Genomic DNA, 62,500 nt, shown 5'->3' on the forward strand with positions numbered 1-62,500 from the left:
TATTTTGAAATGGTATCTTGAAATATTGAGATGATATGAGATTCTAACTCCAAATAATGAGATCATATCTCTAAATAATGTATCAGTCAAGTTTATTTTTATAGCACATTTAAAAACGTTGACCGAAGTGCTTTACACAAGAAATATAACACATGCAAAAACATCATAAACCACAATAACAATAAAACATGAATAGAATGTAATTATAATACATGTAACGGGATTACGTATTTAAAATATAAAATATAAGTAACTGTATTCCACTACAGTTACAATTGAAATCATTGGTAATTAGAATACAGTTACATTCCAAAAGTATTTAGATTACTGAAGAGATTACTTTGTATTTTATTGTCATTTGTTTCATTTAATATTTAGTCCTTTCAGATGGAAAACATTTATACATATAAATGATGCGATCCAAAGTGCATTTGAACAGCGGTGAAACACTTTCTTATGATGTGTTACATTCATACGAGCAGACAGAGAAGTAAGTTTGAAGTAAGTTTGGAGCAGAAGAAATAGAAATAAACCTTGTGTAAATTGTCAGCTTTACGCTAAGCTAAAATGCTATTTCTAGCCATTTTACATGCACATGTTACCAGACACGATCATATTTATTATCAAGAAAATTCACGTTGGATCATAATTTCTTTTTTTCTAGTAAGACCTTTGATATTAGGGCAAAAATCATATTCTTAAAATATTCTAAAAAATATCTAAAAATCCTTAAAACAAGATCAATTTGATTTATCTTGCTTTAGAAACAACACTAATGGAGTACAGTACAAAGGACATTTTATAGCATGTAATCTGTAATCTGTAGTGGAATATATTTTAATCTCCTGAGACCTAAATGAAATGAAGTGAAATAGGGGTCTGGGTATCTCAGTGAGTATTGATGCTGGCTATCACCCCTGGAGTCGCGAGTTTGAATCCAGGGTGTGCTGGGTGACTCCAGCCAGGTCTCCTAAGCAACCAAATTGCCCCGGTTGCTAGGGAGGGTAGAGTCACATGGGGTAACCTCCTCGTGGTCGCTATAATGTGGTTCTCGCTCTCGGTGGGGCGTGTGGTGAGTTGTGCGTGGATGCCGCGGAGAATAGCGTGAAGCCTCCGTCTCCGCGATAACGTGCTCAACAAGCCACGTGATAAGATGCGCGGATTGACGGTCTCAGACGTGGAGGCAACTGGGATTCATCCTCCGCCACCCGAATTGAGGCGAGTCACTACACCACCACAAGGACTTAGAGCGCATTGGGAATTGGGCATTCCAGATTGGGAGAAACAAAAATGAAGTGAAATGACACACAGATGTGTTCATGTTGAAATTTATTCAATATAATGAACATGTTTTCAGAAAACCACTCCACATCTCTCATCTGAGTACTTCATGTTTATCAGCGCGCCAAAGCACAAAAAAATGAACGAAATATTTAAAGCAGCATATCAAAAAACTAGAGACGATACTCTTTACAACCAAACAGGATTCAGTGAAAACATTTGAAGAGGTTTCTTACCAGAGGCACTTTTATTGGTGCTGTGACCATAGAAGCAGTTCACGGAAATCAACGCCATGGAGTTTGGTCTCGCTCGTCAGAAGTTTAACCCTTAAATGACTCCTTAGAGTGTCCTGAACAGTATGCAGCGGGTTTAAATGAATTTAAATTATGCGTTGCGTATAGCGAATCCAAAATAGCGAGTCCTGGCATGAGGCCGTGGGGTCACACGAGGTCAAAAGTAACCCTACCAACCCTGATTACAGCACATCTAGGTACACTCATAGGCAATAGAGAAAAGATGAGTTTTCAATAGAGATTTAAAAGACTCAATAGTTGCACAGGATCTAATGTGGAGAGGCAGCAACAGAGAAAGCACAATCCCCTTTAGATCTCATGTAATAATAACTCAAAATAATGAAATAATATCTCAAAAGATACTAACTTAACGACATGCTATCTCAAAATAATGACTTGTGTGCTGGATTTAATTTAATTTCATATGAACGGCCGTTGAGTCTTCTGTAAATGTTATTTGTGTATGTTGAATGTGTGTTTTTTTTTCTTTCAGATGATGTCAAAGCGTTTGGACAGTCCACCTGCGATTCCTCCACGCCAACCCACCACGAAGGTTTACTCGCCGCGTTACTCGCTCACAGAGCCACCCGACAGCCCCCCCACCCTACCTCCACGGGAACCGGTGAGAACGCCGGATGTCTTCTTGAACTCCCCCCTTCACCTGCAGCCGCCCCCGCAGGGCCGACGCTCTGAACTAAATCAGACCTTCTTCCCCCCCTCACCCTTCAGCCCGCACCCCCCACAAACCCCGTCACCGCTGGGGCTGCGCAAACATCTGCCCTCCCCCCCGTTGCTGCCCCTGGACTATGACCCGCTGCAGGGAGCCACCGGACCGCCCGTACCGCCGCGACAGAGCACGTCCCAGTCGCCCATCCCCAAACTCCCACCCAAGACCTACAAAAGGGAGTCGGCTCTCCCATCCGTGCACCGCGATAGCCCGCCCCTCCTGGAGAACGCGAACCCTTCGTAGAGGACGACGCACTACGGACTGCAGAACAATGCAGAACACTCAAAGACAATTTAAAAGCCAGTGTTGGATCTTACCAGACAAAAATGAAACATAAAACAAACGAAAGCAACAATGTGCCCTTATAGCGTCATTCTCAGACGACGATTGTGTTTTCATAAAGTGCAAATCACGTTGAGATTGCCTGACCCCGTTCGGGGAATTCTGTGTATTGTTTTGTTGTTTTATTTGTTGTCTTTCATGTAGCTGTTGTTTGTTTTGTCTCTGTTTCATGTTTGAGTTCATTTCAATGGTTTTGTTTCTGTTTGGGCTTCTTTTCATCCAAGTGTTTGGCTGCTTTCCCCCCCTGCACACAGCCAAACGCTAGACAAATGAACTGAGAAAGAAACACATAAACCTGCTGGATAACAGACGACTGTACAGCCTCTGAACCAGCGCTTAAAACACTTAATGACCAATTCAATAGTTCTCTTAACTGAGAGGACATTTGGCACTAAGTAAGACTGTTCAAACGTTTATTTCGATGGGAGAGGGCCTTCACGACCATGTCTTTGGTTTCACCTCAATACTTTTGAAAAAGGGACTGCAGATGCCGCTGATGTCCTCGACTCAAGGAGAAGCGTTTGTGAGCCAGTAGACTAATGAGTACCGAGACTTTAAGGTACCCTCGCACACCAAAGAGGTACTCAAGAAACATTCAAGAAACACAAGTGATTGTCCTTTATGTGTTCAAACTTTTATTTTCAAAATCATGTCTGTTTTGCCAATAAGTATGTAAAGAAAACAACGATCGCCTTCTTAAACAAGGGAATAAAAGTGTTTCTACCACTGTAACGCTGAAATGAAAATGTGTTGAAGTGTAGTGCCGTTCATCAGTTGAGTTCTGTTGCACTTTAACTAGTGTTTCTGAAGGAGAATACTGCTGTCATGCCTCATTATTCACAGACTGGGAAAGACCACCAGCTTACAAGTCATCATAATATCTCTTCTAATGATCGAGAACTAATTCAAGTGAGCTGTACAGATAAACAAGCAAATATTTAGGGATATTTTATGCTTATTTCTCTGTAAAAATGCAATCATTAGTTAAAATAGTGAAGACTTAGCAGACAGGATGTCTTCATAAGGGTTCCCCTATTTTTCAAGGAACAGTTTTCCAGGATATTTCATGTTCCCAGCGGGTGTAATGTTTAAGCAAAAACACACAAGAGGTCATGATGTATGTTGTGGTAATTAAATGGTTAATTTGACTGAATTCATTACACACATTCATTTTGAAGCGTGCAGCACATGCAGTTTATATCATTTTAATTAAATCACAGCCTTTGATAATTACACTAGGACATATCGCAATTTATATTTGATTATTTGTGCGTTCAAATGTTCTTTTCTGTCCCTAAATATTTCAAATGACTAGACTTTCCTCGTTTTATAGCTAATGTCATTTTTATGACTGGATTCAGTGATTCTGTCCGTGTTTTTCACATCGAGGAAATCAAAGGGCCCTACATGTGGGTATAAGCGGAATTAGTCCGCTTCGATCGTTCATTTATTATTGAAAATGAATTCACATCTCGAGGTGTAAAGGCCGCATCACCACGCTACCGATTTATCAGCTGCCGATATTTTCGACTAATTATTCACCAAAATAAAACCATCACGTATCAGTAACAAGCATGAAAATGCCGATATGAAAAACTGATGATTGATTTAATTAAATTAGTAACTCACTTTGTAAAAACTGAAATATTAATAGCCACAATATGTAGAAGGGTTGGCACCCCTAAGAACATGTCATATTTATTTTGTATTGTTTTGACGTTATTGCAGAAAAATGTCATAAACAGACGTGACGGTTGTGAAAGCAGCACTTACTATAGACTACATGATGAAGAAAATCATCCAGAACACTTTGAAACCAGCAGACTTTGTCATGTGTTCAACAGATTCAATGTTCAATGGAAATTATTGATTGTTAGGACAGTGAAAAAGATTTTGTACCTCTTTGTAAATGTTTAAAGCATATTTCTGAACTAAAACAGTGATCTGATGAAAAAATAAGGTAAGTGGCTACATAACGGTCTCGGCCTGTTGGTTTATCGTTAAAATCGGTATTGGCCAAAAATGTTCACATCGGTGCATCCCCAAACAAAACTATATGAATGTGTATTTGACAACTATCCCAAGTCCCGATCGTAACCATGTTAGCCACACAGTCAAACAGTTTTATTATACTTAAATATTCCCAGGACAAATAATTATTTTCCAGGACATTTAGGTATTTTTCTCATTTTCCATGACTGGAAAGCTGCATATTTCCAGGTTTTCCAGGACACGGGGAATCCCTGCTTCATCCCTCTGTAGACTCCCTGAGGAGGGAGCAGTTTTTGGACATTGTCCCTGTAATAAGCAGTGTTGGGCAAGTGACTCAGTCATCCATTACAAATTATCGCTCTAAAATTGTAATCAGATTACTTTACTGAGTACTTTGTTGAAAACGTAATCACAATACTAAATACTTTAACATACAATGAGCGCTTTATTGGTGACTCTTCAACCGCAGCAGAAACTCCCCGAGAGCTCTCCAAAAACGCCAAATATTTGCCCCACTTCCCCACAAACAAGTCCAAATTCCCCAGTCTTCTAGATGACCCCTCTTCTAAAGCTGCCACCCTCCCAATCTCCTGAAATTGGGGCGCTTCAGCCGACTTCCATCCCCTTAAAACAACTTGTCTGGCGATCATGACACTGGTTAGGACCCAGTTATTTTGTGTGTTTATTCTCTATATTGATGACTGCCTCATCGCCTAAAATAAAGAGTCTGGGGCAAGATGAAATTTGAGTGCCCAATACATCACACATAAAACTCTGAACCTTCAACCAAAATTCTTGGATCTTAACACACCACCAAAAACATGGGTTGTGTCTCCATCCTCTGATTGGCATCGCCAGCAGGTGGGTGTGTCTTTAAGATCAAGCCTATACAATCTAGAGGGGGTCCAATAAAATCTATGTAAAATCTTGAATTGCATAAGGCGCACCCTTGCATCTCTAGATGCAGGAATATTCCTTTAATTGAAAGTCACTAATGGTAATCCAATTGCAAGAATTTAAAATGTAATGCATTACAGTACTTTTTGGCATTAAAAGTAATCAGATTACACCTAACACTGCTAATAAATCAACTGTTAATCACTTTGGATTAAGTATCAGCTACATAATTACTTGTGCTTTAGAAAAGAAATCTTCAGGTTTCAAAAATCTGAAGTACCAGGGAAGGTATAAATGATTCTTTCATATGAGTCTTGTGTTATGATGCTGACACAGGTAAAAGGTGCTTTGAGACAGCGAGAGTGAAGAAATGTCACAAACACACCTGGAGAAAAGAGTCATTAAAGTAATTAATTTTTTTTTACATTTTTGATTAAGGAACATGCAACATTTATCCATATATTAGCATTCAATTCTCAGTCACATGTTGTAATATTAGCTACAGAATCTACATTATTTTCAACCTTGAACACTTTGCATCAACATCTCATTTCTCAACACAATTCTCAGACCTTGTAATTAGGCAGCAGAAGTGTTGTTTGTGAGAATAAAGATGTATTTAATCTGTTTAGGGCAGTAAAGTGTGTGACTGAGAGTGTTCTGGTCCAGGATTTCATTGGCGCATCTGCAGTATCCAGTCCCATAGGGGGCGCTGATGGTCAACATATTGGCCACATGAAGAACCTCCCCGTCTTGGGGATTCTGTTTTTCACCAGCGACAGATGCAGATTCTCCCGCCGTGATTTGAGCTGCTCTGAGCTGGAACAAACTCTTCAGTCACCTCTCGGTTTCCTCTGTTCCTCTCCTGAGAATCTGAACGTCTCTCACAGCGTGACCCCAAATCACCCGCACTGACAGATGCTCTTTCTCATGGAGGGTCACCAGCACCACACGTCAAATTAAAACAAAAATAATAGGCAAGAAGAGAGCATTACACATCACTATAAAAGTCTGATCAACTTCAGTTCAATACATTTCAGCAAACTTATTAAAAAAAAGAGTCAGACTACACTAGTCGCACTATATGTTTATTCAATTAAAGAACTGGCTCATTAAAGTCATTTGTTCGGGAGTCAGACTACACTGGTTTCATGCTGTAGATATAAAAGAACTGGTTCACAAGAGTCTTTTGGGGGATTGGACTACACTGGTCCTGCTGTAATTATTTGATTTAATAAAAGAATCGTCTCAGAGTCATTTGTTTTGGAATCAGAGCTGTATGTTTTTAAATCAATTAAAGAATCAGCTCATTAGGATCAAAGGTTCACGAATCGGACATCACAAGTGCTGCAGATATTCACAGCTGGACTCAAATTGGTAACTGATACAAAGAGAAAAACAATATAAACTTAAATTTACCCCCGCACAAAAGCAGCAGACTATTTTGATATGGAGGATGAAGACTGCCCTTATTAAACATAAATATAGAAATATATTTGCAAATAAATATAAAAAAATGAAAAAATACATAAATGTAAAAATCATAATCATTTATAGACATGCATAAGCATTTATACTTTTATTTCCTTATTTATGTACAATTGTATTAATTTATTTCCACATTTATTTATTCCCTTAATTTATTTTTTTCCACATTTTTTTCATATATATATATATTATTTTTGTATTAAATATGATATTGGATCATTTCACATGCACACGCTGCTTTTGACAATGTAAAAAGTGTCTGTTATCAGATCTGTGCGAGTCGCAGTTTTTGTTCAGATTGTCCAAAATTTTCAGAAGAGTCCCGGGTATTTTAGAAATCCCTGCAGGGATTTTTAAAAGAGTCTGTACAGATATATACATTTTGTTAAACAGTAGTGATATAAGATTTTGATACAAGACCTCTCATTGCCCATTAAACTCGCTAAACTCACACTTAGGCACATTTTATCTATTAATGCACACGCACACCCATCTGTGACTATGCTTCAATTGTATTTAATTTTGTCAACCACAAGATGTCACTGTGGCCTCCAAGCTCCACTCTGGAGCACTCTGAGTTCGACTGCTATGCCTCAGGGATAAAGCACACCCCCCTCATTACCACACAAAGAGATGTGGAAATAAACAAATGTGGAAATAAACAAATGTGGAAATAAATAAATGTATAAATAAATAAATGTGGAAATAAATAAATGTGGAAATAAATAAATGTATAAATAAATAAATGTGGAAATAAATAAATGTGGAAATAAACAAATGTGGAAATAAATAAATGTGGAAATAAATAAATGTATAAATAAATAAATGTGGAAATAAATAAATGTGGAAATAAACAAATGTGGAAATAAACAAATGTGGAAATAAATAAATGTATAAATAAATAAATGTGGAAATAAATAAATGTGGAAATAAATAAATGTATAAATAAATAAATGTGGAAATAAATAAATGTGGAAATAAACAAATGTGGAAATAAATAAATGTGGAAATAAATAAATGTATAAATAAATAAATGTGGAAATAAATAAATGTGGAAATAAATAAATGTATAAATAAATAAATGTGGAAATAAATAAATGTATAAATAAATAAATGTATAAATAAATAAATGTGGAAATAAATAAATGTGGAAATAAATAAATGTATAAATAAACAAATGTGGAAATAAATAAATGTATAAATAAATAAATGTATAAATAAATAAATGTGGAAATAAACAAATGTGGAAATAAATAAATGTGGAAATAAATAAATGTGGAAATAAACAAATGTGGAAATAAACAAATGTGGAAATAAATAAATGTATAAATAAATAAATGTGGAAATAAACAAATGTGGAAATAAACAAATGTGGAAATAAATAAATGTGGAAATAAATAAATGTGGAAATAAACAAATGTGGAAATAAACAAATGTGGAAATAAACAAATGTATAAATAAATAAATGTGGAAATAAATAAATGTGGAAATAAATAAATGTATAAATAAATAAATGTGGAAATAAATAAATGTATAAATAAATAAATGTGGAAATAAATAAATGTATAAATAAATAAATGTGGAAATAAATCAATGTGGGAATAAATAAATATGGAAACATATACATGTATAAATAAATAAATGTAGAAATAAATATGGAAATATATACATGAATAAATTAATACATTTACAAATACATAAATATGGAAATATAAACATGAATAAGTAAATACATGTAGAAATAAATAAATATGGAAACATATACATGAATAAATAAATGTAGAAATAAATAATGAAGGGAATAAATCCAGGTGGAAATAAAAGTATAAATGCTTATGTGTCAGATTTTAACATTTATTATTTATGTATTTACATGTACACCTTTTTTTTCTTTTTACATTTATTTGCAAATATATTTATTTTTAATAAATATTCTGAGAGAGGGTAGAGTTAACAAGAGATTCATATCACGACACAAAAAATAATCTAGAACATACTAAATTAACCCACCGTACATACTAAATTTACAATACTTGGGTTCAATAACTTCGTATCTCCGGCTCTTCAGTCTCCACATGAGATGATATTCTCAGACAGTTCATAGTAAATAAGAGGTGTAAATACAGTTATGTGTGAGATGTTTCAGACATCGGATCCACAGCGAACACAAACCCCTCAAACTGCTGCTGTTCGTGAGCTGTTACACAAACTCCTGCCACTGCTGTAGACTCATCTCACTCCACTGCACCATCCCTGATCAATAAATCATCACATCACAACATCAAACAATCAATGCGACCGACTATGCGTGAAGTTTCTCCATGAACACGAGCAGCATGCGTGAGCACAATTAATGAGGACGTCATCTGCTCTGTCCTGTGATTGGTCGGCTAGTACAGTGGCGTATCATGGGTAGTGTAGTTTTCAAAGTGTGTTTCGTTTGAGTCCGCGCATGCGCTGATGTGTGGCGCTCGTTTGACAGGCGGCTGTTTGTTTCTGTCGGAGACTTCAATTTATTATTTCACATCATGTCGCGATACGGGCGACACGGAGGCGGTGAGTCCCATAAACATGATAATAAATCATATATGTATATAAATTGTTAATCGCAGAGTTCATAATCTGTGAAATATGACTGTTTATTGAAGATATTCGGTGTGTGTTAGCGCGAGCTGCTAACTGTAATGGCGCCCGCGTGCGCGCTGATCACTCATCACTAATAACCACAATCAATAATACTACTAATAATAGTGATACATGTCGTGTGAATGAAGTATTTAACTGAAGTGGAGATCGATGAAATTTGTGCTTCTTAATTAATTAATATCCGTATTAATGTGAGTTAAGACATCAATATGAGGAGTTTGTCTGTTTTTATATTTACTTTGTTTTTATTTACATGTTAAAAAAACAGTTTTCTGGAGTAATGTTAATTATGGATTTAAGATTTAATGGGTTTATCACGATGTCAAGGAGTTTTAAACAGGGTTTGGTAGTTTAGTTAAAGCTCTATATGCTTAAACTTATTTTAATATTTATATAGTAATTTCAGTCAGAAAATGTGTATGTATATATATATATATATATAAGGATTTTGGATTTTGTTTAGGATCATATGAGCGACCTTCAGCAGCATTTTTAGTATTAAACAATAAAAACTTTTTTTTAAATGCATTTTTTTTATTGAAAAAATTTATAACAATGTTTTTTTTTTTTTTTTTTTTTACACCAAAGTTTAAATCTGATTGGATGAGCCACGATAAAACAATGAAAACTATTAAAAACGTGGCCCGGACAACATCCCTGGATGTGTGCTAAAAGTCTGTGTTAACCAGCTAGCACCAGTCTTCACTCTGTTGCTCCCTGTAAGCCCAGGAAAGTTAAGGGAAAGGGCATTGCTCAGCATTGGTTAAATGAGAATACCCTGTGACGAGGGGGAGGGCGTGGCCGGGCCGTGAGGGTGCATGGCGATGAATCAAATGATCGGCGGGAGAGCGAGATAAAGGGAAGCTGGAGACGCCAGTCCAGGAGAGAGAAAGACGCACGCGGCCGCGCTGCATGTGTGTGTGTTCGTTTATGTTTGTTTTATGTTGAGTTTTACATTAAACTTTACGTTGACTGTTCAGCCGGTTCCCGCCTCTTCCTTGCCCATACTTTAATTGTTACACTGGTGCCAGAATTCGGGAATTAAGGATGGAAGAACGCCACCATGGATTCCTCACCTCTGGAGGTAGTGGTCAAGACCCTCGCCAGCATCCACCAGATGCAACATCAGGCCCTCCTCGAGCTGCGCACTGAACAGGAACAGCAAGTCATTGTGCTCCTCCAGGCCCAAGCGGAGGACCAGCAGATGTTCCGGAGCTTGCTGCACCAGGAGGGTGCTGCCGCCGCAACCCCATAACCAGCCCGCCCCAGGTTCCGCTTGTCAAGATGGGCCCCCTCGACGATCCGGAGGCCTTCTTGGGAGCTCTTTGAGTGGACGGCTGTGGCATGCGGATGGCCGAGCACCCAGTGGGCGGTCCGATTGATTCCACTGCTGTCTGGGGAAGCCCAACTCGCGGCGCAGCAGTTACCAGCAGAGAACCTCCTGGTTTACGCCGACTTGAGAAAAGCCATCCTGCAACGGGTCGACCGGACACCCGAGCAGCAGCGCCAACGCTTCCGCTCTATGACCATTGACAAGCATGGCCGCCCGTTTGCCTTCACCCAACAGCTCCGGGACGTCTGCTGGAGGTGGATGCTGGCTGAGCAACACAACGTCGGAGCTGTCATCGATCTGGTGGTACTGGAGCAGTTCATCGCTCGACTTCCGAGAGGGACGGCAGAGTGGGTCCAGGGCCACCGTGCCGCGTTGCTCCAGCCGACCATCCGGCTGGCAGAGGACCACATGACAGCGTATTCGGGAGCCGATGAGCCCCAAGATCATTCTCTCTCTCTCTCTCGTTCCCTTGTCTCCCTTCCTCCCCCTGCTTTCCTTCCTGTTCCTCCTCCCTGGAAACGGGGAGGAGCTCCTCCCATACCAGCTCCTCAACTCCAGGGATTGCACTACATGCCGGTTTCCCCTGCCCCTCTCCACTCTCACTCCCAGGGTGGTGAACCCGCTGTCGCGGGTGTGGAGCGTGGTCCAGTCTGTTGGAGCTGCGGGGAGCCCGGGCATTTCCGGGACCAATGCCCGCTGATGGAGGTGAGCACATTGGTTCGGGTCCCCGACGCTCTGCAGGCCGCAACCGATCTACCTACCTGTGATTATTAAGGGGGGTACATACCAGGCCTTGGTGGTTTCGGGTTGCAGCCAAACCTCCATACATCAATACCTTTTTCAAGACGAGGCTTTGGGTGCTAGTCACAAGGTGAAGGTAAGGTGTGTGCATAGGGATATCCACGATTGGGGATTCCGAAAGAAATCCTCACTGATCAAGGCACTATTTTTATGTCACGTACACTACGCGATCTGTATGAATTGTGTATTAAATCGATTAGGACAAGCATGTACCACCCGCAAATGGATGTGTTGGTCAGACGGTTTAATAAAACCCTGAAAAACATGATTCTTAATTTCGTGCACGAAGATGCTTGAACTCCTGTTATTCGCAGTTCAAGAGGTCCCACAAGCCTCCATGGGGTTCTCCCCATTTGAATTGTTGTATGGACGTAAGCCTTGCGCTTTCTTAGATGTCGTGAGGGAAAATTGGGAGGAGAGACCTTCAAACAGTAAAAATGAAATTCAGTACGTTCTTGACCTGAGAGCAAAACTCCACACATTGGGTCAGCTATCACAGGAGAATTTACTCCAGGCTCAGGAACGTCAATCCCGGCTGTATAACGGGAGCTCAGATATGGGAATTTACACAGGGAGATAAAGTCCTTGTATTACTACCCACATTGAGCTCTAAATTACTGTGACCCTTACTTTGGCAAGGACCCTTTGAGGTCACATGGCGAGTCGGGGAAGTCGATTATAAAGGTTAAACGAACGGATTGGAGTGGAGTGCAGCAAATTTACCACCTCAACCTCTTAAAATCATGGAGGTAGGTGGTCCCCGTGGCTTTGGCGATTGTGGTACCGGAGAGGGAGGAGCTTGGGCCGTAGGTGAACTTAAAACCCAATCGTGGCACCCCGGTCACTTGCGGAGACCACCTCTCACCGTCACAATTCACGGATGTGACCCGGTTGCAAAGATAATTCTCAGTTTTCTCACCTCTTCCCGGTCGTACTAACCTCATAAAACACCATATCAAAACAACCCCGTGGGTAGTGGTATGCAGTTGTCCCTACCGATTACCCAAGCACAAAAAAAAGTGGTTTGCGAAGAATTAAAGGCCATGCTCCATATGGGGTAATAGAAGAATCCCACAGTGACTGGGCCAGCCCAGTGGTGCTGGTTCTGAAGAGCGACAGCTCGGTCCGGTTCTGTGTGGATATAGAAAAGTCAATGCGGTGTCTAAATTTGATGTGTATCCAATGCCTCGTATTGATGAATTGCTCGATCGGTTGGGCACGGCTCTCTTTTATTTGACACTGGATTTAAAAAGGGTTATTGGCAGATCCCCTTAAAACCAATGTCCCTTGAGAAAACGGCCTTCTCCACACCGTGTGTGGATGACTGTGTCATCAAACCAAACCCTTGCGTTCGGTTTGTTTGGGGCCCTGGCTATGTTTCAGCGCCTTATGGAACGAGTCCTCAGACCGCACCGTACGTGCTGCCTAGATGGCTTGGGCGATGGGGGTATGTGGCGGGGGCGTGGTTAAGCTCCGATTTGTGAATGGAGAGCGAGATCAGGAGATGAGAATAGTAAGGATCATCACCTGGCAATGATTGCCTCTAACAGCTGTTTGTCATTACAGTGAAAGTGGAGATGGGCTTTTAAGAGCGAACCAGATGCCAGTGAGGGGGAGAGAGCTGCACGGAGCAGAGTGTTCCAGAGTGCGATGTGTATTGTGCTGAAAAGAGGGCAGAGGAGCGGTTGAGGACCGGGCGACAGCGTGTCCGGGGACCTGCAAGCAAGTTTTTCTCTCTCTCTCTCTCCTCTCTCTCTATGTGTCTCCCGCTCGCCCTTTCCCTCTCCCCACGCCTCCTCTCATTTCTCCCCCAGGTTCCCAGGAGGTGGGTGGACAACTGGCTGACGGAATGGCCGGAAGGGCAGCATCTCCCCTCCAGAGATGGGGGGGGAGTAAGTCAGTCCAGTGGCACCCTGGCCTGAATCAGGCGGGGGAGGAGTGTGATGAGTAGGAGGGCATGGCCGGGCGATGTGGGTGCACGGCTGGTGCTGAATCAGATGATCAAAGGGAGAGCGAGATAAAGAGGAGTCGGAGACTCCAGTTCGGGAGAGAGAGAGATGCACGCGGCTGTGCTGCATGTGTGTATGTTTGTTTTATGTTGAGTTTTACATTAAACTTTCCATTTACTGTTCAGCCAGTTCCCGCCTCGTCCTTGCTCGTCCTTTAAATGTAACTTACCCGTTCTCTCAGACAAGAGTGCCGTAAGGCTGAGCGAAAGTGAAGGAAACTCCAGGTCTCATATGAATCACTAATTGCATGGTTAACCAGTTATCCAAGTTAAGTGAAAGAGGTCAAGTCAAATTTCCTCTAAACTTATCACTGAAAATGCAAGCAGGCATAGAGTACTGTTTAAGACAATTGACTCGGTGCTAAATCCCCTATCAGTTCCTTGTCCTGTTCCTTCTCGGGAAACAACAATTTTTTGACAATAAAATCTTGAAGATCAAGGCTTCTATTAAGCCATCAACATTTGATCCCCCTATGGTATATTCACCAACTGGCTTGTTAACTTGTTTTTAACCAGTCACCTCTGCCCAGCTAGCTGATCTTGTTTTTAAGGCTAAATGTTCCAGCTGTGAGACAAACGTTATTCCAGCTCATCTTCATCTGTTTGGCAGTTCGATTCCTGGCCCACATGACTCCACATGCCTAAGTGTCCTTGGGCAAGACACTGAACCCCAAGTTGCTCCCAATGGCAGGCTAGCGCCTTGAATGGCAGCTCTGCCGTCATTGGTATGTGAGTGTGTGTGTGAATGGGTGAATGAGTCTCAGTGTAAAGCGCTTTGGAACCACTAAGGTTAAAAAAGTGCTATATAAGTGCAGACCATTTACCATTCTTAAGGAAGTGTTGTAAACCGTGAGCCCAGCTGTAACAGCTATTATTAACAGCTCTTTAGTAAATGGAGTTGTACCTGCCAGTTTTAAAAATGCTGTTGTTCACTATCTGCTTAAAGGAATAGTTCAACCAAAAATGAAAATTTGCTGATAATTTACTCACCCTCAGGCCATCCAAGATGTATCTGAGTTTCTTTCTTCATCAAAACAGAATTTAAGATTTTTAGGATTTCATTTCAGGCCTCCTCCTTTAAACAATGCAAGTGAATGTAGTCCATTTTTTGACTGTCCAAAATGCATATTTAGGGTGCATCAAAATAATCCACACGACTCCAGTCGACAAATAAAGTTCTTCTGAACCCAAACGATTGATTATTTTTAGAAACAAAACTATACTTATATACTTAACTACAAATGTTCGCTTCAGTACATCTCTGTGATGCGCGTTCATGAGAGGGATGATGTAAGGTCACTTGCGTATTTGCTCCTGGATCATTTTTCTTTTATATGTTTTATATTTTATTGTACAGCACTTTGGTGTAACTCTGTTGCTTTTAAATGTGCTCTACAAATAAATCTTGACTTGACTTAACTCCACCATCATTCCTGTCGCCAAAACCACCTGTCCTGTAGCACTCACTTCTATAGTGATGAAGTGCTTTTAAAAACTGGTCAGAGCCTACATCTGCTCCTCTCTCCCCAGCTGCCTGCTGCATTACAGTTTGCATACCTGTCCAACAGGTCCAAAAATGACACCATTAATCACACCCTACACACTACACCTCCTCCATGCTCACCCTCAGCACTGGAGCCCCCCAGGGCTGTGTCCTCAGCCCCCTGCTTTACTCCCTCTTCACCAATGACTGCTCAGCCAAACACAGCTCCAACAATTTGGTGAAGTTTGCTGATGACACAGTGGTGGTAGACCTCATCACTAACAATGATGAGAAGGCTTACTTAGAGGGAGTGGATGTCCTCTCCACATGGTGTTGCAATAATCTCTCCCTGAATGTCACCAAGACCAAGTAGATAGTTATTGATTTTGGGAGGAAGCAGGTGAGGAACTACAGCCCCCTGGTGATCAACGAGGCCACAGTCGAGAGGGTGAGCAGCTTCAAATACCTTGGAGTCCACCTCACAGAAGACCTCTCCTGGACAACACATACATCAGCTTGGTGACAAGGGCGTGCCAGCCTCTATACCACCTACGACACCTGGCCAGGTTCAAGGTCTCCCATAGGGTGTTGAGGGCTTTCTACACTGGGGCTGTGGAGAGTCCTCTCACAGGGAACATCACCACCTGGTTCGGAGGCACCACTGCCCCGGATCGGAAGACACTGTCCAGAGTGGTGAGGACAGCGGAGAAGGCCATCAGAACTTCTCTCCCCTGCATCACAGACACCTACACCCAGCGATGCAGGACAGGGGCCAGGAGAATTATCAAAGACTTTCACCACCCTGGATACAGATTCTTATCAGTGCTCCCATCAGGGAAGCGCTACCGGATCCTGAGGACCAACACAGAGAGACTCAGGAGGAGTTTTTATCCTCAGGCATTCCGGCTACTAATTTTTTACCCTCAAGTGGTTTGTACTGTCAGAGGGTTCATTTCAACGTCTGTTGTGTTCAAAAATAGCAACAAAACTTAAATTTAAGATTAATTTAGGTCATACTATATCTCACTCATATTTATGGATCCAAACTAGGATGCCGTAATATTATGAACCACATAATATTCAAGTTTGTTTTGCTCTTGTTTCAGAAACAAAAGTGTATGTGGGTAATCTGGGCACCGGTGCAGGTAAAGGTGAGCTGGAGCGGGCATTTGGATATTACGGGCCACTCAGAACGGTGTGGATCGCTCGCAACCCTCCAGGATTCGCCTTTGTAGAGTTTGAAGACCCGAGAGATGCAGAGGATGCTGTCCGTGGTATCGATGGCAAGTAAGTGTTTTTTTTTGTTTTTACAATGATAAAACAGAATTTAGAACCAAAGTTGTCTGTTTTATAATGACAAATAATACCAATCTGCTTCAGGATGATTTGTGGATCTCGAGTGCGTGTGGAATTATCCACCGGAATGCCGCGGCGTTCCCGATACGATCGTCCTCCCACTCGCCGTCCCTTCGACCCGAACGACCGTTGCTACGAGTGTGGCGAGAAGGGCCACTACGCGTACGACTGTCACCGCTACAATCGCCGTCGACGGAGCAGGTAAGCCCAGCTGTGTCTTATTCCTGAAGTACTGTTGACACTGTCAGCATTATTTTGTTTCTGCTGCTCTCTCTCTCTCTCTCTCTCTCTGTCTGCTTAACTTCCTGTTTATTTGGGGATGGGGATGTTTATTTAAACTGCTGTTTTTCTCCAATGTTCTTTGGGATTTGATTTAACGACTGACCTGGTCAAAACCTTTCAGGTTTCAACGTTTGATTCAGAGAGTCACGATCCTTTACGATTTCATGAGGGATCTTGCAAATCTCACACTTACGATCGCCTGCTATGACCGGGGGACGAGCAGCCACACCCCTTCGCTGAGGCTCCTCCCACTGCTACTTAACTATTCGTAGCCCCTACCCCCCAACCCAAACCAGATGAGAGCGCCAATCTGAGTAAATTCGGCTAGTGATTTGTGTCTACGGTTTTGCTAAAGAGAGCATCGAGAGCCCTCGAGAGACCACGTCTAGACAAAAGCGCCTTGCACACTTCTATCAAGTCTCAATCAAGCGATTTGGCTGTCAGTGCGATCATCGTTAGAAATCCAAGAGAACGACTAGATGCAGAGGTCGCCTGACGATAGATACTTCTAGATCGTCTAGATCTGCGCGACCTTGCGGGTCGACCTGCAGACTTGACAGGTTTATTTCAAGTACCAATTAATGTGTCTCTCTGTATATGATTGCCATTGAGTGAGCTCAAGTGAGTGGTAATGTTTAATGCTGTGATCTGTGGAACAGAGAGGATGTGTTGGATGCTTAAGACAGCTGAGATCTGTACTAGGGCTGGGCGATACAGCTAAAGCAGTTTAAGTGACGATATTCATCATTTTACTTGGGTCAATGACGTGATGCACAAGATCTATTCAATTATTAAAAAAACACTAAATTAATGATCAAGTTGTGTAAACTCGTGCATTTAGGGTGCAATAAATGTATTTTAATACTTTTTTCTCGATGGTTACACATGACAATTTTAAAGTCTTTAAATATATTTTTTGTAAATAATTCTATAAACGTTTTAAAATAAATTAAAAAACCAACATGGACATAAAGATCAAATCTCTACAAAATTAACACAAGAGTTTTAAACTAGGTTTTTTTATAAATAAATTATATATATTTAACATATATACATACAGCTCTGGAACAAATGAAGAGAGCACTGCAAAATGATCAGTTTCTCTGGATTTACTGTTTATAGGTGTGTGTTTGAGTAAAATGAACATGTTTGTTTTATTCTATAAAGTACTGACAACATTTCTCCCAAATTCCACATAAAAATATTGTCATTTAGAGCATTTATTTGCAGAAAATGACAACTGGTCAATACAAAACAACTCAAAACTAATGTTTTAACTTAGGAAGAGTTCAGAAATCAATATTTGGTGGAATTTTGGAGAAATGTTGTCAGTTCTTTATAGAATAAAACAAAAATGTTCATTTTACTCAAACACATACCTATAAACAGTAAATCCAGAGAAACTGATCATTTTGCAGTGGTCTCTTCATTTGTTCCAGAGCTGTATGTACACACTCAGTGAGCACTTTATTAGGTACACCTGTACATCTACTTATTCCTGTGATTATCTAATCAGACAATCGTGTGGCAGCAGTGCATAAAATCATGCAGATACTGGTCAGGAGCTTCAGTTAATGTTCACATCAACCATCAGAATGGGGAAAAATGTGATCTCAGTTATTTGGAGCGTGGCATGATTGTTGGTGCCAGATGGGCTGGTTTGAGTATTTCTGGGATTTTCACACACAACAGTCTCTAGAATTTACTCAGAATGCTGCCAAAAACAAAAAACATCCAGTGAGCGGCAGTTCTGTGGACGGAAACGCCTTGTTGATGAGAGAGGTCAACAGAGAATGGCCAGACTGGTTCGAGCTGACAGGAAGGTGACAGCAACCCAAATAAACACGTTATAACAGAGCTATGCAGAAAAGCATTTCTGAACACACAACACATCGAACATTGATGCAGATGGGCTACAACAGCAGAAGACCCCTCCGGGTACCACTACTGTCAGCTTAGAACAGGAAACTGACTCTCACTGGATGTTTTGTGTTTTTGGCAGCATTCTGAGTAAATTCTAGAGACTGTTGTGTGTGAAAATCCCAGAAATACTCAAACCAGCCCGTCTGGCACCAACAATCATGCCATGGTCCAAATAACTGAGATCACATTTTTCCCCGTTCTGATGGTTGATGTGAACATTAACTGAAGCTCCTGACCAGTATATGCATGATTTTATGCACAGCTGCCACACGACTGACTGATTAGATAATCACATGAATAAGTAGATGTACAGGTGTACCTAATAAAGTGGCCGGTGAGTGAGTGAGTGTGTGTGTGTGTGTGTGTGTGTGTGTGTGTTTTATATATATATATATATATATATGTGTCTCAGTATTTGTCTGTTTGCCCTGAAATGGCTTAAAAGAGTGAATTTTGTTTTAATCAGATGAACAATAATTTCAACCAAAACAATCCAAAATGTTAAATGCAAAAGAAGTAAAAATAAAAAATCTAGTTAAAATAATCAAGACTACTTTTCCAAAATTTTTCATTAAATGAACACAAGAATAATATTTAACAATATATAGTTATTGGAACAATATGGCAATACAGTAGTAACAAATGTTTGAATCTGACCTTTTGAATCGATTCAAAGACAGTTTGAACTGATTCATGGAAATGAACCGGATGTACTGTCTCGGCAGTGAGAATCGAGGGAGTTCAATATACTGAAGTATCCTGGAAATAATGTACAATGCAAAAAATCTTAATGGTCCTAAGCCTTCATTTTTTTAATGCAAAATATAAATTCATATTTTTGTATTGTTTTGTGAGAATCCCAGATGCTATGAAAACACAGTTTTCCCCAAATGAAACTTAATGACCAAATAAAAAGCGCATTAAATAAATTGCCATATTCAGAATGTTGATTAATTTAATATCGTCAGCACAGTCACGTCAAATAAATATTATTGATGTATCGCCCAGCTCTATATTGTATTTTATGTGCAATGTTAAAGTGATTGTGTAGTTCAGATGATTCAGTGAATCTTTCTAACTGATTCCTGATGTGACACTGACACTGCTCTCTCTCTCTCCTCTGTCCTTCCTCCTCCTCTCCTTCATTCCTCTGGACTCGTTCAGGTCTCGCTCTCGATCTCGCTCTCGTGGAAGGAGGTACGCACGCTCTCGCAGCCGCAGCCGAGGCAGACGGTGTGTGACAGAACTGCACGAGTCTTCTGTTATCATGTGAATGTGGTATATTTAGTCATGAATAAACCCGTGTGTCCTCTCTCAGGTCCAGGTCTTTCTCTCCTCGCCGCTCTCGCTCGGGATCTCCCCGACACTCCAGATCAGGGACACCCAAGAGATCCAGGTGAGTTCTGGTTCTTTTGAATCTATTGCTGGTCAGATTCCCAAATAAACGACTCTGAGCCGGTTCTTTTAAGTCCTCAGTGAATGACTCTAATGAACCTGTTTTTTTTTTTTTATCTCGAGTCTGATTCGTGAATTAATGAACACGTGTCATGTAATTGTACTGAAGTCTCCTGAGAGTTCAGTCAGGCAGTGCACTTATCATTTGACAACAGACTGATGAGAGCAGTTTGTAGCATGGATTGTAAGGTGACCGTTCAAAAGTGGTTAAATGGGTTCATAATTTCTGAAGTGTTCAGTGTAATATTATGTTCTGATGTCCTCCAGTTCTTTGGGGTGTTTGTAGTGTGATGTACTGATGTGTTCGGCCATGTAATTGCTGATTGCATTTATATTTCATAAATCTTTCTCCGGACCCAATCAGATCCAGATCCCTGTCTCGCTCACGATCTGGCTCCGCCCCCAGGAGAAGGTAACCAATGAAAGCACCTGTTCAGGTTTATTATTTTACCTGTTGATGCAGCTGTATAAATGATGTCATCAGTCAAGAATAAAAACGGATTGGTTTTGTAGGTCTGGCTCAGTCGCGAGATCAAAGTCTGGCTCTCCGGCGAGGAGGTGAGAACACACAAACACACACACACACACACATCATACTGTAACACAGAGTTCCCATGGTCATGAAAAACCTGCACATTTCAGAGTTTTAAAAGTGTTTGCCAGGCCTGAAAAATGGAAATGAGGAGTAACTAACTAAAAGTAGTGACACTACTAACTTAACTACATGTTTCAGTAGCATGACAGTAGTTCAGATATTCTCACTATTGTGTAGTTTTTCCAGTGAGTAGCACTGTAGAGTCACAAAACGTTTCATTTGTCACATTATATTGTAACGCAGTAATGTGAGTAATCAAACACACTCACTCTCTCATGTCATTTAAGGGTGTGTTCACACTTGGCAGGTTTGGTTCGATTAAAACGAACTCTGGTGCGATTGCTCTGTTAGTGCGGTTCATTTGAACAAGTGTGAACGCTGCCATCCAAACATTGGTGCGCACCAAACAAGCGGACCGAGACCGCCTGAATAGTGGGTCTCAGTCTGCTTCCAAACGAACTCTGGAACGCAGCATGGACCAAAGACGTCTGAACGGACCAATAACAGGATGTGATGTCACAAGATGCGACCCTAAAAATCATGTGATTTGATAACATAGAGCGGTAAGAGCGGTGTACGCAAAACAAAATGAGCAGAGGGCAAACATGGAGCAATGAGGAGGTAAAGTTCCTTATTAACATTTGGTCCGATGAGCATATTTCCAGAATACTGGAAAAAACGCACAAAAATGCTCAAGTGTTCAAAATGTTCAATGATAGGGTAAGGGGAAGTGGGTCCAACGAGTGCATTTCGCCCAGCAGCCAGCATTGTTTTGGATGTTCCGTCACAAAATATACGTCATAAAAGCTGTCCAATCAGGTTGTGACTTTATCCTCATACCTTTTGTTTCATATCTTTAGGTTCGGTGTTAAAAATGCCAGTGTGAACGCTAAGCAAACCAGGACTAAATGTATCATTTTCTTTTTTGTCCCGGATCAAGAGAACCAAGAGAACCGAACTACAAGTGTGAACACACCTTAAGTGAATCGGTTCTTTTGGAAATTCTGATTCAATTTAGTGAGTCGATTCTTTCGGATGATTCCTGTAAATGAACCAGTTCACATAAATGATTCACGTGAGCCTTAAAGGAACTTTGGCTTCTTTTTTAAAGTGAAATATTTCGTGTATTGCTGCTGTTTATCTCTATATTTTAAAACTGGGTGTTTTCTAGATTGAGTTTAAATTTGTTCCATTAAATGTTTTCTCGCCATTTTTTTAACACTTATGAAAATTAACCATGGTTTTACTATAGTAATATTGTAGTAACCATGATTGTAGTAACAATTGTTAATTTTGTGGTTTCTGTGGTTTCATTTTCGTAGCAGAATATCACCCTAATTAAATATAAAACTATCAGATGAGATTGAATGTTGATTACAGAATTATATAATATCATCTGATTGTTACATATCTATAATATTTTCTATTTTAACCTCCTGAGACCCCCGTGTGACTGCTGTGATTTTTTTCTTTTTCATTCTCCTTTTTAATTTGTAACTATGATGTATGACCTACAATTTTCAAGGCTAAGTACTCAAAAGAGGAGACATTCTGAAACTCAGTCACAGAGATTTTAATACTCTCACGGCAAACTACAGCCACCCCTGTGATGAGGACGCGGTTAGAAAAATTGGTGTATCCGGACAGTGTAAGTTTAAATTTAGGGAGTCATTGGGCACTTGCCAGGTTTCAGGAAGAAGAAGCATATCCAGGTGTTTGTCAGTAATCATGTCTTTAAGCACTGATGATTTGCCTGTGAAAGAGCGAGAGTTTAACTAGGCACAGTGTACATTTGAAGATGCGAGTTTGTGGCTGCCATAATGGGGATCAATGGGCAATGATCTCAAATTTCCACAATTAATTAAATGATTTGAATGTGGAAATTTACGAGGAGCCCAGGTGTTTGACCAGATAGCAGGAATGCCAGTCGGAGATGAGCAGTGAAAAGTCCAAAGTGTCCTCTTCGATCGGTGTATATAACGTGGACGGCGTACAATTTGGAGTTGTTTACACCAGTGGTTCTCAAACGGTGTGCCGTGTGCCATGAAAATTACTGCATGTGAATTCAGACAATTATTTGGCTGCACCGGTGCGAGTGACAGCTGATCTTACACCCAAAGTTATGAACTTATTCTTGCAACCTACAATCATAGTAAAAACTCCCTGATGCATTTTGCATCATATACAAAGTACTTTTAAAAGAGACACGTTAGTTAGTTTTGCATTCAAAGCACTGTTTTCTCAGTCTCACACGGCTGCGAGCGCTCTCCTCTCTTTCACGCACACTCATAGACCGAGAGATAGTGAAGATATACCATGTGAAGATGATTTAAGCGGAGATTCTTGCTTGTAGGCCTATCTATCAAAATGACGGACAGTGTTTTGAATAATTAATTATTGATGGATGATGTCTTAACATCACGCTCAAACGCAAGTTTCTGAGAAAAATAGCGAGTCAAATAAAAATGCATGAATCCATAAAATGCGCGATAACAGTAAACAGCATGTCAGCATCCTCATCTAAATCATCATGATAAGCAAAATCTCAAACATCGAAAAATAACCATGAAATGTCGCTCTAACAATAAGAGCCTCTTTGCACAACTGCGACAGGGTGACAGCGCACCGAACATTATTCTGCTTCTAACGGAGGTGTGCATTGTAACATTATAACCACGCACTGCCAGACTGCAAAAACTGCATATCCTGTTGAAATGTTCACACTTTATAATGAGACTACCAAGATGCTGCATGGCATCACACTTATGCAAATTCCAGGTCAATGCAATTTCCAAAAAATAAACATCGTTTTATAATCATCATATTATTTTTATCAGTCATTATTCTTTTGCATTTTATTCCTAAATAAAAGTGTTTGGGTAGAGCCCTGATTTGTCCTTACAACCTAAATAACCTTTTTCAAATATTCCATGAAATTTGTGTAGTACATATTTTTAAATATTTTTTTCAAGTCCATTTTTAATTTTTGATGTGTGTCTCAGAGACAGCATAAGGTTTAATACAGTTTATTTCACATTTATGAGGATGTATGCATCATATTTTGAGGAGAAAAATGGTGTGCTTTGGAAAAATGGAGTGTAATATTTACAAAGATGTGCCTTGGTACAAAAAAGTTTGAGAACCACTGGTTTACACCACTCATAAGTGTCTGAGGACAGGCGAAAAATCCTTTCAAAGTTTTAAGCTGAGCAGTTGAGTACTGAACAGCCATGTCGGATGAAAAAGTGATTGAAGCCGGACAAAAACACTCCAAAAATTCCAAAGAACAGCATTTGAAAGCAGTTAAACAGAGACATGACCAATAATTGTTCAGGACCCAAGCAAACAGCTTACAGATAAAAGTACTATGTTAGCCAGAACCGTATCAAAACCACTGTGAGTGTGTGTGAGAGTGAGTGTGTGTGTGTGTCAGAGTGTGTGTGAGAGTGAGTGTGTGTGTGTGTCAGAGTGTGTGTGAGAGTGAGTGTGTGTGTGTGTGTCAGAGTGTGTGTGAGAGTGAGTGTGTGTGTCAGAGTGTGTGTGAGTGTGTGAGAGAGTGAGTGTGTGTGTGTGTGAGAGTGAGTGTGAGTGTGTGTGTGAGAGTGAGTGTGTGTGTGAGAGTGAGTGTGTGTGTGAGAGTGAGTGTGTGTGAGAGTGAGTGTGTGTGAGAGTGAGTGTGTGTGTGAGAGTGAGTGTGTGTGTGAGAGTGAGTATGAGTGAGTGTGTGTGAGAGTGAGTGTGTGTGAGAGTGAGTGTGTGTGAAAGTGAGAGTGAGTGTGTGTGTGAGTGAGTGTGTGTGTGTGAGTGAGTGTGTGTGTGTGAGTGAGTGTGTGTGTGTGAGTGTGTGTGAGAGAGTGAGTGTGTGTGTGAGAGAGTGAGTGTGAGTGTGTGAGAGTGAGTGTGAGTGTGTGTGTGAGAGTGAGTGTGAGTGTGTGTGTGAGAGTGAGTGTGTGTGAGAGTGAGTGTGTGTGAGAGTGAGTGTGTGTGTGAGAGTGAGTATGAGTGAGTGTGTGTGAGAGTGAGTGTGTGTGAAAGTGAGAGTGAGTGTGTGTGTGAGTGAGTGTGTGTGTGTGAGTGAGTGTGTGTGTGTGAGTGAGTGTGTGTGTGTGAGTGAGTGTGTGTGTGTGAGTGAGTGTGTGTGTGTGTGAGAGTGAGTGAGAGTGAGTGTGTGTGAGAGTGAGTGTGAGTGAGTGTGTGTGTGTGAGTGTGTTTGTGTGTTTGTGTGTGTGAGTGAGTGTGTGTGTGTGAGTGAGTGTGTGTGAGTGTGAGAGAGTGAGTGTGTGTGAGAGTGAGTGTGTGTGAGTGAGTGTGAGAGTGTGTGTGTGTGTGTGAGTGAGTGTGTGAGAGTGAGTGAGTGTGTGAGAGTGAGTGAGTGTGTGAGAGTGAGTGTGTGAGAGTGAGTGAGTGTGAGAGAGTGAGTGTGTGAGAGTGAGTGAGTGTGTGAGAGTGAGTGAGTGTGTGAGAGTGAGTGAGTGTGTGAGAGTGTGTGTGTGTGAGTGTGTGTGAGAGTGAGTGAGTGTGAGAGAGTGAGTGAGTGTGAGAGAGTGAGTGAGTGTGAGAGTGTGTGTGTGTGTGTGTGAGAGTGAGTGTGTGAGAGTGTGAGAGTGAGTGTGTGAGAGTGTGTGTGTGAGTGTGTGTGTGTGTGAGAGTGTGTGAGTGAGTGTGAGTGAGTGTGAGAGTGAGTGTGTGAGTGTGAGAGTGAGTGAGTGTGAGAGTGAGTGAGTGTGAGAGTGAGTGAGTGTGAGAGTGTGTGTGTGAGAGTGAGAGTGAGTGAGTGTGAGAGTGAGTGTGTGTGTGTGAGAGTGAGTGTGTGTGTGTGAGAGTGAGTGAGTGAGTGTGAGAGAGAGAGTGAGTGTGTGTGTGAGAGAGTGAGTGAGTGTGTGTGTGTGAGAGTGAGAGTGAGTGAGTGTGAGAGTGAGTGAGTGTGAGAGTGTGTGTGTGTGTGTGAGAGTGAGTGTGTGTGTGTGAGAGTGAGTGTGAGAGTGAGTGAGTGTGAGAGAGAGTGTGTGTGTGTGAGAGAGTGAGTGTGTGTGAGAGAGTGAGTGTGTGTGTGAGAGTGAGTGTGTGTGTGTGTGAGAGTGAGTGTGTGTGTGTGTGAGAGTGAGTGTGTGTGTGTGAGAGTGAGTGTGTGTGTGTGAGAGTGAGTGTGTGTGTGAGAGTGAGAGTGAGTGTGTGTGTGAGAGTGAGTGAGTGAGTGTGTGTGTGTGTGTGTGTGTGTGTGTGTGTGTGAGTGTGAGTGTGTGTGTGTGTGAGTGAGAGTGTGTGTGTGAGTGAGAGTGTGTGTGTGTGTGTGAGAGTGAGAGAGAGTGTGAGAGCATGTGTGTGCGTGTGTGTAAAGTGTGCCAGATAGAACATAATCCATGTTTTTTTTTGTGTGTGTGTGTTTCAGTCGTTCACCCTCACGGAGTCCTGCCAGAAGTGAGAGTCCAGAACGAGATGACTGAATCTCTCTCTGTTGTTTTTCATGAAGTGACGTGTGTTTGTCGTCAGGAGCTTTGGGTTGATGCTTATTGCAGTACAATTAAAGTAATAATAATAATTTAAAAAAAGGCAAGATAAAAGCTAAAATTTTGTTGTGGTTTCATCGTACAGAATTTCTTTTGAGTTCTTTGAAGTAGATGGAGAAACCGTTTGTCTGTTTTTGTACCTGGTTTGTTGTGCAGTAGGTATTGTGTACAGTTCATATGTAACCTGCAATTGTTTGAGTTTTGTTTGTGATATTAAATAAAGTGAAAAGAACAAACATTGTGTTTTCATCATGTGGTGTTGAGTGTTTACCAGCAGGTGGTGCTGATGTTCAGAACATCTGTGTTGATCTCTAGTTGATGTTCTCATTAGACTGCAGTATTTAACAGTATCGGGAGACAGCAGAACCAACAAATCCTCATTATTTAGAGAAAAGACTTCATATATTCTATACATTTATGCTTTTTGATTTCTTCTTTGAGAGTCTAAATTATCATGCATCAAGGTTTATTATTTGCCCATTTCTGTTTGTAAATATTGTTTTCCACACATCATAAACTAATTACACTCTTGTTTTTATACAATAAAAAATGTCCAAATCTTCAATGTCGTGAGTTTAAATATTAAATGCTTATTGTCAATCCATGTAAAAAAAATTGGCATACATTCATATAATAAGTGATTTATGGTCTCTTTATATTACAAAACACACATTTAGTCTTCATGTCTCTAAAAAGATATATATTTTTAAACTTGCTTCAGTGGTGAATTGAGTCATTTCTTTAACTTTATTGGTGAGACACAACATCCAGACATTTTCTATTCAACTTAATTTTGAATTTCAATTTGCTTTTCACTTTGTATTTCTACAAATTATTCTAATACAAAAAATTACAATTCTTATCTAAAATGTTGACCCCATTCACGGTTATCTGTGTATTATTTGTAGAAAGATTCACCCAGAAGATAGATGTCACCTGATATGAGTAATATCCAAGGGTGTGGCCAGGAAATGACCTCAATAAAAATGGTTGAGCCAAATTTATTTATTTATTTACAAATTTTCCTTAACAGAAAGGCGGTGCATTCAAACAGTATGTTCAAACTTCAGAAATCAGAATTTATGCATTTTTAAACTATTTTATAAATATATATTTGAAGTCTGTAATATTAATCTGTAATATTCTGGGTGGGCCCACTGGTAATATCAAATACTATTGGCCTTATAGGAATCTGATAGTGATTCAGGAATTCATGGTAATTAAAAAGTCATCCATAACTCTTAAATAACTCTCTCGCCAGTATAATAACATTATGAGACCTATTTCTGAAAATAAAGTTCATTTTTTAGAATATGTTATACTTTGTATTATATTAATCTGGAATCAGTTTTACACTGTAAACCCTAAAGTTGTCATTACTGGAAATATCAAGCTGACTATAACTTGAAATGTCAAGTTTTGGTCACATAACTCAAATATTTAAGTTAATTGAACTTATTTCTCTTAAAAATCCATAGACTTTTTAAGTGTTAGCAACTCAAATAATTAAGTACAAAATTGAGGCTACGGGGAATACCCACAATCCCTTGTGCTTGAATTATTTATTTATGTTTCCTTGGTCAAAGGGAACTTATGGAGGCATTTAAATAGTTGTTATTAAGAATTCATAGAGGTTTTAGCTCTTTTGTAGTAAGGCTGGGCAAAAAAATAGATTTTCTCAATATCAATTCTTAAATCCCAAGATTGATCATTTACTCTCCGCGCAACCCTCTACAATATGAGTAAATCACTCCCATATGAGACCAAATTTCACACGATGTGACTTCTAAATGTCTGTGATTGTCCACTGGCTGATAAATGTTGAGATTTCCCTCACCGGTGATTGAGTAGTATAGTGATGAAGAAGTTCAGCAGCGAGATCTTTCACTGTGTGTTGAGAGTAAAAGTTTGGTTTGATTCCCTGTAATGTGTGTCCAAAGACGAGATCCACACAATCCATTTGTCATTGAATAATGTCTCTTTTAATGTATCTTTTTGTTCTTTACAATCAGAAAAAAAAGAAAAAACACTTAATTCTAATCCAACATACAACGGATGAGGTAACGAAGCCATTTGAGTCCACTCTCATTAATATGCGCTCATTTACAGAAATGCCAGTTTTCTTAAAGAGACAGTACCGCTTTTATTCATGTGTTTTACAAATCAATGTAAATACCTGTAAACAATGAACATGCACAAAATATAATATGTGCAATATAATATCATATTTATTTATTAAATACATTAATTTGTTCTTTTTTAAAAAGCTAAAATGTGACCAAAATGATGAAAGCTTAATCAAATATAATTAATAACATTTATATTTTCATAATATACCTAGTTCGAAGGTCCCCTGTATAATTCACAGCATTATCTGAGAGAATTTATTTATGTAAGCAAAAGGGACATTATAACCGAAATATACAGTACCTAGTGTGGTCGCATGAAGCATGTTCTCCCCGTGTTCGCGTGGATTTCCTCTGGGTGCTCCGGTTTCCCCCACAGTCCAAAAACAAGCAGATTAAGTGAATTGGAAATGATAAATTGCCTGTAGATGAGAGTGAGAGTGTGAATGTGTTTATCTGTGTGTGTTGCCCTGTGATGGACTGGCCACGTGTCAAGGGTGTTTCCCTGTCTTCGGCCGGAGACAGCTGGAATAGTCTCCAGCACTACCCCATGACCCTACATAGGACAAGCAGCTTTAAAAGAGGATGGATGAATGGTCTCCTGAAATTTACATGAGCATTGCAATGTTTTTGTAAAACTGAAATTACATGATTCATAATATGTGTGGCTGCACTTTTCAAGTGAAATGTCCAGCAGGGGGGCGCCAAAACCGAGCAAAATTAGGTTGTAATCAGACAAGGTTTTTAAAGTGAATTTTAGATGGAGGTTTTAATAAAACATACCTCCCTAACCTAAAACTTTACCCTAAACTTAACCAATAGTGTCCAAAAAGAGAAATTAGAGTTTTTTTTTATGATTAACATTTTTATTCAAACACAGAAAAACAAAACATAAATACACGAAATCAACTTTGAACACCCACTGGAAGGCACCTGGCTGAAAAGCCGTTACTGGGCAGTATGCTGTCAGAGCCAAAGCTTCAGATTTAGACCAATTAACTCTGTATCCTGAGAATTTAGAAAAGGAATTAATAATCATGTGGAGGCAAGGCATACATCTAGTGGGGTCGGAGACGAATAATAAAATATCATCTGTGTAAAGTAAAAGCTTATGTGCCACACCTCCCGCCACCACCCCTGGAAAATCATCCTCCTTTCTTATCGCGGCTGCTAATTATGCTGATTATGATTCTCAAGGTCTTCCAGTTTTTCCCAAGTCTGCTACGACCTTCGCCAGCATTACAGACATACTCGACAGCTGATGCTGAATCTCTCCCACCACAACGTCCAAATCGACTCCCTGGTCAACTTGAGCACGTAAGTGTCTTTTAATATCTCCATAGCCCAAGGATTTTGTAATTAACATTTTATTGATTTATATGCACATAACATTGGAAAAACGCAACACATATATAAAGAATCAACATTTTACATTTAAACCCTACTAATACAATCCCACCCTGACCCCTAACGAACACCCCTGTGGTCCCACATAACACACACACAATCCAAAAAAAAAAAAAAAAAATATATATATATATATATATATATATATATATATATATATACATATATATAAAATAATAATAAGCATACATGATTAAACTAAACTACACTCTCCACATCCCCTCCCCGAGAGTCCCCCTAAAAAACTAAATATTTGCCCCATTTTTTAACAAATAATTCCCTAAACCCCAGCCTTCTACTTACTGCTTCCTCAAATGCAGCTACCCTTCCCATTTCCACACACCACTCCGAAAAAGAAGGTGCTCCACTTGACTTCCAACCCCTTAAAATTACTTGCCTGCTGATCATGAGACTGGTCAGAACCCAATTTTTTTATATGATTGTTCCCTAAATGCATGACCGCCCCATCACCCAAAATACAGAGTCTGGGACAGAGCAAAACCTGAATGTTCAAAACATCACACAAATACCTCTGAACCCTCAACCAAAACTCCTGGATCTTAACACACCCCCAAAAGACATAGGTAGTTTCTCCAACTTCTGACTGGCATCGCCAGCAAGTGGGTGTGTCTTTAAGACCAAGCCTATATAATCTAGAGGGGGTCCAATAGAATCTATGTAAAATCTTAAATTGCATAAGGCGAACCCTTGCATCTCTAGATACAGACTTGACATTTTTAAGAATCTTAGTCCACACTCCATCCTCCAATACAAAATTCAAATATTTTTCCCATACTCTCTTGAGAGAAGTCAAGGCTCCATCCCCCAGACTCTGATTTAGTAGGGAGTAATACACTGATGCGTCATGGCCTTTTCCAAAAGCAGCAATCACCTCTCCCAAAGCACCTGCCGCTTTAAGGGGGTGCGTGCCACTCCCAAAAATAGTGCAGAGTAGGTGGCGAAGCTGTAAATATTTATAAAACTGAGATCTGGCAATGCCAAAATGTTGAACCAAATTTTCAAAAGGTCTCAATACTCCACCCTCATATAGGTCACCAAGTGTATTAACCCCCCTCACAATCCAATCTGACCAACAAAAAGGGGACTTATTAATTCACAGTGTAGGGTTCAGCCATATGCTCGAGGCTGCGTTTAAATAAATATCCAAATTAAACTCTCTGGACACTTTTGTCCATATCAAGTGCAAATGCAAAATAACGGGGTATGACTTAACCTCTCCGGCTAGTTTAATCGAAAGGCTTTGCAGTGGTGTGATGGGGCAAGAACTTCCTTTTCAATACAAAACCAGGGAGGGGCTCTCTCAGGTGGAAGCGACCAATGAGCCAAATTTCTAAGACCGAACGCATAATAATAAAACAAAATACTGGGTAGGCCTAGCCCATAATTATCAATCGGCCTATGTAACTTATTGAAATTTAACCTGGGGCGCTTACCATTCCAAATAAAGGACTTCGCTATGCTATCAAATTGCTTGAAATAAGAGAGAGTGACATCTATAGGGAGAGACTGAAGCAGGTAGTTGAATTTTGGAATACAATTCATTTTAATAACATTAACCTTCCCAATCATCGATAAATGTAATGAAGCCCACCTGCCCACATCGCTCGAAAACCTTTTTATTAAAGGGACCAAATTAACTCTAACTAAATCAGACAAATTTGCTGGGAATAAAATCCCCAAATACTTAATGCCCTGTTTGGGCCACTGGAAGGCGCCCAGCTGGAAAGCCGTTTCTGGGCAGTAAGCTGTCAGCGCCAAAGCTTCGGATTTAGACCAATTGACTTTGTATCCTGAGAACTTGGAAAAGGAATTAATAATTCTGTGGAGTCAAGGCATAGATCTAGTAGGGTCAGAGACGAATAATAAAATATCATCTGCGTAAAGCAGAAGCTTATGCTCCACACCTCCCGCTGTCACCCCTGGAAAATCATCCTCCTTTCTTATCGCGGCTGCTAATGGTTCCAGGGCAAGACAGAACAATAATGGGGAAAGAGGGCCACCCTGCCGAGTAAAATAATCTGAAATTAATCCATTTGTTTGTACTGCTGCTACAGGGTGTTTATAAAGTAACTTTATCCAAACAATAAATGTACTCCCGAACCCGTATATTTCCAAAATCTTAAAAAGATAATCCCATTCTACCATATCAAACGCCTTTTCGGCGTCAAGTGAGATGGCAGCGACCGGAGACTGATCATTCGCCACTGACCACATGATATTGATGAGACGCCTGATGTAATCAGAAGAGTTACGGCCCCGAATAAACCCCACCTGATCTATATGTATGAGAGATGTTATAACTTGACGTAATCGGTTAGGCAAAATTTTGGACAATATTTTTACATCTAGTTGCATCAGGGAGATCGGACGGTAACTTTTACACTCGCTTGGATCTTTGTCCTTTTTAAGAATCAGACTGATCCGGGCTTGTGTCATGGTTGGATGAAGCTTTCCCTTCTTTAATGATTCAGTATAAACTTCTAACAAAAGTGGAGCCAGTTCTGTAGCATAGGATCTAAAAAATTCTGCGGCAAAACCATCTGGCCCCGGAGACTTGCCAGTAGGTAGGGACTTAATTACCTCGTCAAGCTCCTCCAAGGTTATCTCAGAATAAAGAGAGTTTTTTTGCTCAGTTGTCAGTTTAGGGAGATCTAATGGTTCCACAAAGTTTCTAATATCTTCATCAGTAGATGAAGACGTGGAACTATAAAGATCAAGATAGAATTCTTTAAAAGCATTATTAATATCAATGGCTGAGGTAAATATTTCACCACCAGCAGATTTCACTGAGGGAATGATAGAAAAAGACTCTCTCTGCTTTATATATCTAGCCAAAAGCTTCCCTGCTTTGTCACCCGACTCAAAGTATGACTGTCTTGCCCTGAATAACCAAAACTTTCCGTGACAAAATAGTATTATATCTGTATTTCAATTGGGTCAATTCTCTGAGACCATCAGCTGACATACGGCACTTCAGCTCGGCACTTTTAATATTTCCTTTCAACTCCACGAGTTCTCGTGCTTTGGATTTTTTGATGAATGAGGCATACTTTATGATCCGACCCTTAAGAACTGCCTTAAGTGCCTCCCAAGCCACACCCACAGAGGATACTGAGGACCAGTTGGTCTCCATATAAACATTGATTTCAGTCTTTAACATTTGTTGGAAATCAGGATTTTGCAGAAGGGATACATTAAGGTGCCAACTATATGATTTCTTTTTCTCCGTATGTGGCAACACCTCTAAACTCACCAGGGCGTGATCTGAGACTAAAATGTTTCCAATTGAGCAATCAACAACAGATGAAATTAGGGATTTGGATCTAAAAAAAAAATCTATTTTAGAATAAATCTTATGGACTGATGAAAAAAATGTATAGTCCCTACCAGATGGGTTCAAAAGTCTCCAAATATCCGTAAGACCAAGATTTTTACACATCCTGTGAAGCGTCAGTGTTGCTTTAGGGGGTTTACACACTTTTGCTTCACTATGATCAAGGACTGAGTCCATAAAAAGATTAAAGTCTCCTCCCAATATTATATCATGAGGGGTGCCAGCGGCTTGCAACATCCCTTCAAGATCTATAAAAAAGCCCTGATCATCAGCGTTAGGTGCGTAAATATTAGCCAAAATCAACCTTTGCCCTTGAATTTCAGCTAAAACAATATTGACTCTTCCTAATTTATCTTTAGTCTGTTTGAGACATTTGAATTGTAGATGTTTATTTACCAATATAATGACTCCCCTGCTCTTACTAGAGCCAGCACTAAAGAAAATATGTCCACCCCATATCTTCCCAAATTTTTCAGCTTCCTGCGGGGAGAGATGTGTTTCTTGAAGAAACACTATATCATATTTCTTACGTTTAAGAAAAGAAATAACCTTTCTTCTTTTTATGGGGTGCCCCAACCCATTCACATTCCATGTGAAGAGAGATAGTACACTCATATTAACATTAGGCATTTTGATATAATAAAAAAATTAATTGTGTGTCAAAAACAAAATTATACAGACCACATTCCCCATTAGTGAAACAATCAAACCCTGAACTTCCCCCCGAACAAAACAAACAGAAAAAATTAAAACGTGTGCATTAACAGCGCCAACTGGCAACAATCCCTCTAAACTCAAAAGGTCCATGAACGCCCACGAGTCCCACGACAACTTTGCCATCGGATTTCTCAATTTTGCCTCACAAATTTGTGAGGCAAAATTACACAACAGAAAATACTTTGTAAAATAAACCCAGTCAATAGGAAGAATGATCACAAAGAATGTGTAGATTCATTCACAGAACTGTCTCAAAGGTGTGATTTTCCACAAAACAAATTCCAGCTGATATAAAACCGTTCAGATTCCTCGGACAGACAAATGAATATTCAGTGAACCAGCTGTTATGAGTTCAGTGGATGATGTAATCATTCCAGTGTCTCGTAAATAAACTCAAAACAAACCACAGCCAGCAGGAGGAATAAGCATGAAGAACGAACAGATTAATCCACAGCTGTTCCAAAGGAATGTTATTCAACAGAACAAGCTCCAGCTGCTAGGCCGAACCAATACAAAAAGAAACAAAACCGGCATCCCGGTTCCCCGGATGGTCGAGTCAATTCACTCGGAGGCTGCATAAACGTATATACCATGACTTACACAATCCGTCAGCTTTATAAAAGACATCCTTTGTGTGAGCATGTAGATATTTTGTGGTCATCCGCAGTGTCCACTCTCAATCTGTCCAGGAACTTCAATGCAAAATTAATCTTTCCTCAATGCAAAAGTTTCTTAAGGAAAAGTGTTATTCACAAAACAAGCTCCAGCTGCACGGCGGAGCCAAGGCAAAAAAACCAAAATGTCACCCAACTTCCTCAAGTATAAGTACAGCGAGTCAGGCCCACTCACATGAGAAACATCCAATGGTTTACTCAGTCATTGATTCTGTAAAAGACATTGCCAGATTGGGACATGTAAATATTTTGCGACTGACCTTAGTTTCTATTCTCAGTTTGGCAGGAAACATCAGAGCAAACGAGATCTTTCGCCGATGTAAGAGTTTCTTACATTCCTTGAACCGATCGCGTTTCTCTCTTGTCGAGTTCGCAAAGTCCGGGAACAAGAAAATATTATGGTTCTTCCAAGAAAGCTTCCCTTTGCTCCTCGCCTGGCGCAACACAAGATCTTTATCGGATGATCTCAGAAATCTGGCCAGAATCGATCGGGGCCTGTTTCCCTCAGCAGATCTGTGAGCAGGGACTCTGTGAGCTCGCTCGATTTCCAGCTTGTGGCCTGTTATGTTGAGCAGACTCGGGAAAAGCTCTTCCAGGAATTTCACCATATCTCTGCCCTCCTCATGCTCAGGAATTCCAACAATTCGAACGTTATTCTGTGGCTTCTATTCTCAAGATCTTCAAGCTTTTCAAGGAGATGTTCCAAATCAACTTTGGTCGCGGGCAGATTAGCGGTTAATTCCCTCTCCGAAGATTCCAGAAAATCGATTCGTTTTTCAACATCAGACACTCTTGTAACTAACTCAGAGAATTTTATTTCCATCGCTGTAATCGATCGACGTATTACAGCGAGATCCTCCAAGTCAGCAAGAATCTTCGTCAGCATCACCGACATGTTGGACAACTGACGCTGGATCTCCTCTCCCGCCACGCCATCCACATCGAGTCCCCGGTCTGTAGGCCTGTCGGGGCTTTCATCCTGAACATGTAAGTGTCTTTTAATGTCTCCAGAGCCCGAGGATTTTGACTTCTTTGCCATGTTTTGCATCAAAGAGCAATTGTATAACTGGGTGTATCAAATTCACCAGATTATAACATGAAAATAATTGAAAATTTAACAAAGTGCGCAGAGCTCGTTGTTCACACATCTGCTTCTTGCATGGCGTCACGTGACTGGTCGAGCCCAAGGATTTTGAATTCTTTGACATGTTGACCTCACAGAACAGTTATGGAACAGGGTGTATCGAATCTCACCGGTTTATGACACAAAAAGAATGAAAAACAAGCAAAGAGCGCAGAGCGCGCTGTTCACACGACCCTTGCATGGTGTCATGCGACTCCTGAAATGAGAGTTTAACAAAACAGACATCCTTACCCTTAACCAACCCTTAACCTTTATCGATAGTGTTTTAAAATGCAGAAGTGAAATGAAAAGCACATTTTCTGAAGCAACCACATAATTTTGGGTTGCTTTTATGTCTCTGTCGTCTCACGTGTCAGCTTCAGTTCAAAGTCCAATGTTTTATGAGGTGCGCTACCGCGCAAGCTAATCATATTGGAATGAGTGTATATATGTAGGTGGGTCTGTAATACAAGTGTTAAAATGTTTAATTTTTCAAAAAATGCTGTTGATATCATAACATAGCAGGGTCTGAGTAATAGGTGTTTATAAAATCATAATCAGACATTAAAGTCATGATTTGAGTGAAAGTGAATAAAACACACAGTTGTAGCGCCTCTAGTGTTAATTTCACCTGGAAACTGTAGGGAATTTTGGAGACACGTATAACAAGTTTTGCAAAAACGTATATAGAGTCACGTTTTCACTGTGAGACCAGGTTTAATATACCAAATATATGAATCGATATCGGAACCAAATCTAATCAAACGCTTGTGAATCGGAATCTAATCGATTCAGGAAATCTGTATCGATACCCAGTCCTATTTTGCTGTATTATTTATGTTGTTTTGTTGCAAATAGTTGTTTGGTGAGATGTCATCATTAGGGTGATCTGTGTTCTCTTTGGTCAAGTGTGACCCTGTTAACACAATCTCAATTCTACTTGTGGATGTGCAACTGAAGTGCTTTTCTGTGGAGAAATACGTTTATTTCATGATTTAAATATTTCATGTTTATATCCTAGAATAAGTTATAAAGCTGTTTTATTGTATGACCTAAATTTGAGTAAATTAAGTTAAAATTATTAAGTAGAAACAACAATATTTGAATAGCAAATCTGAGTTAAGTCTATTTGCATCTAGTTACCTTAACTTATATAAATTCATTCTATATGATCACCAAGTTAACTGAACTTAATTACACAGGTTTTGGAGACACTGTTACTTTTACAGTTCGATGAGGCTCCTAACACATCTGCTTAGGGAGTGAAAGAAAATATGCCCTCTTTCTCTCTTCTGACTGCTGTTATCCAACATTCGCTATTTTTTTCTTCTTTTGGAAAGTCACTATCTGAGCACAGCAGTCCAACAGACTCATACTCTGTATAGTGAGATTTGAGAGCGATTTACCTCCCTTGAACAGTGAAGAACACTTTGACCTGCAGAACTGCTCTTAAAAACACCCGATATTTAGAGTTCAGAAATGTTCGATAGATTTGAGAGGTGTTGGTGTCTGTGCTGCTGCTGGTTTATTTTATTCTCTCTCATTTTAGCAGTTTGATCATCACCCAGTTAGACTGTTACATTCTTTTAATAGCTCTATTAGCTGAAGGCAAAATGTCACCTAGCTAATGCTGTCGACCTTCATTTGAGTCTGTGAGGAATTACGAATCACATCTGAGGAAATATCTTGAGTCTGTGATGAGTTCTCTTAGACACTGTATGATTTTACTCACTCAAAGATACATCTTTATCTCTGATCAGAATCACATGATCAAATTATTGAACATCATTCATGTGTCTGTTGATAAAGAATCACAATATGGTCTTAAAAACATGGTCAGTTTTGTACACGATGTTGTTTGTGTGTTTATTCTATCAGACAGCACAAGTTTATTTTTTTACCCAGAATAACCGATCTGATCTAGATTCTGTTTGACATCACGGGTCTGGAATGGATTTCAAGAGTTGTGTGTGTTACAGTTAGGATCACCTGTGCTATGGTGCCTTGATCCTGCCAAAGAATAAACAAATAAAAAAGCTAATTTCGACTTTATTTCTTGCAATTGCAACTTTATAGTTTAGCAATTGTGAGTTAGCTACAAACTTGCAATTGCAAGAAATAAAGTCGAAATTGTGAATTATAAATTCACAATTTTTAAAAATAACGTTGAAATTATGAGGTATAAAGTTGCATTTGTTAGAAATAGTCACAATTTTGAGAAATGAAGTCGAAATTGCAAGTTATGAAGTCACAACTGTGATAAATAAAGCGTACTGAATCCGACTGTTGTTGAAAGCGTTGACATAGAGTCCCCTTCGTATAGAACAATACCAAGGAAAAGAGAGAAACTCAATTTCATGCATGGTTAGAAAACATTACAGTGAAACTAGCCATACTGGGTGGTGAAACACCATACAGAAATTCCCATTCACACCAATGGTAGGGAAATGAATCCATAACAGTAATAGACTGGCAAAATTAAGTAATGCCACTAGCCAACAGGGTAGTAGAACATTAAAACATTGCTCTTCACTTTGAGAAGAGTCAAAGAATGGCATGGACATACGACCAACAGCCACAACACAACATTTCTGTAAACATTGAGAAATCAACTCTCCTTCGCAGCAAGGATCTGGGAAGAGAGATAGGAAACATCCAAGTTATAAAACCTGGCAAAGGTAGAGGAAGCCAAGCCTGCAGCCAGTCAGATGTCCTGCATGGACACAACCTTTGCCCAAGACCAAGACGAATGTTATGCTCCTGGTAGAGCAGGCCTTAACACACATCGGGCACTGCACGCCTTGCAAATCATAAGCGAGTGTAATAGCGTTGTGAGAAATTCTTTGCTTGTAAACACCAAACCTTTTTAACAGCCTCCAAAGCAGACAAAGATCTGATCTGTCAGCCTGAATTGACTCATACAGTCAATGTACATGCGTTGCGCTCTCACAGGGCAGAGCATGTGCAATCTATATGCCTCGCCTGATTCAAATGGAGGAAGAAAGAAAACATGTAAGGTTAACACCTGAGCTTTAAAGGGAGTGACCAAAACCTTGGGCACATTACCCTTCCTAGGCGTGAGAATGGCTTTTGACTAGCCGGGTCTGAATTCTAAGCAAGAATCATGGACCGACTGGGCCTGAAGATCCCCAGCACGCTTGACTGAAGCCAAGGCAAATATGGCATCATGGTCTTTAGAGAGAGTACATGCAAGCTTACTGCATCTATTGGCTCGAACGAGAAACCATAATCACATTAGGGACAAGCGCAAAATCGTATACTGGTATAGTAGAAGGGTGGGAGGGTCTCATTGGTAATTGCTCCTTGCAAGAATTTAATGGCCAAAGGGTGTTTGCCAACAGACAAACTCCCCAAAGGTGCATGTCCTGCCGCTATTGCAGCGAGGAGGAAACGCATACTTGGGTTCCGCTGACCATTTGTGAACTAGGGCGTCCAAATCCAGTGCAGTGTTGTCTGTGTGGATCAGACCGTGAACCTGCACATCAGTTTGAAAAGCTCTCAGAGCCATGAGGACTACAAAACATTCTAGGCTATTTATGTGCCAGTAAATTCACGCACCTGTCCAGTTGCACAGGGCTTCCCAGCCTGTGTTGGATGTGTCCGTCATGACAATTTTGCATCTGGATACTCGGCCGAGCAATCGTGGACATTCTCCACATAGTTAGCGTAGCTAACAACGATGCATCACAGGGTTATGTAAGAGACTATGTCACCACATGTGATGAGAGACTCTTGAGTTGACCCAACATTGAAGAGGCCTCATATGTAATAAGCCAGAGGGGTTATGGCAGCCGTGGTGGCCGTCAAACCCAGAACCCACTGGAACTGTAGCAGCGGTAGGGCTACCCCCGGCTTGAACTCGTCGACCACCGGAGTATAGTGCATTCGTTGGTCAGATGTGCCAACATGGCCACCAAGTCAAGTTTCATTCCAAGAAGGCACCGACACTTTTTAGCCCAATTGACTTTGAGGCCCAAATGCTCCAGATGTGCAGACAGCAGTTCCCTGTGCTTGCACACTTGTTTCTCAGATTGTGCTAAAAACAACCACTTATTGACGTAGTAGGGCCAAACTGAAGGACAGGACTTTTAACTAGTATCCAGTCCCCTTGAAGGTGATTCTCAAGAATGGCCTGTGACGAGGGGGTAACTGCACATGAAAAAACACATTTTTCAGACTGGTTAACACAAACTTATCTAGAGGAGGGATGTGAGACAAAATCTGTCTCTGAATAATCATCTTGATTGGAGACTTTGAAGTCTTCAATTTAAGCGTCTCAAGTCCAGAATAGGCCATAGCCCACCAACCTTCCTGGCCATAGCAGAAAATAGGGAAACTTTGATGGAATGCGACAAGCCTGGGACAGAGCCAATGGAAATGCAATCAGTGAACACATTGTGACCTTGTTCTCGTTCCTGGCCCGTAGATGGTCGGGAAGCAAGAGGGCCCTGTATGAAAGCACTGTGTGCACCTTAAATTCCCCTGTTACGACAAAGCAGTGTTCTGACATGTCACCAACAACAGTAAAACAGGCACTGAAAGTTACCAGCGTCATGCAGCCAACCTATTATCAGCTTGCGGCAGTAGGGAAAGCAAGTGGGCTGTATTGGGGACACAGAGGTGTTTTCATTCTGCCCAGGCTCTATCGAGGGTCAGGGAAAACATTGCATGTGTCTTAAGTCATGTTGTGACATTGCAGTCTTGTGGCATATCGCTAACAACAGCAAGACAGGTAATGAAGTGACCAGCGTCACGCTGCAAACTCGGTTTTCGTGCTTGTGTTAACATTTACAAAACGTCATCTTACAAAAGACGTCATTAAGCAAAAGGCTCTTTTTGTTTCTTTTGACTGAAACACACACACAATACGATGCAATGCACAAATATCAAACACTGACGTTTTTTACAATTACGTGAAGATTCGGGTGTCCAGAGCACAAGAGATAAATTTGCAACCCTGAAGAGAAAAATTCTGATGAAATGGCAGTGCGCGCATGGGGGGGCGAAGCGTCAAGCGCCATCTGCTGATTTATTGCCGTGATTTTATAAGGCTTCAGAGATCATCGCTCCTGGGAGGAGTTTCCTATAGCATCAGCTACTGACGCAGCATCGAAGTGACCGACTTGAAAGAGAATCACAATTAAAGTCAGAATTACCTCTTTTATTTTTTTCCGGCTTCCATACTGTCCCGCTTTGTGTTTTATCTAAAGACTCCTCATTAACAGATGAATATGTCTGTAAATGTTCTATAGAGATTTTTAATGTGCAGCTCACATCCACAAATTAATCTAATTGAATGAAGAAGGTTTTTAACAGGAAATGCTGCCAGTTCATTTGTCTAATGGCTTTGTTTGTGCAGATTGAAGGTTATTTGTTATTTGACGTGATCGGCACTCGTGGCACATCTGTAAAGAGAAAAGATTGTTAAAATGTGACAGTATAATTAGTTATAGAATAAAACAAAAACCCACTGGAGGCCTTGTGTTGTAATCATTTCACCCTGGTTAAGAGCTTTTTTTAGCATGATGAATTTTACTCCCTTACTCATATATCCAAACAATATTCTCTGAAAACATGTCTTAATACGTAATTTGGCTTCTCAGCTGAATGTATCTTTTTTATGGATGTTTAGATATTTTTACTGGAAAATAAGATAATAACACCAGATGGACACTTCCCTGTATCAGATCTGTTTAGATGGATGTCATTCTGAAAACACCTTTCTATTATTGTGTTACACCACACATGTCATGTGTGATCTCATTACAGCTATAATTGTTTTGTTATCATCATTCATCTATTAAAGTGTGGGCAGGAAGATGCATACGTAGGCCTCATTAGTGTGTTTATGTGTGTGTGTGTGAGAGTAAATATTCTTAGCTATACTTTCCATACAAAATTGTCCCCAGAAATTAGCTAAATCTGATGAAACCCCAATTATAAATTGAGTACATAATGTTTTTATTTATTGTACTTAACATTTTTTATTAAATCATACAATAACAATGAAATGCAAAACATATATAATCAACATTTAAACCCCACAACCCCCTCCCCCTCCCCACATTCCATTTTATACATATATATATATATATATATATATATATATATATATATATATATATATATATATATATATATATACATATATACATACATACATACACACATATAATAATCATACTAACTATATTACTCTACTCTCTCCACACCCCACCAGAGAGCCCTCCAAAAACTCCAAATACCAGCCCCATTTCCGTATAAACATATCCAAGCCACCCAGTCTTCCCGACGACACCTCCTCATAAACTGCCACCCTCCCCACCTCCGTGCACCACTCCGGATATGGGGGCACACTGCTGACCTCCAACCCCTCAAAATAACCTGCCTGGCGATCATCACACAGGTCAGAACCCAGCTGTCTATATGGCCATCCCCCACATCGATGACCGCCCCATCGCCCAGAACACAAAGTCTGGGCAAAACGAAACCCGAGTGCCCACCATGTCGCACACAAAATTCTGAACCTTCGACCAGAATTTCTGGATCTCGACACACCACCAAAAAACATGGGCCAAGTCTCCATCCTTCGACTGGCATCTCCAGCAGGTGGGTGTGTCTTAAAGACCAAGCCTATACAGACTAGAGGGGGTCCAATAAAACCTATGCAAAATTTTGAATTGTATAAGACGCACCCTTGCATCTCTAGATACAGACTTAATGTTTTTAAGAATCTTAGCCTACACTCCTTCCTCCAATGCCAAGTTGAAATCTTTCTCCCATACTGTCTTGAGAGAAGTTAAGGCTCTGTCCCCCAGATTCTGAATTAACAGGGAGTAATACACTGATGCCTCATGACCTTTTCCAAAAGCCGCAATCACCTCTCCCAGTGCATCTGCCTCCTTAGGGGGGTGTGTGCTACTCCCAAAAATAGTACAAAGCAGGTGGCGCAGTTGTAATACCTATAAAACTGAGGTCTGGGGATCCCAAAATTTTGGACCAAGTTTTCAAACAATCTCAACAGTCCACTTTCATATAGGTCACCGAGTGTAGCAACTCCCCTCACAATCCACTCTGACCAGCAGAAAGGGGACTTGCCAATACACAATCTTGGGTTCTGCCATATGCTTGAGGTAACATTTAAATAAGTGTCCAATTTAAACAATCTGGATACTTTAGTCCATACCGAGTGTAAATGCGAAATAACGGGGTGTAACTTAACTTTTCTGATTAGTTTGATAGAGATGCTTTGTAATGGCGAAATAGGGGCAAGAACTGCCTGTTCAATAACAAACCAGGGAGGGGCTCTCTCAGGTGGAAGTGACCAATGAGCCAAATGTCTGAGACTGAACGCATAGTAATAAAACAAAATCTTGGGTAGGCCTAGCCCACCTTTGTCTATCGGCTTATGTAACTTATCTGGGACGTTTACCATTCCAAATGAAGGACTTCGCTATGCTATCAAATTGCTTGAAATAAAAGAGCTGGACAACTACAGGGAGAGATTGTAGCAGGTAGTTAAATGTTGGAATACAATTCATTTTAATAACATTAACCTTCCCAATCATCGATAAATGTAATGAAGCCCACCTGCCCACATCGCTCGAAAACCTTTTTATTAAAGGGTCAAAATTAACACTAACTAAATCAGACAGATTTGCTGGGAATAAAATCCCCAAATACTTAATGCCCTGTTTGGGCCACTGGAAGGCGCCTGGCTGGAAAGCCGTTACTGGACAGTACGCTGTCAGAGCCAAAGCTTCGGATTTAGACCAATTGACTTTGTATCCTGAGAACTTGGAAAAGGAATTAATAATTCTGTGGAGGCAAGGCATAGATCTAGTGGGGTCAGAGACAAATAATAAAATAGAATCTGCGTAAAGCAAAAGCTTATGCGCCATACCTCCCGCCACCACCCCTCCTCCTTTCTTATCGCGGCTGCTAATGGTTCCAGGGCAAGACAAAACAATAATGGGGAAAGAGGGCAACCCTACCGAGTGCCCCTATCCAGAGTAAAATAATCTGAAATTAATCCATTTGTTTGTACCACTGCTACAGAGTGTCTATAAAGTAACTTAATCCAACCAATAAATGTACTCCTGAACCCGTATATTTCCAAAATCTTAAAAAGATAATCCCATTCTACCATATCAAACACCTTTTCAGCGTCAAGTGAGATGGCAGCGACCGGAGTCTTATAATTCGCCACTGACCACATGATATTGATGAGACGCCTGATGTTACCAGAAGAGCTACGGCCCCGAATAAACCCCACCTGATCTATATGTATAAGAGATGTCATAACTTTACTTAATCGGTTAGCCAAAATTTTTGACAATATTTTTATGTCTAGCTAGATCAGGGAAATTGGACGATAACTCAAATCAAATCAAATCAAATCACTTTATTGTCACACAGCCATATACACAAGTGCAATGGTGTGTGAAATTCTTGGGTGCAGTTCCGATCAACATAGCAGTCGTGACAGTGATGAGACATATACCAATTTACAATAACATCAAATTAACACAATACAATTTAAACATCTGATATACACATAATTACACACAACAATATACAAATAATAGCATACACTGTACAGTATACAATACGCTGTTTTTTTTTGTTTTTTTTTGTTTTTTTACTATATAGATACACATTATTCAATAAAAATTAAAAATAAAAATATATAAAAAAAAGTATATATATATATATATATATATATAATGTACAGTATTGTACTGTATTGACATTCAGGCTGTCGGTTGATAGTCAGTTGTTAAGAGAGAACATAATATAATAATAATAATATAATTTATAATAGTCCGGTGTGAGATATAAGAGTAAGGGTAATAAAGTGCAGTGCTGATGTATTTTGATCGTGGGAGATCAAGAGTTCAGAAGTCTGATTGCTTGGGGGAAGAAGCTATCATGGAGTCGGCTGGTGCGGGTCCTGATGCTGCGATACCGCCTACCTGATGGTAGCAGTGAGAACAACCCATGGCTCGGGTGGCTGGAGTCTCTGATGATCCTCCGAGCTTTTTTCACACACCGCCTTGTATATATTTCCTGGAGGGAGGGAAGCTCACCTCCGATGATGTGTCTGGCAGTTCGCACCACCCTTTGCAGTGCTTTGCGGTTGTGGGCAGTGCTATTGCCATACCAGGTGGAGATACAGCCAGTCAGGATGCTCTCCACAGTGCAGGTGTAGAACCGTGTGAGGATGTGGCGGTTCATTCCAAACTTCCTCAGCCGTCTCAGGAAGAAGAGGCGCTGATGAGTCTTCTTCACAACGACTTCAGTGTGGACAGACCATGTGAGTTCCTCAGTGATGTGGACACCCAGGAACTTGAAGCTGCTGACTCTCTCCACTGGTGCTCCATTGATGGTGATGGGACTGTGTTCTCTGTCTTTTCTTCTGAAGTCCACCACAAGCTCCTTTGTCTTACTGACGTTGAGGGAGAGGTTGTGCTCCTGACACCAGTGTGTCAGAGTGTGCACCTCCTCTCTGTAGGCTGTTTCATCATTGTCAGTGATCAGACCTACCACCGTCGTGTCATCAGCAAACTTAATGATGGCATTGGAGCTATGTGTTGCCACACAGTCATGTGTGTACAAGGAATACAGTAGTGGACTGAGAACACAGCCCTGTGGGGCTCCAGTGTTGAGGGTTAGTGATGAGGAGATGTTGCTGCCTATTCTAACCACCTGGCGTCTGCTTGACAGGAAGTCCAGGATCCAGCTGCACAGTGAGCTGTTTAAGCCCAGAGCCCGGAGTTTCTCATCTAGCTTGGAGGGCACTATGGTGTTGAATGCTGAGCTGCAGTCTACAAACAGCATTCTCACATAAGTGTTCTTTTTCGCCATCTTGAGTCCGGAACACTTACCCTTGCTTGGATCTTTGTCCTTTTTAAGAATCAGACTGATCCGGGCTTGTGTCATGGTTGGCAGAAGCTTTCCATTCTTTAATGATTCTGCATAAACTTCTAACAAAAGTGGAGCCAGTTCTGTAGCATAAGATCTAAAAAATTCAGTGGCAAAGCCATCTGGCCCCGGAGCCTTGTTCGTATGCGAGGCCTTAATTATCTCGCCAAGCTCCTCCAAGTTTATCTCAGAATCAAGAGAATTTTTTTGCTCAGTCATCAGTTTAGGAACTTCTAATGGTTCAACAAAATTTGACAAAAAACTCCACCTTCCACAACAAAATAGTATTATATCTGTATTTCAGTTGGGTCAATTCTCTTAGGCCATCAGATGACATTTGGTGCTTCAGCTCTGCCTCGGAACTTTGAATATTTCCTTCCAACTCCACGAGTTCTCGAGCTTTGAATTTTTTTGATGAATGAGGCATACTTTATGATCCGACCCTTAAGAACTGCCTTAAGTGCCTCCCAAGCCACGCCCACAGAGGATAATGAGGACCAGTTGGTCTCCATATAAACATTGATTTCAGTCTTTAACATTTGTTGGAAATCAGGATTTTGCAAAAGGGATACATTAAAGCGCCACTATAAGATTTCTTTTTCTCCATATGTGGCAACATCTCTAAACTCACCAGGGCGTGACCTGAGACTAAGATGTTTCCAATTGAGCAATCAACAAAAGATGAAATGAGGGACTTAGATATATATATATAAAAAATCTATTCTAGAATAAATCTTATGGACTGATGAAAAAAAAATTATAGTCCCTACGAGATGGGTTCAAAAGTCTCCAAATATCTGTAAGACCAAGATTTTTACACATCCTATGAAGCATCACTGTTGCTCTAGGGGGCTTACACACTTTTGCTTCACTATGATCAAGGACTGAGTCCATCAAAAGATTAAAGTCTCCTCCCAATATTATATCATGAGGGGTGCCAGCAGCTTGCAACATCCCTTCAAGATCAATATAAAAGTCCTGACCAACAACGTTAGGTGTGTAAATATTAGCCAAAATCAACCTTTGCCCCTGAATTTCAGCTAAAACAATAATGACTCTTCCTAATTTATCTTTAATCTGTTTGAGACATTTGAATTGTAGATGTTTACTTATCAATGTAATGACTCCCCTACTCTTACTCGAGCCAGCACTAAAGAAAACATGTCCACCCCATATCTTCCCAAATTTTTCAGCTTCTTGCAGGGAAAGATGCGTTTCTTGAAGAAACACTATATCATATTTCTTACGTTTAAGAAAATAAATAACCTTCCTTCTTTTTATGGGGTGCCCCAACCCATTCACATTCCATGTGGAGAGAGACAATCCACTCATAATAACATTTAACATTTTGACGTATTATAGAAAATAGATTGTGTGTCAAAAATAAAATTATAACGACCACATTCTAACCTTAGGGCAACAATCAAACCCCCAAAAATCCCCCAGAACAAAAAAAAAAAAAAAAACAGAAAAAAGAAAAACGTGCGCATTAACCCCGTGTACAACAGCGCCAACTGCCGTCCATCCCTCTAAACTCAAACAGTCCATGTATGCCTATGAGAGCCCCCGTGACAACCTTGCCATCGGATTACTCAAGTCCAGTGCTTCTATACAAATTTTGTGAGACAGAATTACACAACAGAACTCCAGCCAATAGGAGGCATAAGCACAAAGAATGTGTAGATTCATCCACAGAACTGTCCCAAAGATGTGTTCCTCCACAAAACAAGCTTCAGCCACTAGTGGAATCAGCACAGAAAAAAAAGCTGTTCAGTTTCCTCGGGCAGTCAAACAAATGTTCAGTGAGCCGGCTCTTTCGGCTGTTACATGAGTGCAACAATGACCTAATCACGCCAATGTCCTGCAAGAAATATTCCACAAAACAAACTCCAGCCAATAGGAGGCATAAGCACAAAGAACGTGCAGATTCATCCACAACACTGTCCCGAAGGAGTGTTATTCCACAAAACAAACTCCAGCCACCAGGCGGAACCAGCACAAAAAGAACAAAAAAGGTGCTCAGTTCCTTGGACAGTCAGGTGAATGTTCAGTGAGTCAGGCCCACTTGGCTGCAACGTGAGTATCACACAATGATTTACTCACTCCATTGACTTTATGAAGGACAATGATTGTTGGGGACATGTAAATACTTTGCGGCCATCCTTAGCATCTATTCTTAATTTGGCTGGGAACATCAGTGCAAAAGCAACCTTCCATTGATATAAGAGTTTCTTGCATTCCTTGAATCAATCACGTTTCCCTCTTGTCGAATTTGCAAAGTCTGGGAACAAGAAAATGCTGTGGTTCTTCCAAGAAAGTCTTCCTTTACTCCTTGCCTCTTGTAACACAAGATCTTCATCGGATGATCTCAGAAATTTGGCCAGAATTTATCGGAGCCTGTCTTCCTCCACGGATCTCCAAGCCAGAACTCTGTGAGCTCGCTCGATTTCCAGCTTATGGGCTGTTATGTTGAGCAGACTCGGAAGGAGCCCGTCTAGAAATTTCATCATATCTCGGCCTGCTTCGTCCTCATGAATTCCAACAATTCGGACGTTGTTTCGCCGGTTACGATTCTCTAAGTCTTCCAATTTTTCCCAAACGCATTCCAGATCTGCCTTGGTTGCTAGCAGGTTAGCAGCTAATTCCCTCCCCGATGACTCCAGATAATCGATCCGTTTCTCGACCTCCGCCACTCTTGTAACCATCTTAGTGAATTTCGTCTCCATGGCAGTGATCGATCAATGTATTACAGCAAGATCCTCCAAGTCAGCAAAGACCTTCATCAGCATTGCCAACACGTTCATCAATTGATGCCGAATTTTCTTCACCTCACCGTTTCATTGAGTCCTGGGCTTTCGGCCTGCTGCTCAGGGGTATCAGCTTGAGCCCATAAATGTCTTTTAATTTCTCCAGAGCCCAAGGATTTTTAATTCTTTGACATATTGTCTTCCTAGAACAGTTAAGAATCAGGGTGTATCGAATCTCACCAGTTTATGACACAAAAAGTATTAAAACTAGCAAAGTGCGCAGAGCTCACCATTCACACATCCAAACTTCGCATGACACCACGCGACTCCTTCAATAAAGACTACTTTTATGAAACTTGTATGGTGCATTTTGTCCTCTCAAGAGTTTTACAGCCTCTGGTCACTGTATTCATTGTTTGGTAAAAAGCAGCGTGAATATTCTGCTAAACATCTACTTTTGTGTTTCACAGAAGAAAGAACGTCATGAGGATGAGTAAATGATGACAAAATGTATGTTTTTGGGTGAACTATCCCTTTAAGTTCTCTTTCAGAGGTTAGGGTTAATGTTTGGTTAGTCAAAAGTAATTATAATTATCTGTATATAAAAACAGAAATGTGTTCTGTGCTCAGGTTGATGTCAAATATGGAAAACAAATGAACAACAAGTCTTGGTCACAACCTCAATCATCGCTAAGGGTTACAAAACTCCAAATATGTGGTTGTGTTTCTGAGGGTGAAGTCAACTTCCTCTGGTCACTTCCTGCCCTTGTTCTTGTTCACAGAGAATTTGAAAAACTCATGCTGAACAGAATTAAGACATCAGCTCAACTCGTCCTTATAAACTCGTGTGAAAAGCGTAACACCTAAATTTATTTTATACATTTATACATATATTTATTTATTTATTTTCACTTTCCAAAGTGACTTACAAAAGAGGAATAATACATCATCAGCAATTCATCTTAAGGAGACATTAGTATGAAAAGTGCTGCATTACAAAGTTTCAGTTGCATCAGAATAATAGTATCCAAGACAGATTAGAGTGCAACATATATATATATATATATATATATATATATATATATATATATATATACTGAACAAAAATATAAACGCAACATGCAACAATTTCAAAGATTTTACTGAGTTACAGTTCATTTAAGGAAATCAGTCAATTGAAATAAATTCATTAGTCCCTAATCTAATCTAATCAATGCGTATGGAACATTTCTGGATCTTTTATTTCAGCTCATGAAACATGGAACAACACTTTACATGTTGCGTTTATATTTTTGTTCAGTGTACATATTTATTTATTTTGCATTGTCAAATGCTCATGGAAAAGATGTGTTTTGAGCCGTTTTTTTGAAGACAAAGAGTGAGTCTGCTCCACGGATGGAGTAATTCCACCAACGTGGTACAGTGAAACCAAAAGTCCAGGAAAGTGTTTTGGTGCCTCTTTGTGTTGGTTCAACAAGGCGCAGCTCATTAGCCGACTGCAGGCTTCTGGTGGGAACGTAGCTCTGCAGAAATTATTTTAGGTATGCTGGAGCAGACCCAGTGACTGTTCTGTATGCCAGCATCGGAGCCTTGAATTTGATACGTGCAGCAACCGGCAGCCAGTGAAGAGAGACAAGGAGTGGTATAACATGTGCTCTCTTTGGTTGATTAAAGACCAGACGTGCTTCTGAATTCTGGATCATTTGCAGGGGCCTAATTGCGCATGCAGGGTGGCCTGCAATGAGAGCGTTACAGTAGTCCAGTCTAGTGATGACAATTGACTGAACAAGAAGTTGTGTGGCATGTTCAGAGAGGAAGGGTCTCATTTTCCTGATGTTGTAGAGTGTAAATCTACATGATCGTGCTGTCTTTGAGATGTGGTCTGTGAAATTGATTTGGTTATCGATGGTTACCCCTAGATTTCTGACCGTTTTGGAAGGTGTTATTGTAGATGAGCCCAGTTGGATGTAGATGTTGTGCTCATCAGCAATGTTGGCAGGAAAGACGAGGAGCTCCGTTTTTACTAGGTTAAAGTGCAGGTGGTGTTCCTTCATCCAGGCTGAGATGTCTGCCAAACAGGCTAAGATTCGAGCAGTCACCATGGTGTCATTGGGCTGGAAAGACAAGTTGTCATCAGCTTAGCAGTGGTAAGAGAAACCATGTGCCTGATTGGTGGGTCCCAGTGATGTTGTGTATAGAGAAGAGAACTGGTCCAAGCACTGAGCCCTGCGGTACCCCAGTAAGAAGCTGGTGTGACTTGGACACCTCACCTCTCTAGGCTACCTTGAAAGACCTACCTGAGCGATAGAACTTGAACCAGCCAAGCACAGTTCCTGTAATGCCCAGCGAAGAGAGGGTGGAGAGTAAGATCTGATGGTTGACTGTGTCAAAGGCTGCAGAAAGTTCCAGTAGAATCAGAACAGATAATCAGGATCCAGCTCTCGCCTGTCTCAGCGACTCAGTGACAGACAGCAGGTGGAGTTTCCACTTTTGAAGCCTGACTGAATGTCATCCAGTAGCTTGTTCTATGAGAGACAGGTAGAGATCTGATTGAAAATTACCCTATCGAGTGTTTTCGCCATGATTGGGATGAGTGTGACTTATCTGTAATGTTCCACTTGTGTGGGGTTAAACGCAGGTTTTTTAAGCAGTGTTAACAGAGCCTGCTGAAGGTGGGAGAAGTGCCTGTAAGTAGAGATGTGTTAACTATGTGTGTGAGTGCAGGTAGGATGGACAGAGAGATGGCTTAGAGAAGGTGGGAAGGAATAGGGTCTAGGGGGCAGGTGGTGGGGTGGTTGGAGAGGAGGAGTTTAAAGACCTCAGTGTCGCTCAGGGGAGAGAAGATAGCGATATAATTCAAATGAAGTACAAGACTTAGTGACTTTTTCTCCACTTGCCATCGGAACACACACATTTTTTATTATTATTTTTTTTTTTTAAATTTCAGATTAACATTTTTTATTGATTCAACCATTAAATATATACATAGCAGAACACACATATACAGAATCAATATACAACCCCCACTATCCCCCCCAATCCCCCACCCGACCCCCAACAACACCCCAGTGGTCACACAACCATAGACACACAACAAAAATAAATAAATAAATTAATACAAAAATAAAAATAAAATAAATAAAACAATCACACACATAAAACACCTACACCTCTCTCTCCACTGTCCCTCCCCAAGAGCCCTCCAAAAAAGACAGATATCTGCCTCAATTCCTCGCAAACATGTCCAGACTCCCCAGTCTTTTGGATACCCCCTTCTCAAGAGCTGCCACTCTGGCCATCTCTGAACACCACTCCTGAAAAGGGGGTGCTCCAGCCAGCTTCCAACTCCTCAAAGTGATCTGTCTGGTGATCATAACACTAAATAGGACCCAGTCTTTCACGTGCTTATTCTCCAAATTAATGACTTCCCCATCTTCCAAGATACAGAGTCTGGGGCAAAATAAAATTTGAGAGGCCAAAACCTTGCACATAAAACTCTGAATCCTCATCCAAAATTTCTGCATCTTAACACATCCCCAAAAGACATGGGTTGTGTCTCCATCTTCTAATTGACATCGCCAGCAGATGGGTGTGTCCACCAAGACCAAGCCTATGCAATCTAGAGGGGCTCCAATAGACTCTATGTAAAATCTTAGATTGCATGAGGCGAACCCTTGTGTCTCTGGATGCAGATTTGACATTTTTTAGAATCCCAGCCCACTCTCCCTCCTCCAGTACCAAATTTAGATCTTTCTCCCATAATCTCTTAAGAGAAGTTGAAGTTCCGTCTCCCAGACTCTGAATTAGTAGGGAGTAATACACCGATGCCTCATGACCTTTTTCAAAAGCAGTAATCACCTCTCCCAGAGTGTCTGCCACTTTAGGAGGGTGTAAACCACTCCCAAAAACAGTACAGAGCAGGTGGCGCAGCTGTAAATACTTATAGAACTGATATCTAGGAATCCCAAAAAGTTGAACCAAATTTTGAAAGGATCTCAACACTCCATTCTCATACAGGTCACCGAGTGTAGTAACCCCCATCCCAATCAACTCTGACCAGCAAAAAGGGGACTTGTTGATGCACAGTTTGGGGTTCAGCCATATGCTAGAGGAAACATTGAAAAAAATTTCAGAATTAAACAGTCTGGACAATTTAGTCCATACCGAGTTCAAGTGCGAGATAATGGGATGTAACTTAGCTTCTCCGATTAATTTGATAGAAAGGCTCTGCAGTGGCTAAATGGGGCAAGAACTTCCTGTTCTATACAGAACCAGGGAGGGGCTCTCTCAGGTGGAAGCGACCAATGAGCCAAATGTCTGAGACCGAATGCATAATAATAAAATAAAATCTTGGGTAGGCCTAGCCCACCTTTGTCAATCTGCCTATGTAACTTATTGAAATGTAATTTGGGACGCTTACCATACCAAATGAAAGACTTTGCTATGCTATCAAATTGCTTGAAATAAGAGAGGGGGACATCTACAGGGAGAGACTGTAGCAGGCAGTTAAATGTTGGAATACAATTCATTTTAATAACATTAACCTTCCCAATCATAGATAAATGTAATGAAGCCCACCTGCCCACATCGCTCGAAAACCTTTTAATTAAGGGGTCAAAATTAACTCTAAATAAATCACACAAATTTTCTGGGAATAAAATGCCCAAATACTTAATGCCCTGTTTGGGCCACTGGAAGGCGCCCGGCTGGAAAGCCGTTACTGGGCAGTACGCTGTCAGAGCCAAAGCTTCGGATTTAGACCAATTGACTCTATATCCTAAAAACTTAGAAAAGGAATTAATAATTCTGTGGAGGCAAGGCATAGATCTACTGGGGTCAGAGACAAATAATAAAATATCATCTGCGTAAAGCAAAAGCTTATGTGCCATACCTCCCGCCACCACCCCTGGAAAATCATCCTCCTTTCTTATCGTGGTTGCTAATTGTTCCAGGGCAAGACAGAACAATAATGGGGCAAGAGGGCAACCCTGCCGGGTGCCCCTATCCAAAGTAAAATAGTCTAAAATTAGTCCATTTGTTTGTACCGCCGCTACTGGGTGTCTATAAAGTAACTTAATCCATCCAATAAACGTACTCCCGAACCCTTATATTTCCCAAACCTTAAAAAGATAATCTCATTCTACCATATCAAACGCCTTTTCGGCGTCAAGTGAGATGGCAGCAACCGGAGATTGTTCATTCGCTACTGACCACATGATATTGATGAGACGCCTGATGTTATCAGAAGAGCTACGGCCCCAAATAAACCCCACCTGATCTATATGTATAAGAGATGTCATAACTTTACTTAATCGATTAGCCAAAATTTTTGACAAAATTTTTACATCTGACTGGAACAGGGAAATTGGATGGTAACTTTTATACTCACTTGGGTCTTTGTCCTTTTTAAGAACCAGACTGATCCGAACTTGTGTTATGGTTGGCGGAAGCTTTCCATTCTTTAATGATTCAGTATAAACTTATAACAAAATTGGAGCCTGTTCTGTAGCATAAGATTTGAAAAACTCAGCAGCAAAGCCGTCAGACCCCGGAGCCTTGCCTGTAGGTAAGGCCTTAATAACCTCGCCAAGCTCCTCCAAGTTTATTTCAGAATCAAGAGAATTTTTTTGCTCAGTCGTCAGTTTAGGGAGATCTAATGGTTCCACAAAGTTTCGAATATCTTCATCAGTAGATGAAGATGTGGAACTATAAAGATCAAGATAGAATTCTCTAAAAGCATTATTAATATCAATGGCCGAGGTAAATATTTAACCACCAGCAGATTTCACTGAGGGAATGGTAGAAAAAGACTCTCTCTGCTTTATATATCTAGCCAAAATATTTCCTGCTTTGTCCCCCGACTCAAAGTATGACTGTCTTGCCCTGAATAACCAAAACTCCACTTTCCGCGACAAAATAGTATTATATCTGTATTTCAATCCAGTCAATTCTCTGAGGCCATCGGATGACAAATGGCCCTTCAGCTCTGCTTCGGCATTTTTAATATTTCCTTCCAACTCCACGAGTTCTCTTGCTTTGGATTTTTTGATGAATGAGGCATACTGTATGATCCGACCCCTAAGAACCACCTTAAGTGCCTTCCAAGCCACACCCACAGAGGATACTGAGGACCAGTTAAACACTGATTTCAGCCTTTAGCATTTGTTGGAAATCAGGATTTTGCAAAAGGGACACATTAAGGCGCCAACTATATGATTTCTTTTTCTCCGTATGTGGCATCACCTCTAAACTCACCAGGGCGTGATCTGAGACTAAGATATTTCCAATTGAGCAATCAGCAACAGATGAAATGAGGGATTTGGATATAAAAAAAATCTATTTTAGAATAAATTTTATGGACTGATGAAAAAAATGAATAGTCCCTACCAGATGGGTTCAAATGTCTCCAAATATCTGTAAGACCAAGATTTTTACACATCCTGTGAAGCGTCAGTGTTGCTCTAGGGGGCTTACACACTTTTGCTTCACTATGATCAAGGACTGAATCCATCAAAAGATTAAAGTCTCCTCCCAATATTATATCATGAGGGGTGCCAGCAGCTTGCAACATCCCTTCAAGATCTATAAAAAAGCCCTGATCATCAGTGTTAGGTGCGTAAATATTAGCTAAAATCAACCTTTGCCCTTGAATTTCAGCTAAAACAATAATGACTCTTCCTTATTTATCTATAGTCTGTTTGAGACATTTGAATTGTAGATGTTTATTTACCAATATAATGACTCCCCTACTCTTACTTGAGCCAGCACTAAAGAAAACATGTCCACCCCATATCTTCCCAAATTTTTCAGCTTCTTGCGGGGAGAGATGTGTTTCTTGAAGAAACACTATATCATATTTCTTACGTTTAAGAAAAGGAATAACCTTCCTTCTTTTTATGGGATGCCCCAACCCATTCACATTCCACATGGAGAGAAATAGTACACTCATATTAACATTAGGCATTTTGATATAATAAAAAAATTAATTGTGTGTCAAAAACAAAATTATACAGACCACATTCCCCATTAGTGAAACAATCAAACCCCGAACTTCCCCCAGAACAAAACAAACAGAAAAAAGAAAAATGTGCGCATTAACCCACGCACGAAAGCGCCAACCGGCGACAATCCCTCTAAACTCAAAAGGTCCATGAACGCCCACGAGCCCCCACGACAACTTTGCCATCAGATTGCTCAATTTTGCCTCACAAATTTGTGAAGCAAAATTACATAACAGAAAATACTTTGTAAAATAACCCCCAGCCAATAGGAAGAATGAACACAGAACATGTAGATTAATTCACAGAATTGTTTTAAAGGTGTGATCCTCTGCAAAACAAATTTCAGCTGATATAAAACCGTTCAGTTTCACAGATAGACAAATAAATGTTCAGTGAGCCAGCTGTTATGAGTTCAGCAGATGATGTAATCATTCCAGTTCCAGCCGCTAGGCGGAGCCAACACAAAAAGAAACAAAACCGACATCCCGGTTCCCCGGATGGTCAAGTCAATTCACTCGGAGGCCGCATAAAAGTATATACCATGACTTACTCAATCCGTCAACTTTATAAAAGACATCCTTTGTGTGAGCATGTAGATATTTTGCGGTCATCCGTAGTGTCCACTCTCAAACTGGCCGGGAACTTCAATGCAAAAGTAATCTTTCATCAATGCAAAAACTTCTTTAAGGAAAAGTGTTATTCACAAAACAAACTCCAGCCGCTAGATGGAGCCAACGCAAAAAGAAACCAAAATGTCACTGTGGCAGCGGGGGCGTGGTCAAGCATCTCTCCGGAGAGAGAAAGCAGTAAGGGCGCTCTAATTTCAGTGAGCACGGGAAGAGCGGCATAAATAGAGCGACACAACACTCAGTGGGGAGAGACTGGATACGACAGAGCCGAGCCAGAGCAAGGATTTTCTAGTAGTGAAAGTTTAATTATGACAGCAGTGTGTGTTAGTGTCAGTTTAGTGTGTAAAGGTAAACTGTAAAGTGGTGTCACCAAGAGGGGAAAATAAAGCCTCACCTTAAGAAGGAAAAACTGCTCCTCGCCTCATCTTTTACACTGGTGCCGAAACCCGGGATTGAAGTTTGGGTTGAAGATGGATGGAGGTCGTCCCGTAGAGTCCTCCCAGTTGGCGGAGATCCTCCAAGCCCTCATCAGCCTACATCAGAACCACCAACAAACGCTGCTTGAGCTCCGACAAGATCAAGACCGCCGGTTTGTCGAGCTCATGCATGCTCAAGCCGAGGACCGGCAGGCGATCCGGAGCCTCCTCAGCCAGGGGGCATCCTCAGCCGCGACCCCGGACACACCCACGCCGTTACCCCCGCCAGCATTACAGAAAATGGGGGCGGCGGACGACCCCGAGGCCTTCCTGGATTTGTTTGAGCGGACCGCCGAGATCTGGGGCTGGCCGCTCTGCCAATGGGCAGCCCGATTGATCCCACTATTGTCCGGGGAAGCCCAGCTCATGGCTCAACAACTGCCAGCGTCGAGCCTCCTGGCCTACGGAGATCTAAAAAGAGTCATCTTGCAACGGGTTGGTCGTACTCCGGAGGAAAGTCGTCAACTCTTCCGGAGCTTGAAGTTGGAAAGCTCCGACCGCCCGTTTGCCTTTGCCCAGCGGATCCGTGACGCCTGCCGAAGATGGCTGCTAGCGGGGGATCGCGACGTCCAGGGAATTATCGACCAGGTGGTACTGGAACAGTTTATAGTTCGACTGCCAAAAGGGACGGCGGAGTGGGTCCAGTGCCACCACCCGGCGTCGTTGGAGGAAGCCATCCGACTTGCGGAGGACCACATGGCGGCGATCCCGAGGGCGGAAGATCCCTCCTACGTTTTCTCTCCTCCCTCTGTTTCTTCCCCCTCCCCTCTCTCTCTCTCGTCTGCTCTCTCTCCAGGTCCCGTTCCTGCCCCACGCAGACGAGGAGGAACTCAGCCCCTGAGACCAGTTCCCCGGGTGTGGGAGGCAACACCTTCCCCTACTCCAATGCCCCGCCGCTCTCCCCCTCGGGGGGGGGGGGGCGCCCGCTGACGCAAGTGCGGGCGTAGCGCCTGGGCCGGCCTGCTGGAGGTGTGGAGACCCGAGCCACTTCCGAGATCAGTGCCCTCTGATGGAGCTGGGGATGGTGGTGCAGGCTGCAGCCCCTCCCCTTCTCAGGGAATTCCCTGATGGGGATTTCCCTTTGGAGCAGTCTCGAGATGAAACCCTCAAACACGCCTTTGACCAAGTGAGAGTCATCGATGGTCAACGACTCCATCCTGACATCGCACTTTCATACCCCTATTTTGCAATTATAAATGAGCGGTTGTATCGAGTGACACAGGACACTCGGACCAAAGAGGATACAACCCAACTTTTGATTCCAAGGAGCCGTCGGGAAATGGTATTCCAGGCGGCTCATTATAATCCCATGGCAGGTCATCTAGGAGAAAGGAAAACACTGAACCGTCTAATAGCCTGTTTCTACTGGCCGGGCATTGGCGGCGATGTCCGCAGGTGGTGTGCGGCATGCCGCGAATGCCAGCTGGTTAACCCACCGGCCACCCCAAAAGCGCCATTGCGCCCTCTCCCTCTGATCGAGGTCCCCTTTGAGAGAATTGGAATGGACCTCGTCGGGCCATTAGAACGGTCAGCACGCAGACATCGCTTTGTATTGGTCCTAGTGGACTATGCAACGCGATATCCGAAAGCAGTGCCTCTTCGCAACATCTCAGCATGCAGTGTTGCGGAGGCATTCTTCAAAATAATCTCCCGGGTGGGGATTCCGAAAGAAATCCTCACCAATCAAGGCACAACATTTATGTCACGAACACTACGCGAACTGTACGAGTTATTAAATATTAAATCGATTCGCACCAGTGTATACCATCCTCAAATGGATGGCCTGGTGGAACGATTTAATAAAACCCTCAAAAACATGATTCGTAGGTTCGTGCACGATGATTCTAGAAATTGGGATAAATGGCTCGACCCCCTGTTATTTGCAGTACGAGAGGTCCCGCAAGCCTCCACTGGCTTCTCCCCATTCGAGCTGCTGTATGGGCGACGCCCACGCGGCGTGCTTGATGTAATGCGAGAGGCCTGGGAGGAAGGACCTTCAAACAGTAAAAATGAAATTCAGTACGTTCTTGATCTTAGAGCAAAACTCCACACCTTGGGGCAACTAACACAGGAGAATTTGCTCCAAGCTCAAGAACAACAGCGCCGACTGTATGACAGGGGAACTCAGCTAAGGGAATTTGCACTGGGAGATAAAGTGCTTGTATTGCTTCCCACATCGAGATCTAAATTACTCGGCAAGTGGCAAGGACCCTTTGAGGTCACACGACGAGTGGGAGATCTCAATTATGAGGTTAAACAAACCGATAGAGGGGACGCACGTCAAATATACCACCTCAATCTCCTAAAATTGTGGAGGGAGGCGGTCCCCGTGACGTTGGCTACGGTGGTTCCCGAGAAGGCGGAGCTCGGACCGGAGGTGAGTTCAAAACATAAACAGTTCACCCCGGTCACTTGCGGAGACCACCTCTCACCGAGCCAACTCGCGGAGGTTGCTAAGTTGCAACAGGAGCTTGCAGATGTGTTCTCCCCTCTACCGGGACGTACAAACCTCATCCATCACCACATCGAGACCGAGCCGGGGGTGGTGGTACGTAGCCGCCCCTATCGACTACCCGAACACAAAAAGAAAATTGTTCGGGAAGAATTGGATGCGATGCTTGATATGGGGGTAATAGAAGAATCCCACAGCGATTGGTCCAGTCCAGTTGTTCTAGTGCCTAAGAGCGACGGGTCTGTGCGATTCTGTGTGGATTACAGGAAAGTCAACGCGGTGTCTAAATTTGATGCATATCCAATGCCTCGCGTTGATGAGTTGCTCGATCGGTTGGGCACTGCTCGTTTTTATTCGACATTGGACTTGACGAAGGGTTATTGGCAGATCCCCTTGACACCAATTTCCCGTGAGAAAACCGCCTTCTCCACACCGTTTGGATTACACCAATTTGTGACACTTCCGTTCGGTTTGTTTGGAGCCCCGGCTACATTTCAGCGTCTCATGGACCGAATCCTCAGGCCACATTCAGCTTACGCCGCTGCCTATTTAGATGACATCATCATTTATAGCAATGATTGGCAGCGGCATATGCAACATCTGAGGGCGGTTCTGAGATCGCTGCGCCGAGCGGGACTCACAGCGAACCCGAAGAAGTGCGCGATTGGACGGGTGGAGGTACGGTATCTGGGGTTCCACTTGGGCCACGGGCAGGTGCGTCCCCAAATTGACAAGACAGCGGCGATTGCGACCTGCCCAAGACCCAAGACCAAAAAGGGGGTGAGACAGTTCCTGGGGCTGGCTGGCTATTATAGAAGGTTCGTGCCTAATTATTCGGATGTCACCAGCCCGCTGACTGATCTCACTAAAAAGGGAGCTCCAGATCCGGTCCAGTGGACGGAGCAGTGTCAACGGGCGTTCATGCAAGTTAAAGCCGCACTTTGCGGGGGGCCGCTGTTACATTCACCTGACTTCTCTCTCCCTTTTGTTTTACAGACAGATGCTTCAGACAGGGGGCTGGGGGCCGTACTCTTGCAGGTGGTGGAGGGGGAGGAGCGCCCGGTGCTGTACATTAGCCGTAAGCTCTCGTTAAGGGAAACTAAGTACAGCACCGTGGAAAAGGAGTGTCTCGCCATCAAGTGGGCGGTCCTCACTCTCCGATACTACCTGCTGGGGCGGGCCTTCACCCTCTTTTCCGATCACACCCCACTCCAGTGGCTCCACCACATGAAAGATACTAACGCCCGGATCACCCGTTGGTATCTGGCTCTTCAGCCGTTTAAGTTCAAGGTGGTCCACAGACCGGGGGCGCAGATGGCTGTCGCTGACTTACTTTCCAGGAATGGGGGGGGGAGTGGTAGGCAGGCCGGATGCCGCCCCGGCCTGAGTCGGGCGGTGGGGATATGTGGCAGCGGGGGCGTGGTTAAGCATCTCTCCGGAGAGAGAAAGCGGTAAGGGCGCTTACACCTGAGCTGTCTCTAATTTCAGTGAGCACGGGGAGAGCAGCATAAATAGAGCGACACAACACTCAGTGGGGAGAAACTGGATACGTCAGAGCCGAGCCAGAGCAAGGATTTTCTAGTAGTGAAAGTTTAGTTATGACAGCAGTGTGTGTTAGTGTCAGTTTAGTGTGTAAAGGTAAACTGTAAAGTGGTGTCGCCAAGAGGGGAAAATAAAGCCTCACCTTAAGAAGGAAAAACTGCTCCTCGCCTCATCTTTTACAGTCGCCCAGCTTCTTCAAAAGCCAGAGTAAGTACAGTGAGTCAGACCCACTCATATGAGAAACATCCAATGGTTTACTCAGACATTGATTCAATAAAAGACATTGCCTGATTGGGGCATGTAAATACTTTGTGACTGTTTTTCGTTTCTATTCTCAGTTTGGCAGGAAACATCAGAGTGAACGAGATCTTTTTCTGATTTAAGAGTTTCTTACATTCCTTGAACCGATCGCGTTTCTCTCTTGTCGAACTTGCAAAGTCTGGGAACAAGAAAACATTATGGTTCTTCCAAGAAAGCTTCTCTTTGCTCCTCACCTGGTGCAACACGAGATCTTTATCGGATGACCTCAGAAATTTGGCCAGAATCGATTGGGGCCTGTCTCCCTCAGCAGATCTGTGAGTTGGGACTCTGTGAGCTCGCTCGATTTCCAGATTGTGGCCTGTTATGTCGAGCAGACTCAGGAAAACGCGTCTAAAATTTCACCATATCTCTGCCCTCCTCATGCTCAGGAATTTCAACAATTCGAACATTATTCCTGCGGCTTCTATTCTCAAGATCTTCAAGCTTCTCAAAAATACATTCCAGATCAACTTTGGTCGCGGGCGGATTAGCGGTTAATTCCCTCTCCGAAGATTCCAAATAATCGATTAGTTTCTCAGCATCCGACACTCTTGTAACTAACTCAGAGAAGTTTATTTCCATCGCCGTAATCGATCGACATATTACAGTGAGATCCTCCAAGTCAGCAAGAATCTTCGTCAACATCACCGACATGTTGGACAACTGACGCTGGATCTCCTCTCCCGCCACGCCATCCAAATCGAGTCTCCGGTCTGTAGGCCTGTCGGGGCTTTCATCCTGAACACGTAAGTGTCTTTTAATATCTCCAGAGCCCGAGGATTTTGACTTCTTTGCCATGTTTTACCTCAAAGAGCAAATGTGTAACTGGGTGTAACGAATTTCACCAAATTATAACATGAGAATTAATAAAAATTTAGCAAAGTGCGCAGAGCTCGTCGCTCACACGTCTGCTTCTTGCATGGCGTCACGTGACCTCTTTTTGACTTGATTTGATAAGTGTAAGTGGTCATAAAAAAACCCGACACCTTTACTGTTCACGACCATGAATGGGAAAGACCAACCAGACCAATTTTTTTTCAATTTGTCAAATATATACATAAGCCACAATGCCCACACACAGACACACTTACACAGGCACACACAGAAATGAACTGATGACACTATAACACAGAGCAATTTGTTTTTATTTTGTCAAATAAAATCTATAAATCAGTACAGAACACACACATAAATAAGGGGATAAGACCATACATTAACACACCCACAAACAGAAATAAATGGGTGTGACTGACACAGCCAGTAGGCAAAATGCAGAACAAAACACACACTCACACACACGCACACAAACACAGAGAACAAAGAACACAGTGTCTTCTGTTTTTTAAAACCCTTATTGAATTTTCACAGTACTTTGCTGTTCATTTCTGTTTATTACTGTTCATTTTCTTGACATTTTTAATTTAAGTTAAATTTTGATGTTCAAAATAAATGATTGGTAACAAAATTATTCTTTTATGTCTTCTATTTGTAGCACCAGGTCAGGTATGACTGTAAGCATAATGTGACATTATTGCAAAAACTTACACAAACAGTAAAACATGCTAAACTTTGACAAATAGTAGTTTGATAATGTCTA

General features: G+C 41.4%; 2 protein-coding genes across 2 annotated transcripts in view; both read left to right on the plus strand.

Moving 5' to 3' along the window:
• Positions 1-3,389, plus strand: part of LOC127426466 (son of sevenless homolog 1-like) — a 76,449-nt gene extending 73,060 nt beyond the window's left edge. Inside the window, exon 24 of the mRNA XM_051673302.1 lies at positions 2,068-3,389. Coding sequence (XP_051529262.1) covers positions 2,068-2,544 — 477 coding nt within the window. The 3' untranslated portion in view covers positions 2,545-3,389. The remainder of the gene's footprint in view (positions 1-2,067) is intronic.
• Positions 3,390-9,474: 6,085 nt separating this feature from the next.
• On the plus strand, positions 9,475-26,962 carry LOC127426515 (serine/arginine-rich splicing factor 7-like). Its single transcript, XM_051673377.1, has 8 exons — positions 9,475-9,576; positions 16,398-16,578; positions 16,672-16,848; positions 20,017-20,085; positions 20,171-20,248; positions 20,672-20,719; positions 20,821-20,865; positions 26,292-26,962. Exons 1-8 carry the CDS (start codon positions 9,549-9,551, stop codon positions 26,344-26,346), a joined length of 681 nt encoding a protein of 226 aa, XP_051529337.1. The 5' UTR covers positions 9,475-9,548; the 3' UTR covers positions 26,347-26,962.
• The last annotated feature ends 35,538 nt before the right edge of the window (positions 26,963-62,500 follow it).

This window comes from Myxocyprinus asiaticus, chromosome 35 (genome assembly GCF_019703515.2).
Source record: "Myxocyprinus asiaticus isolate MX2 ecotype Aquarium Trade chromosome 35, UBuf_Myxa_2, whole genome shotgun sequence".
Taxonomy (NCBI): domain Eukaryota; kingdom Metazoa; phylum Chordata; class Actinopteri; order Cypriniformes; family Catostomidae; genus Myxocyprinus; species Myxocyprinus asiaticus.

What these genes read in the sequence shown, in the direction of transcription:
- LOC127426515 (XM_051673377.1), top strand. Translation starts at nt 9,549, where the DNA reads ATGTCGCGATACGGGCGACACGGAGGCG. An exon ending in GTCCGTGGTATCGATGGCAA is followed by an intron (nt 16,579 to 16,671) that starts GTAAGTGTTTTT and finishes AATCTGCTTCAG; the next exon opens with GATGATTTGTGGATCTCGAG. An exon ending in GGGACACCCAAGAGATCCAG is followed by an intron (nt 20,249 to 20,671) that starts GTGAGTTCTGGT and finishes GGACCCAATCAG; the next exon opens with ATCCAGATCCCTGTCTCGCT.